The 72,089-nt window shown below is 29.9% G+C and overlaps 2 protein-coding genes and 2 long non-coding RNA genes across 4 annotated transcripts; 1 reads left to right on the forward strand and 3 right to left on the reverse strand.

Moving 5' to 3' along the window:
• Positions 1–1,927: 1,927 nt before the first annotated feature.
• LOC129320130 (uncharacterized) lies at positions 1,928–8,991 on the forward strand. Its single transcript, XR_008595677.1, has 3 exons — positions 1,928–2,564; positions 6,641–6,974; positions 8,679–8,991. It is a non-coding gene; the product is annotated as an uncharacterized LOC129320130 (long non-coding RNA).
• Positions 8,992–15,083: 6,092 nt separating this feature from the next.
• LOC129320129 (uncharacterized) lies at positions 15,084–23,571 on the reverse strand. The gene is made up of 2 exons (XR_008595676.1): positions 23,440–23,571; positions 15,084–15,262 (listed from the first exon to the last, which is right to left on the reverse strand). It is a non-coding gene; the product is annotated as an uncharacterized LOC129320129 (long non-coding RNA).
• LOC129320128 (transcription termination factor MTERF4, chloroplastic-like) lies at positions 20,477–23,501 on the reverse strand. Its single transcript, XM_054965334.1, has one exon. The coding sequence runs from the start codon at positions 23,296–23,298 to the stop codon at positions 22,114–22,116; it is 1,185 nt and encodes a 394-aa protein (XP_054821309.1). The 5' UTR covers positions 23,299–23,501; the 3' UTR covers positions 20,477–22,113.
• Positions 23,572–31,396: 7,825 nt separating the features above from the next.
• Positions 31,397–32,742, reverse strand: LOC129319595 (uncharacterized). Its single transcript, XM_054964692.1, has one exon. It carries the CDS (start codon positions 32,285–32,287, stop codon positions 31,397–31,399), a length of 891 nt encoding a protein of 296 aa, XP_054820667.1. The 5' UTR covers positions 32,288–32,742.
• Positions 32,743–72,089: the final 39,347 nt, after the last annotated feature.

Below are 72,089 nucleotides of genomic sequence, written 5' to 3' on the forward strand. Positions count from 1 at the left end.
TGAGTAGAATAAATTAGTTGGGGAAATATATATGTAAGAAGTGGCTTGAGTTGTTGATTAAAATTTAAAGATATTAAAATAAAAAAAATAATTATATATGATACTTGTGTAATATTTTTTTTTCTTAAGTTTAAAGGAAGCACAAGAATAGTTGATTAAGTTTATTATGATTTATGATTGAAAATGGGTCACAAAACAATATGAGGATAAATTAAAATTTGTCAAATGGTTTAATTAACTCCAATATACTTGGAATATAATTAGTTAGAGTATTATCCTTTATATTATTGGATTAAATTAAATGTTCATTAAGAACTTGAAAAGTTTCTTGATAAATGATTTTAGACTTATGATTTACTTGTCAAGAAATTAAGGGCATAATTAGAATTAAAGTGAAAAGTTAAGAGAGACAAACTTTAAAATTATTAATAACTTTCAAGTGGGTAGCATTTCAAAATAATTTCTTGCAAAGTGTTTAAAAAATTTCTTTATTTAAATTTTTATAGCATTTCTTTATAAGTTGTACAAATATTCTTGTAAATTTTATTTTTATGATTTATACAGTTCTTTTTACTTACCTTACTTTTATATCAATTGGTTTATTATGGAATTTGCTTTATTTTTATTAAGAATTATGCTATTATTAAAAAATATTTGGATCCAGTACATTATTGACTAATTATTTATTCTAAACATTTCTATTCTTTAAATTTTATAATTTATATGACAGTTGTTAATACGGTGGTGAGTCATGCATGGAGAATAATAAAAAAAAATTTAATAGTTGAATATTATATTTTGAAAGAAATGATTTGCAATGAATGTTTTAACCCCATGCACACTTGATTTAATTAGGGAGATTAAGTTTAGAACGCTAGACGTTAACGACAGTTTTGTTAGTCCTTGGTGCGTCATGGCACACCCAGCTAGCAGAGTGAATTGAAAGTGTTAGTCTATGTGCCGGCCAATACACATGGAATGGAGGATATATTTTCGTGGATATAATCCACGCATGTTATTCGTGAGCTATATGCTTGCGCCTATTTTCATGGCTTCTTGCCATGCTGAATATGTTACTTACCCTCATGAACTATGTATCCATGTCTGTTAATCGTTTTGATTAAGTCCTGCTAAAGAAAGAATTTTGAAACTATTTTCTTTAAATTTGATCTCAAAAAGCAAATTGCTATTTTATTATATGTGGGTTTTATATTGAGCAATAATATATATATATCCCAAGAGGTTTAAGTATGTGTAGAAATTTAATAATTTCATTTGTATTTATATATTCATGTTTATATTAATTTTAATATATTATTTTAGTAAAATTTATAATTAACTCAGTGATTTGCTTTCCATTATTTTTCTATAACTGTAAATTGGGACACTATTCACTAAAAAAATTTATTTTGGTCTCAAATATAGAAAATGACCTTGCATTTCCTACTGATCACTAAAGGAAACAATTGTTTTGGGACCGTGGAAGCATACGTTAGTTACTTTTGATGTAAATAATTTTTTTTATAATGAGACATTAACTTAGCATTTCACATATATTGTAGTTAGGTCCTAATCTTATTTTACTATTGTGAAATCTGTTGGTATGGAACTAAGCTCCTTTCTAGTTTGGCTGACAAGTTTTGTCATTATAGAAATTTTGGGTGGTCTTATAGGGGGCACTTTGTCAAAATTTCTACATAATGGTTAAAATTTCATGAATTTTAAATTTAGATATAAATTATATCATTATTTTGAATTATTTTCTAATTAATTAAAGCTTATGGAATGTGAGTCTATCTTATATTTCATGTCGGTCAAACCCTCAATACTGAGGTGTGACAGAAAGGTAGTTATAATGTAATGTAGCTTATTAAAAAATCTCGATAAAGTAAAATATTATTAATTTATTTTTCTTATTTCTTACTATTTCTATTTTGCATGACTTTAATATAGTATATTACTTATTAATATAGGGTGAGAACATATGCAAATTGTTAGCAAATAGCCTAAATCATCATGCGTTGCTATCGGTCGGGTGTTAAATTTGCCGAAAAACATGCTACATAATATGCCACTTCCTACATCCTATGTATAGGTTACTATTGATGTGCCAAATGTAACATCCAAGAAAATTTAACATTGGTTTATTAACCTAATGAGGGTAATTAGTGAGTTAATGAGGTGTGTTGCTAGAGGGGCCTAACGTGGCATAATTGCTGTAATTTCAACCCTAAAAGTAGGTTTGGATCAATGGCGGGCCACCTAGGTAAGAAAAAAGGAAGAAAAAGGAAAGAATTGTCCTCTGTGTCATATGCCGCAGTACGTGGATAGTTCACTATGGCACACAGGGACAATTTGGAATAATGGGTTCCTCTATGCCATGTGCCGTGGTGGAGAGCAGCACGTGCCGCAGTGCATGACTAAAATTCTAATATATTAGTTATGTTCTGCATACAAAAAACAGAAGGAGAGGAGGAGAGGAAAGCGAAGATCTCAACTTAGGCTTTGCTAGGGCACGGCATTGGCTTCCATTGTTGGCATTTTGAAGCTCCCAAACATCCAAGGTAAGTTTATGGTGCCTTATTCTTCCCCTCTCCCTCATTTATGATGATTTATGGTAGGGTTTGTGTTGAGAGATAGATTTTCAGTTCACAGGAGTATGGGTCCAATTCCATTGGTTAAAATAAGTATAATGAGAGTTGTTTAATATATTGAAACACCATATTGATGATTTTAGAAATAGTTGGTCCATAGAAGCATTTATTATCCAAAAATTAACATAAATATGGTAATTGGGAGAGGTTAATGTGCATTAATGATGATTTGAGGTATTATTAGTGATAATGTGCATTAATAAAATTTAATGAGCCCATTGGCTTTGAATGGGCAGTCACTATGAGTTGATAAAATGGAGCATGTGAAGTTATATGTTGATAAATCTTCAAGAGTTAGACAATGATGAAATTTTTGTGGCATGGATATAGTGAGGTTCATTTTTAACACCATTCAAGCTTATTGAAGCTTTGGGAAGTTAGTATAGTGAGGGGTAAACCTTTAACCTCTCAAAGGTTTGAGGTAACTGGGAAAAACTTAATCTTTATAGTTGAATGTTAATTGTGTTTGTGAAATGTAAATTGTGAGTTAAATTAATGATGCAAATTGGCAAATTATTTGATTTGTGAAATGGTTTTTGGAAAGAAAACCTTGATTTTGCCACCCTTAATGTTTTATGAAATTGATTATGATTTATTACTATAGGTGGAGAATTGTGATATATTATGTGTTGAATTATGGAATATTGAGTTATGTGAATTCATGTATTATGAATTGATTGTTAAAATGCATATTATGTGAGAAATGTGCATAGCATGATTATCGGCAGGAGTTCACCTAAGGAGAAAAGTAGATTGGTTGAAATCGACATGGTATTGGCAATGACGATTGAAATTGAGAACTATCCTTGGCACCGACCATTGAAATTAAGAGGTAGCCCTTATCCCATAGTTGATTCGGGACTATCTCACTTGTTCTATAAGGGAATCAAACCTAACTAGTTTTCACCAGTTTATGAGGAGGCTAGATTAGGGGTATGACATTACATGGTTGTTAATATTAAGGGAAATTGGATTATATAATTGAGTGAGTTCATCCTGGCCCAATAGTTCCTTACAAGTAGAAGGCTGGGTTAATCCGTAAAGGACATAGCCATATGATAGCCATTGATTTCATGTCAGAGGTAACAGGAGGATATAAAGTTGGCATATGATCATGCATATAAGTCCAGCTACATGGTTGTTAGTTTTGTGGTCCGACATGTGTGACGGCACATGGTTGTTACCTTTGCGACCGTGTGTTATGTTTTTGCTAAATAACATAATGAAGTGTTTTGTGGCAAGCTTGGTCACATGCTTGTTAGTTTTGTGAACTGTAGCTGAGTGTTATGTGTTATTTATGCTTATTTGCCTAATTGTATCTATTTACAATTGATATACAACTGTATGAGTTAAGTGAAACTTGGTTACTGAGTGACTGTACTCACCCCTTAATTCTCAATATTTTCAGGACCTAGCTCATTAGATTCGAGTCGAAAAAAACATATAAAGGCCTAGAATTGTGGAGTAATCCTCTATATGCCTCATTTTTATTACTTTCATGTATATTTGTTAATGTAATTACCAATTAGGATTAATTGACATGCTCTATGCACTACTTGCATGATTTTTGTATAACTAGTGTATTTTATGCCCTAAGTTAATGAGTTTTGATTGTAAACCCATGGATAGGGCCAAAATACTTGTGTAAGTAGAAACATATGTATTTTGAGAAATTTGAAAAGAAATTATTGATTTTGAACAACATTTCCTCCCCTTTTGTGTTTTATGAAAATTGGGGTTAAGTGACGATTTTATAAGATAAGTGTCTTTAATTATGTGTGGTGCATTGCATGTGTCTGCAGGAGTCCATTAAGTGTGGTCGGATGGTTGGTGTGAGCTATTGGCATGTGTCGTTGAGTTGGGACACCCCATTTGTGAAATTTTGTGAAAAAGTGATCAAAATATGTTTTAGTGTCCAACTTTTTATAGAAAATGAGTTTGAGTGTGAAACTGGTGCCATTAGTTAGAGCCAGGAGAAAGCTCCGTATAGACACTGAAACCACCTCAATCAAATGTCGGAAGGGGATTTGGGACACGTCAGAAGTCCGCTCCATGTGCTGTCAAATGAAAGCATTGATACTGTCAAATTTTGTGCAATGTGTCACAGCACACGGTGCCTCACACCACGGCGCACATGCCGTAAGCCGCAATGCATGTGACACTTTCTGCATAAAAATCTATTTTTGAGTTTTAAAACTCATTATTTTGGGTCCCGATTGATTTTTTAACTTCTACTTTACTTTCAAAACTCTGATATGAACTTATTAGATAATGTTTGAGATTTGAATTGTTGAAATTGGGATTCCTTTGAAAGAATTTTAAGAATTTCTTTTATAAAACATTATAATTTGGTAATTCTTTGAAGGTTAAACCCTAGAGTGGCATGATTTGGAGTCAATTGTGGTTTAACCTCTAAAAGGTTACACCAAAAGATTTGAACTATCTACTACCTATTCCCATCAAGGAGGTAAGGATTGTTTGAGAGGTGACAGATAGTTTTGCTGGATGGCAAGCTAGTCAAGTTAGGATGTCAATTCTAAAAAAACTAATAAAGATACACAGTCCAAGAAAAAGATGATACCCCAATCTAAGTTCTCCTAAAAAAAAGTAGTCTCCCATAAAGTTGCTCCTGAGCAAGAGCCTTAATTGCTAAGCCAATACTAGAATTTATTTTAGGCATATATAATGATTCATAAGTCTAATCCCCTGGTCTTGCAAATCCCGTTCGAGGTTGGTATATATGGCGAACACTAATATGATATGCTTTCACTTAATATTATTGATGAAATGCTTTAACATGATATGACCAGCTTTATTATTCTTAGCTTTTACATACGGTGATTTTTTCATATATGAATAGTTAGTATTTTAAATATGATCTAATCCATTTGAAATATTTATAGTATGTGCTTGTATGAAAAATTTGTTATCCCTTTCGATCTATAAATGAAGTTTGTCTTCGTTAGTCTTCATGAGGTTGGTGCACATGCCTTAATTAAAAAAAATAAGATTTTAGAACAAGCAAAGGCATCAAGTAAAAATTTCAAAGAAAGGGCTTGAAAGGAAATATCATTCATGATACCATACTGTCAAGGGTAACATACTTCTCACTTATCTTAATAATTTTTTATTTTTAATTTTACCAATTAGTTATAATTTTATAACACTTGTTAATACTATTAGGGACCATTAGATGTTAATCACTACCAAACCATCTGACAAAACTCCAAAGATATATTATCTCGATTCTCTTGGAGGGAAACTAGGAAATTGACAAATATTATTAGAGTTAATTAATACATAAGTGCATAAAGTATTTCACATATTTATTTGTTTCTTTAAGTTCCATGCTGACGTATTTTTTACTATTTTATCAGAGTGATTGTGTTATAATGCACAAACACAAAACAATCAATTCCAAAATCTTTTATAAATTTTGTTTCAGCTTATACTTGGAATATAATAAAGTAATTGTAATCGTTTATTGAATTGAAATATCATGCATTAATCCTTATTCATTGATTCTTTAATTTATAATGCCCAAGACAAATGAAAAATAACTTGGATTGTGGCTTCTGCATTATGAGGTTCATGAAGGACATCAGTATCCATAACGAGAGCATAATTCTCAAGATGGTATGTCAACAATATTCACTTTTCAATTTTAAAAAAAATTAATGTATTAAAATTAATTTATAATTAATCATTTATATATTATAGTACTATGACGATTCTCACGTTAAAGAATTTGGGAATGCAAAAATAAATGAGGTAATTGAAGAATGATATCTGTATATTTTTTAAATGTGGAGCTCTCACAAAGAAGATCAATAAAACTACCTAGAAGTAGTTAAGATGTTTATAGTTTTAATTGTAACATCCTTAATTTTAAATCTAGATTAATTAAGCTTAAATAGATTAGTAAAGTGAATCTTTGAGGTGTGTGGCTAGAGAGGCCTAATGGGTGTGTTTGATCTTGATTTCAGTACCAAATGTGGGTCTAAAGGAGAATCGGGTCACCCAGGGATAGAAGAGGAAGAATTTCTGAAGGGAGTGATTCTGTGCCACACGCCATGGTGTGGGGTTAGTCCGTCGCAGCGTATGGGTGACAACACGCCTGGAAGAAGCTCTCTGTGCCATGCGCCACGAAGCATTGTGTGTCCGTCGTGGTGCATGGCTAAAATTTTGTAGTATTAAGTCACAAATTTAAAGTGAAAAAAGAAAGGGAAACAAAAGAGAACGAGAGAGTGGCGGAAAAGCTGAGTTAGGGCTTGAAGAAACTGACTATTGAGAGTAATTTAGAGCTTATAAACACCTAAGGTAAGCTTCCTTACTTAAATCTTCCTCTCTTCTTCCATTTTCTTGATGGTAGATATTAGGGTTTGATTACTAATTGTGATTTTCGATACCTAAAAATTATGGGCCCGAACCCATTGACTTAAATAAAGTTAATGGGGGTAGATTGAGCTAGGTAAACTTGATATTTATAGTTTTATGATGATTGATGGTTAGAGGACTTTAAGTGTCTAAAATTTTTATAAATTTGGTGGTTGGAAATAATGTGGCTTCATTAATGCCCATTTAAGAGCTCAATGTCATAAATAAGAGTTATAGGAAGCTAAGAAATCTTATAGGTACTTTTACATGAGTTTAGAATAAATCTTGAGAATTAAGAAATGATGAAATGCTAGTAAAAAATAGCTCAAAATATATATTGATGTTTTGCATGGTAAATGCTTATAGTGTAATTACTATTGGTACCATTCAAGCTTCTTAGAAGCTTTGGGAGCGAATAGTTGAGGGGTAAAACCTTTAACCTCTCAAAGGTTTGAGGTAACCGGAGGAATTTGATCTTATGCTTGTGTGTGACCATTAGTTTATTGATTTATGAGTTATCATTAGAATGTATAAAATAAAAGAAATGCAAATGTGGCTTAATTCATGAAGAAATCCACTAGATCAAATTTGTGAATTTTATGCCTTATGATGCAAAATTTCTCTTGAGAATAATAGTGGTAGATTTTCATATTAATGTTCATTGGGAGTGCAATGATTTCTATAAATTGAGAAGAAAAATGAATCTTTGTTTAGAAGGAGTTCAATGATGTTTGAAAATAGGGAAATTCAATGATTTTAAAGTGAGGCACAATGAAAATAGGGAAGTTCAATGATTTTGAAAGTGTGAGGTACAATGATTGTGAATTGGGAGTTAAACGATTAGTTTGGTTTTAAAGTTTCATGAAATGTGTAATGATGAAGTTCAATGAAAGGTGATAAGGTAAAGTTCTATGAATTGTATATGTGTAAATTATTGCATGAATGTCCATTGCATGATCTAGAGAGGCGGGAGTTCACCTAGAAAGCAGAGCAGATGATAAATCCATGTAGTAAGGCCCCATCCATGTAATGGATTGCCTAAATTGATTTTATCTATATCATCCCACTTGTTTAACGAGGGACTTGAACCTAGTTAGCTATCCACCGGTTCAATGAAGAAGCTAGTCTAGGGTGTATGACACCCTATGGTGAGAGAAATGGGAAAAACTGTGATCCATAAGTGAGATGGGTACACCTTGGCTGGGAAATCCCCTCACGAGTGTTTAGGCTAGGGAAGTCAAGAAACATAGACTATCCCATTGAGTTATAACCCACGATTTTGTGTCAGAGGAATAAGGAGAATATAAGGGAGGTATGATCATGCATATAGTGAGAAAATGCACTTGTTATCTATATTGAGTTCATAATGTGGATATGTTGAGTTGAGTAATAATTTTTGCCATTAGGCTTGTCAATAAATTGTGTGAACAATTTTATTTATATGAAAGATGCTAAAAGCATTGTTTTTCCAAGTGAATGCCATTGTGTAAGTTAAGTTGTGAATTCTTATTTCAAATGTTTCTCATGGGCTAAAGTAATAATATTTACTATCATTTGCATTTAAACTAATTGTTATGCATTAATATGAGCTAGTCGGACCTTGGTTACTGAGTAGTTGTACTCACCTTATTATTTTTAATATTTCAGGGAATAGCTCAAGAAATGGAGACAGAGAAAAACAACTCGAAGCTTAGGATCACGATCCATTTGTAATAGGCCTCTTTATTTTAGGTATTTATGTGTATGAAAATTTTGTTTGCCAACTAGGATTTCCCTTTTTGTTACTTACTTGCATTAAGTGAAATGTAAATTGTAATGGTATTTTGGGCCCTAGGGAGGGAGTTGATTATTATGTGTTATGATGGTAGGGCCAAAATACTATTGCAAGTAAGGGTAGTGAATATTAAGTAATGATTTGGGAAATTTTGATGAAAATTATGGTAAACTCTCCCTTCCTATGATTTTGAGCTAAGGGGTTGAGTAGTGAAAATTTGATCTGAAAATATTTCTTATGTTATGGTGCATTGCACGAGTTAGTTTTGATGAATTGTTTGTGGTCATATTATTGCTGGTGACCTTTGGTGCTTGATTTTGGTTAGGACAGTTGAAATTTGTAAAATTTGTCGTAATAGTGTAAGTTTTAAAAAGGATGTCCAATTTTTTTTTTAAAAAAAAGAATTTGAGCTTGAGACCAATGCCATTAGTTCGAGTTCGGAAAGAGCTTTTTGTAGACTCCTAGTCCATGTCATTCGGACATCAGATGGAGATTTGGGGCGCGTCGGAAGTTGGCCTTAAAGGTGTCAAATTGACAACAAAATTCACAGTCAAAATTCTTGCATTTGTGCCGTGGCGCATGGCATCACGATCCGCAACGTGTGTCATAGAGGCGAACACGCCACAGCGCACATTCAATGAGCTATAGCGCACACCTTAAAATTTTTTAGAATTTTTCTTTTTCAGATTTTTGCACCAATGCACTCACTTATGTGATAATCCCTTGCTTTCGTGTATTTGTGAACTTTGTTTGGCCTCTTGGAAGACTTGATTTGACTTTAGATTTATAATCTTGGGGTCCCCATTTTGTTAATTAATGAGAATTCTATATTTATGATTACTATTGTCTCATTTTCTTAATTATTTGGGATTTAGGTTTTAATTGTTGGATAAAAGAAGGAGGATATTACATTACTAGCTAGTTTACTTTAGAAAGTAGTTTACTTTATAAAATTACATTTGTTTACTTGATAGATTAGTATAAACATTCCATCAATTAAGTTTGCAATTTAATACAATAAATTCTATTGATATTCAAATATGTAAATGTTGAAATGATCATCTATTGCTATTTTAGTTTCTTTTTACAGGGGACCGATATAAATAGCAACTACCTTATTTAAACAAGTATATAATAAATGATGGTTGTTTAAATAACCATCATTTATTTTGACTTTAAATGATAAGTAAATGATTTATGAGTGTAATTTACTATACTTTATATGACGATTAAGTCATTTACCCATCATTTAAAGTTAAAATAAATTATGGGTAAATATTTTACAAGTCATTTATTGTGACTGTAAATGATGGATAAAATATTTACTTGTCATTTATTCTTTTCCTTGATAGCATTGACACTTAAAAATTATATTTTAAATGAAAGTTATATAACCGTCATTTATTAAGAGACTTTAAATATTAGCCACATTAATCGTCATTTATGAGTTAAAATAATCATATATATATATATATATATATAATATATATATATATATATATATATATTAAAAACAAAAGACCACCCCCACAATTGCTGGCATCAGCACCAAAGACCCCTTATCGCCAATGACTCATTCAACCATTAAATCAAAAGTCATTGCAATGAAGAATTTGAACCCAAGAACCCTTCATTACTTGAAAAATTAATGACCACTAAGACACTGATGCTATGTCATTAAATTATATAGAAATAATATATGTAACAAGTTATATTGCTTGAGAGAAACAAATATTATGATTTGATAAACAAGTTATTATTTGAGGAAAAAATATCCCAATTCCATTTTAATAAGCAACAATTCCATAATTAACAAATCTAGAACCATTTTGCTTGAGAAAAACAAATGTAGTGATCTGGTGAATAAGTCATCATTCAAGATAAAAAGTCCCCGTTCCATTTTAACAAGTAATAATTCTTTAATTAATAATTCCAAAAAAATGACCATTTTGCTTGAGAGAAGCAAATATTATGATTTGGTGATCAAGTCATCATTAAAGAAAAAAAGTTTCCATTCCATTTTAATAGGCATTAATTCCATAATTAACTAGTCCAAAAAATAGCAATTTTTCTTGAGAGAAACAAGTGTTGCCATCTAATAAAAAAATTTAATGGCCATTTTTTTAGACTTGTTAATTAAGAAATTGTTGCTTCTTGAAATGGAACGGGGATTTCTTTTATCTAAAATGATGATAAAGTTTTTTCTTCTGAGTGATGAGTTATTCACCAGATCACAAGATTTGTTTCTCTCAAATAAAATAGCTATTTTCTAGGTTTGTTAATTATAGTATTGTTGCTTATTAAAATGAATTAGGGACATATTCTTTTCACAAATGACTATTTGTTCACCAAATCACAATACTTGTTTCTTTCAAGCAAAATGATGATTTTTCCAACTTGTTAATTACAAAATTATTGCTTATTCAAATGGAATGGAACTTTTTTTTTGAACGATGACTTGTTCAATGAACATCTCACTTATTGTTAATATATTATTGTCTTGCATATTATAATTAAATAATATTGGCGACTTGGTAGTCATTATTTTTTAGGTTGCCAAACAGTTTGAAGTTCAAACCCCTTGACCACCTATGATGATTTAATGGAGGTCCAATGGCCAGTGACCTCACTAGTGGTAGGGGTTCTCTAACAATTTGACAGCTAGTGCCAACAATTGTTGGGGTGGACCTTTTTTTTAAGAGAAAATAATAATAAAATTTCTTTGAATTATATAAATGATAATATAGTCCTTTGAAATGCCTTTTTTTAAGTCTTTAGAGACTTTTCTATTATTAATAAATTTATATAAATGACCAAATTACTCATATTGAAACTAAAATGATCACAAGTTTTATTTAAATAATCATAACTTTTTTTCTTATATTCACAATAATACAATGACAAATCAGGAATTTGACAAGTGAATTGTGATTTGCAGTTGCATTGTTACAAATATAAGAAGGAAACTTATGATTATTTAAACAAAACTTGTGATTATTTTATTTTTAACAAGGGCAATTTAGTTATTTTTATAAATTCATTAATGATAGAAAAGTCCCTAAGGACTTCAGTGACGTTATGTCATTTTAAGGGACTAACTTATCATTTATATATTTTAAGGTTATGTTTGGATGGGTGAATTTAAGTTGGGAATTTGAATTTAAAATCTTATATTTGAAATCTCATATTTAAAATTCATAAATTCTAAATTTTTTGTTTGGATAATAAAAAAATTTTAAATTACAATATTAAAATTCTTTGTTTGAATCTAAAGTAAAATTTTAAATTTTAAATTCTATATTTGAATGCAAAAGAAACTTGAAAGATTTGTCAAACTTGATGATTTGAATGGCCAATTTCTAAAGGATCAAACAAACAAAACCAACTGGGACTGTGGCACTAGTGACAATCAGGATGGGACCTCTAACCTCCACCAAGATTGGACTGATGGTGATGACGGAGACCAGATGGCCAACTTCCACTGGGACTGGACCGACAATGACCCCAGGCACTGGATGACCGACTTATATCGGGATCAGATTGATAGCAATGATAGGGACTAGACGGCTGACTTCCACGGGACTAGATTGACGATGATGAATGGCACCAAATAGCAAACTTTCACCAGGGATGAACCGACAGGCAACGGATAGCCAATTTCCACCAAGACCAAACCAACGGACACCGAATAGCCAATTTCTACTGAGACTGGACTAACAGTGACAGCAGGCACTAAACGGTTAACTTCCATCGGGGTTGGATTGACAGCGATAATAGACAACGAAAGTCGATCATCCGGTAGACGTCATTGCCTTCGGTCTGATCTCAGTGAAAATTCATCGTCCAATCCCCGTCATTACCGTCGATCTAGTCCTCGTTGTAGCCGTCGATCAGGTCCCGATGGAAGAAGGTTGTCTAGTGCTCGTGGTAGTCGTCAGTTCAATCCAAGTGGAAAAAGGTTGCTCGGTACCAGTAGTAGCCATCAGTTCGATCCTAGTAGAAGTCAGCCATCCGATGCCCTTTATCACTATTAGTCTAATACTGTGTGGAAGTCTGCTGTCCGATCCTAGTCATCATCGGTCTAATCCCATAGAAGTCAGCCATTCAGTCCCCATAGTCACCATCAATCTAGTCCTCATGGAAGTTGGCCGTTCGGTCCCCATCGTCACAATCGCTTTAGTTTTGGTGGAAGTCGACCATGCCGTCTCAATCATCATCAGTCCGATCTCGGTGGAAGTGGGCCATTCGGTCCCTGTCATCGCAATCGGTCTAGTGTCAGTGAAAGTCAGCCATGCAGTCCCAGTCTTCATCATCGGTCCGGTCCTGGTGGAAGTCAGTCATCTGGTCCCCATCATTGCCATCGGTCTAGTCCTGGTGGAAGTCGGTCGTCCGGTCCCCGTTATCACCGTTAGTCCAATTTCGATAGAAGTCGGCCATCCTATCCTGATCAATGATGGCAACTTGTTTCTGTTAACTTTGATGGTTCAGTGCAATTACCGTTGATAGGTCAATCAAGCCCTTATACATTTGGGTCAAATTATAAAAGAGTTTGAGTTAGGATTTGAAATAATAGGGGTTTAAAAAGGATTTTAAATTACAAAAAGATTAAGGGAGAATTCAGATTTAGATTTAGGTCAAATTCAAATCCATATATTTTTAATTATTCAAACAATGAATTTAGTTCAAATCCAAATCCATGTGTATCCAAGCATAGCATAAAGGACTTTTATTGTCACTTTCTCTCTCTTTTTTAATGTGTGTGTTAGGGGTTGTTTAGTCTTTTTGCAATGTAATATATCTTCATATAGGCCTTATGATCCTGCAACATAATTTTAAAATCATTTGATCTTTGTTCATAGATAATATTCTTAGCAGGTCTTTTGATGTGATTTATCAATTAATAATAAAATATGATAAACTATAAAGACCTACCATTTTATTTTTCATTAACATTCTAGTAACACCATGAATTCAAATATTAAGTAAAAGTAAATGTTATTCACTTATTTTTATAATAGGATTCATTGTTAAATTAAAATGAAACCATTTGTTGCGTTAGAGAAAATTTAAAAAAAATAAAAAATTAATCATTTGGTTCCTACAATTTTAATATAATTGTAACTCAATCCTTGAACTTTCACTCATAACTCAATCCTTATAATTTTAACTCAATTATAACTCAATCTTTAAACTTTAACTCTTGTAACTAGGTATAATTTTTAGCCACTTAAATATATTTTTTATATTTTAAAAAATAAAATGATAAATATTAAAATTATTTTAAAAATTTAATCTTGATACTTTTTATCAAGATTAAAAGAATTTAGTAATTCAAAATATTAATCCTAAAAATTTTAATCTTTATAATTTTATTTTTAAAATATAAAGAGCAATACTTTAATTGATTAAAACTATAAAGACTGAATTACAAAAGTCAAAGTTCATAAATTAAATTACAACTAAATTAAAATTATAAGGACTGAGTTACAATTAAATCAAAACTTTAAAGATTGAGTTATAACAATTTAAAGTTCAATGATTAAATTATAATTGAATTAAAATTTCAAAAACAAAATAATTAATTTTTTCAAAATTAAATTATGAACATAAAACTTAAGAAAATATGAAGAGCCCGAAGTAAACCGAAACTACGTAAAACAATTTAAGAGAAACTAAAAGTCTGAAACATAAAATTGAGGCCAAAAAGCATTTGAGCATTTTTGTTTTGCTTTGAAAATAAAATGTTATCTAGTACTCTTAGTTTTTATTATAAATCACTTTTAACGACCACAGATCAATGAAAGTAGTTGAAAGTAACTTATACGTTTAAATTTTAAAAAAGTATAACTACTTTTTAAAATTGCTTTTAATTAAATTCATTAATTTCTAGCATCATCTTTTTTCCCTAAGAGGAAAAAAATGATTTTCACCCTGAAACGACATAATGAGTCTCGAGCTTAACTTCATTTTATGGTCCCAAGTCAAAGTCATAACCAGAGCAAAAACCACCTTTTCTTTTTCGGCAAAAAGCAATTTCATAATATCAACTAATAGTCAACTACAGAGACCACTAGAAAACCAGCAAGTAAGAAAAGGACATCAGTCTGCAATAACTTTAACATGTAATACCGTTGTTGCAGACCAAAAAGAAAGTCTGCCATCCATTAGTGCTTAATGAACGAAAGAGCATTGAGAATAGCCTCCAATATCAGATGAAGCCTGCCTTTCTCCCTCACAAGATAGCTCGCTAATCCATACCTGACTTGTATGTTTGTGAGTTCTTTTTTTTTTGGAGGGGGGGTTAGGGGCGTTCAAAGTTTTGCCTCGTGTATTATATAGTTCCTTGATCTGGCCAGGACATCAAGATAGCCACAAAAGAATTGTCAGATGGTACTAATAAGTGTTAATCCTGGTAGGAGTTATGCCTTCTTAAGCATCAGGTCTCGAGTTCAAGCCCCTGTGAACGCCAGAAAAAACACAAGGTCTTCAAGAGAGCCGTCCAAAATTGTACTTGACAATACTCAAATTTGACCTAATCAAAAATCCATATAAAAATTGTAGATGGTAACAATTCTTAAGTTAATTCAGAATACTAAAGAAGTCTAGCTGCTGCACTGCAATAATACATAACATTCACAGCCCAATATCAGCTCAGTGCTTATAACATGATTGCTTTTCAAAGTCACCAAGAGAATTTTGCTTCATGTAAAATAGGGTTTTCTATCTTGTCACTAGCTGTGCAGTCATGGGAAGAAGCAAAAAGTAGAGAATTGTTTCATTATCAACCCGGGTAGCAAACAAATAAGTTGTTGTAGCAACTGTTGTTGGCTCATCATGATGTAAATATGTATTGTCTCTGTAGTCAGAAACCATTTTTCAGATCTAATTTCTCAGTCTCTTCTTTCATCTCTTCTAATCTCAAGCTTCTCATCCAACTTCTTCGCTTTCCAAACTTTAATATCTACGCAATTGAAATTTCAACTCCCTCAACAAACCATACATATTCTAAGGAACCCTAAAGCTGCGAAGAGAAGCCTACTAAACAGAACTTGATGATCATTATTAAGCAGAAGCATCTTTTAGATGCTAACTCTTGTAAGCCGCCAATAAAGCCTCTTCATTATCTCTAAACTCGAAAATATACTTCTGCAAGAATTTCCCCTCCGGCAATAGTAGCACTTGAAGAAAACTTGGATTCTTCTTAAGTAACTCTTCTGAGATTAGGAGTTGCAAAACCCTCCATCGAGGAATCACCCGTTTCTCCATGCTTAACGTCAAAATCACAGGGTTCTTAACAAGCACTGACTTAGGAAGCATAATTTTATCCAAGCACACTTGAATTTTAACTTTTAGATTCTTCTCAGATCGCTGAAGCAAAGTGGGAGCTCTTCTAAACATTTGCACGGTCTCTTGTTTAGAAAACCCACAACTCTGAATTGACTCCAACTTTCTGTTAAACGTATCAAAGCTTAAGCTACTAATTACCATGACCGCATGTACCAACATTCTTGAGTTTATGCAGAAACCCATGTTTACAGCCCGTGAAACATAGTTTCGAAGCACGGACTCTCGCATGACAAAAAGGCGAGCTTGTTGCATGCATAAATATGAAAGCTGAGACCCAACGATCCCACAACTCTGGAAGAAAGCAGCATTGCGCAAAATCTTTCGGTGGTCTTGGATTATCCAATTCCCATCTCTGCGTAGCAACTTCATCAAATCTTCCTCTTCATTAACAATTTTCCTAATAGCCTCTACAGAAGGCACCAACGTTTTATTCAAACTGCACATCAAAAGATATGGATTCTTGGAGAGAAGCTCACCCAACTCAGAACCCCGAAACCCTAGAAACTGAAGGTACTCAATTTTCGGCTTCAGAGTTTTACCGACACCTGAAAACAAAATCTGGGGTTGAACCCCAATCATAGATAGAATCTGCGATTCAGAAAGTCCAATCTGTTTAAAATAATTAAGCACAGTCCATGAATTCTGAGGGGGCCTAGCCTGAGAAAGTCGTTTCGATATGTAGACGGATTGAGCTTTGGAGAGTTTGACGTTGGTGTTGAGGTAATCAATGATGGAATCGGCCGAGGCTTGAGTTGGGGAAGAAACAACAGTAGAGACCAGAGAAAGAAAGGATCTGGACAAATTACTCATAGAGTACACAATAGTGGGGTTTAATTTGAGAAAATGCATCGCTCAACAGCAACGGCAACTCAATCTCAAAAAACCCTAACTAAGTTCACCTTTCGGCTACTTCTTGAGCATGAAGCAGGAGTAAATGGTGGAAAGAAAGAGAGCATATCTACTCTATTCTAATTCAAGCATTGGGCACACGTCGGAGAAATTTTAGTTGAAGCTTCAGTGGCAACAAGATGCTAGCTCGTACTGCAGATGCAGTGAGAAGGCCCCGTGGACTTGCAATGCTCTCAGTTCAGCTTTTAAATTGGGGATTTTCTCGTGCCTTTGATTCTTGAACTGTTTATGGGGATGTTTAAAAAATTCCTTGTCAAATTTTAAATTTGGGAAAAGTAGTAATTTCAAAGGAAAATAACAAATAAATCTATGCAAATCACAAAAAAATACTAAAAAATGAGATAATTATTCTTAAGTTTTTAAGAAAGAAAAATGATAATAAAATACTCTTAAATTCTATAAACAACATCCAATCCCTTAAAATATTATAAATTCATTAAAGTTTCTAAAAATTTTTGTATCAATAAATTTTCAAAGTCAAAAGACTATATTACCCTTATCAAAAATAACAAATTTCAATCACAATTTTTAAATTATAAATTGCAAAAATTAAATAATAAACTACAACTTCTCAATTGTAATTTTTATTGTTAAAAAAGCCCTGACTACAACTTTTACAATAATAATTTTTATTCTGTAAATCATAATGAATAAAAAATCATAACTTATTAACTGTAATTTTTATTATTATAAAATGAGTTCTCAATAAAAAAAAACCTCAATAATAATTTTTATTTAAAAAATAATAAATTTTATTCAAAGAATCATAAAAATTAAATAAAAAATTACAACTTATTAAATTTTATTCAAAATATCTCAAGTACTGAGTCTTTTTTTTTTTTTAGCCAAAAGTACCGAGTCTTGCTCTCCTTACTTTGGGATGAAAGAAAAAGACATTTTCATTGCATAGCATAAAGTTTTTCCTTTATGCAGTGTTTGGAATATAAAAAAATAATTTTTAAAAAAGAAAATGATAAATGCACATATCCTATTTCCTCTATAGATACGAGTTTCATTTTTTTTCTTGAAAATATTTTTTTGTACCAAGCATGCACTTAGTTTTCCTCCTTGATAGGAGAAATTAGGAGAAAACAAAGAAAACATTTTTTTTCCCTCTAATTTTTCTTGTTCCTTATTTTCTTCTCTGTAGATAGGGGAATGTTACTACTGTTTGGAAGGCTGCCTCTGCTTCAAGGGTTTTAGTGCCATCATCTCCTCTAGCTTATTTAATCTACAAGGACTTAGAATATAAATGCATCATAATAAAATAAAGGTTAAGATATAGTTTTGTCTTTAAACTATTCTTGAAGGAGCAATATTATCCCTAAATTACTCATCATAACAATATTGCCCATAAACTAATTAAGTCAAAGTAATGTTGCCCTTGCCATTTAAAAGTAGTATTGTAGCTTGTGGAACCAACTTTTCATAAGTTTAGATGTAATTTTACCTCTAAACTAATCTTAAAAGAGCAATAATACACTCACCGTTTAAAAATTATAAATGTCCATTAACTGTAACTAGTGAGACTCACTTTTTATTGTCTCTCTCTAGCAATAATTTAAAAATTAAATAGTCAAACCGTCGACCGAAGCTATTAATGACTTAGTTTAGACTAAAAAACTATTTTCATAATTAAGTCGAATTGAATAGAAGTTAAATCGCTATTAAGCTAAAAATCGGAGTAAAATCGAAAATCAGAACAGTTTTCAAAAAACTAGACGGTTTTAAACATAATGTTAAAAAAGAAGCTTAAAAGTTTTAAAAAAATAGAAAAAAATTCAAAAATTAGATCCTACTAAAAGTTAATTTTATTTTTGAATAATTCATATATATAAAATATGATTTGAGATAATTTTTTTATAAAGATGTTGACATTTATAGGTGCAAATACAAATACTTTTGAATTTATTCATATCTAATTTAATTAAAATTTACTTATATTTGACAAGTTATAAAATAAAAAATAAAAATATAATAATATTAAATAAAATAATATTAAATATACACATAAAAAAATAAAAAAAAATTATGGCATGTTAATAAAATGAGACAACAATGTCGTAAATTAATAATATTATAAATTATAATTTCATAATTTGTCAAATATATATAAATTTTGATTAAATTAAATATAAGTAAACTCAAAAATATTTATATTTTCACCTATAACTATCAATATCTTTAAAAAATAATGATCTCGATACGTAAATTGTTCATAATTATAGTTGCCTTTGAATAGAATCTAATTTTTAAATTTTTCTATTTTTCAAATTTTTTAAGCTTTTTTTAATATTATGTTTAAAACCATTTAATTTTTAAAAATCGCTCCAGTTTCCGGTTCAACTCCGATTTCTTGCTTCATAGTAACTTAACTCCTATCAAATCCAACTCAATCATAAAAAATAATTTTTTGATCTAAACCAAGCCATTAATGATTTCGGTCAACAGTCCAACTGTATGGTCAAATTCGGTTTGTAAATCATTGTTAGAGAGATATAATGAAAAATGAATTCCTTTTTGCTACAATTAATAGACATTTATGATTTTTTAAACGATAAAAATAACATGCTTTTCTAAGAATAATTTAAAGGTAAAATTACACCTTAACTCATGAACATTTAGACAACGGAGGTATCATTATTTCGATTTAATTAGTTACAAATAACATTGCTATGATGAGTAGTTTAGGAATAACATTGCTCTTCTAAAAATAATTTAGGAGTAAAATTACACCTTAACTCTAAAATGAAAATAAAGAGATGCATTAAAACGTTTAACTACAAATTTCTTATTCTATCCCAGCACTTCCAGTAAAATAGCTTCTAGGCTACATTCTTCTTACACACACGCCCTAAAACTCAAGCAAAGAAGAACAAAATTGTTAAATGAGAATTTATTTTAGAAGAAATATCAAAAATAAAATTAGGTCATTTTCATTCTACTTTCCTCCATTCTCTTCATCTGTGAGACTCAGAACAGAAACTTTTAGTGATTATTACGTGGAAGCATAAGCATGATAGTGACTCTTGCAAGCAAAAAATAAATCCTTAGCATTATGCTTTAAATGTTGAAATATACTTCCTCAAGAATACCACAGGCAATTCTAAAATTAGAATAAAGAGAATCATTAAAAGAAATAAAAAAAAAAGAACAAATTTGACGAGTTGCTGCAACTCTAAAATTACACTGCATAGTTCCTTTTTTTATCTGTAATTTAATTAACTTAAGTCTTTTAGTATCAGCAACAGAACAAAGTTGCAGCCAATTTGTAATATTCTTTTTGCCAAAAACATGATCAAAAAAATAATTCACATCCATTTTTTTATTTTAAAAAAAACTCTACCATTAAAAGGATTAGCAACATCTGGTTGAGAGAGAGAGAGAGAGAGAGAGAGAGAGAGATTCGTAATATGAATGCATAGAAAAAATGATTTTTTTCCCCCGGAAAACAAAGGGATCCGTCATATAGCTAGTTAAATGTAAATGTCATTTACCTTTAAAAGTTCAGAAGGCAATGCACTTTCCCATTTTTTCCCCCTAAAAAACACTTTTCCGCATACCAAATATTGTATAAATGTCAAAAAGCACGAGCATAAAAAGAGAATAAAGAAAACACAAAAACGGTTAACAACAAGCTTCTCGGAAGTTTAGGGTATTTGTATCCTATAATAAGGTTCCCAGTAAACTAGCTTCAGGGCTCCGTTGTCCCTCAAAAGATAGTTCGCTAATCCATAACTGGCTTGAATGTTTGTTACAATAGGGGAGGGGAGGCTCAAAGTTTTGCCACATCTGTATTGTTTTGCGAATGAACTACAATTTCAGCACATTACATAATTCCTTTTTTATCTATAATTTAGTCAATTAATAACAGCTACAGAATCAGGGTAAAAAGATGCTATTACTCGTCTCAAAGGATCTGGTTTGGACCAAACTATCAGCCAGACCAAAGATAGGCACAAAAAATTGTCAGATGGTATCAACAGGTGTTAATCCTAGTGGAATGGGCTATGGCTGCTTAAGCACCAGATCTCAAGTTCGAATACATGTGAATGCAAAAAAAAAAAAAAATCTTTGGAAGAACTACACCTCAACAATATTATAATTGACCCAATCAAATAGCCATATAAAAAAGAAAAAAGAAAATGTCAGATGCTAACAATTCTTAAGGTAAAAATCCAGAATAAGAATACTAAAAAAGTCTAGCTGCTGCAATGCAATAATACATAACATTCACAGCCCAATATCAGCTCAGTGCTTAACATGATTGCTTTTCAAAGCCATCAACAAAATTTTGCTTTGCATGAAATAAGGTTGTCATTCTTGTCATATTGAAGGAACTTAACATGATTGCTTTTCTTCACTGGCTGTGCAGTCATGGGAAGAAGCAAAAAGTAGATAATAGTTTCATTATCAACTAGGGTATCAAAATACCAAGTTACCGTAGCCACTGTTACTGGTTCACCTAGATGTAAATATATATCGGCTCATCTTGAAATGCGCCAGTGAAAGTGCATTAAAGTTGGCATTAACCCCAACGTTTTCATGCAATAAGCAGACATATTGAGCTTCATTATCACTTTAATCAAGAGAACCCAAACGCACTGCTCAACCTTTTCAGTTTTCACTGTGGTCAGAAACATTTTTCAGATCTAATCTCTTATTCTCTTCTCTTCTAATTTCAAGCTTCTTATCTAACTTCTTTGCTTTCAAAACTTTAACATCTACGGCTTGAATGGGGAGATGCTGCTATTCAGGGGATATGGCAAATTTACAGAGTCAGGAAAGAGACATAAGGTGAGGGGGTTATTTTGAAGGTTCTTACTTTCTTCTAATTCCTATACAAATAGATCATGATGAGTAGATCAAGGTTTACAATACTAGACATTTTTTAGTATGTATGCATTAAGCATTGTAATTGTAGAGAAATTTTGGCAACTCAGCTAGAAAGTTAAAAATGTTAACTGAGAAAAATGGAATCAGAATTGAAATTTCAAACTCTTCCTCCCCACTCCACTCAATCCAAACAAACCATACATGTTCTAAGGAACCCTAAGGCTGTGAATAGAAGCCTACTAAACAGAACTTGATGATAATTATTAAGTAGAAGCATCTTTTAGATCTGACCCTTGTAAGCCTCCAATAAAGCCTCTTCATTATCTCTAAATTTGAAAATATAGTCCTGCAAGAATTTCCCCTCCGGCAATAGTAACACTCTAAAAAACTTGGATTCTTCTTAAGTAGCTCTTTTGAGATTAGGAGTTGCAAAACCCTCCATCGAGGAGTCACTCTTTTCTCCAAGCTCAAGGTCAAAATCGCAGGGGTATTAACCAGTTGTGACTTGGGCAACATAATGTTATCCATGCACACATGAATTCCAAATTTTAGCCTCTGCTCAGATTGGAGAAGCAACGGTGGAGCTCTTCTAAAGATTTGCATGGTCTCATCTTTGGAAAACCCGCAACTCTGAATTAACTCCAACTTTCTGTCCAACTTTACAACGCTCAAACAACTAATTGACCGGAGTGCATATACGAACATTCTTGAGTTTATGGAGAAACCCATGTTGACAGCCCGTGAAACATAGTTTTGAAGCAGAGACTCATGTCGAACAAAAAGGCGACCTTGATTTACAAGCAAAAAGGAAAGCTGAGACCCAACGATCCCACAACTCTGGAAAAAAGCAGCATTGCGCAAAACCTTTCGGTGGTCTTGGATTACCCAACTCCCATATCTGATAAGCAACTTAATAAAATCTTCCTCTTTATTAACAATTTTCCTAATAGCCTCCACAGAGGGCACCAACGTTTTATTCAAACTACACATCAAAAGATATGGATTCTTGGAGAGAAGCTCACCCAACTCAGAACCCTGAAACCCTAGAAACTGAAGATACTCAATTTTCGGCTTCAGGGTTTTATCGACACCTGAAAACAAAATCTGGGGTTGAACGCCAATCATAGATAGAATCTGCGATTCAGAAAGTCCAACCTGTTTAAAATAATTAAGCACAGTCCATGAATGCTGAAGGGACCTAGCCTTAGAGAGTCGTTTCGAGATGTAGACGGATTGAGCTTTGGAGAGTTTGACGTTGGTGTTGAGGTAATCAATGATGGAAATGTCTTCGGCCGTGGTTTTAGTTGGGTAAGAAACAACAGTAGAGAACAGAGAAAGAAAGGATCTGGGCAAATTACTCACAGAATATAAAAGAGTGGGGTTTAATTTGAGAAAATGCATCGCTCAACAACAACGGAAACTCAACCTCAAAAAACCCTAACTAATTTCACCTTTTCGGCTACTTCAGAACATGAAGCAGGAGTAAATGGTGGAAAGAAAGAGAGCATATCTACTCTATTCTAGTTCAAGCATTGGGCATACCTCAACGAGATTTGAGTTGAAGCGCGACAACATGCTAGCTTGTACTGTAAATGCAATGCGGAGCCCCATGGATTTGCAACGTTTTCAATTCTGCTTTTAAACTGGGGATTTTCTCACGCCTTTGATTCTTGAACTGTTTATGACGATCAGGCGATGTCTGAGAAATTCCAAGTCAGAATTTTAAATTTAGTAAAAGCAGTAATTTCAAAGGAAAATAACGAATAAATTTATGCAAATGACAAAATAATACTAGAAAATCAGATAATTTTTTTAAAATTTTTAAGAATTTGTCTACCACAATTTTTTTTTAAAATTTTTTCCTGTACAAAACAGTAAAAAGTATTGTTGTTAAATCTTAAACTAATAGTCTGTTTGCATTAATAAAACATTAAATTAAAATTAAAATTAAATCGCTCGTTTAAATATGTAAAAATATATGAATTTTGATTTGGTTCATATTTAAATGCATTTTAAATTAAAATTTTTTTATAATTTAAATTTTTTTACATTCTAATCATTTAAAATTATAATCACTCAAATATTTTATTTTTTTCATACTTTTATTATTAATATATTTATGATTATCATATTTTTTCATCTTTTATTAATAAAAAATAAAAATAAATTCATCATTTTTAATTTTTTTATTTTCTTTTCATTTTTTGGTTCATTTATATTTTCATTTAAAATTTTTTAAATTACCTAAATAAAATATTCAAAATACATAAATTTAAATTTAAAATTAAAATCCATAAATTCAAAGGCTACATAAGATATTAATAATAAAAATAAAGTTATTAATGTAAACAAACACAGTTATTGTATTATTAAATCAAAATTATGACTAATTGCATTATTGATACTTGAATTGAAATTGTTAATAATTAAATTAAAATAGTTAATATAAAAAATATACTTGTTATTGCATAATTAAAGCAACAAATTTATTTTAGGTATTAACAATTATATTTTTTATTATTTTTCTTAGGGTCAAAAATATAATTTTACAAACATAACTTTACCCGGTAAAAGGCATAATTTTATAAAAATCATGATAGGTAAGTGCTTAGGAATTTCAAAGTAGTTACCACATTTTGTAATATTTATTTATTATTTTCTTATATTTTGATGGGATTTATTTGGTATATTTTTTAAATGTTTTTTTCAACTTTTCTCTTGGACATGATAACCCGTGTTGAAAAAAATTAACGCATATATATATATATATATATATATTTACTTATTTTATTCATTTTTAAAATTTTTTAATTATATAAACATATTTATTTAATAGCACTTTCTAAAATTTATATATATAAATTGGCCAAAATAATATTCCAAACAACCCATTACAAAAACTTAATGAAATGAACATTTAATATAATAAATCTCAACATAAGTTATATTTAAATTTTAAAATTCGATTAATTTCAACACAAAATTTTACATTATTTAGTTAACTATCAACATAATATGTAAAATTTTTAAAATTAGGAGAGAGAGTAGACAATTAGATTATAAGGTTAAAATAATAATTTTAAATCTTCAACATAATTACAAAATAAAAATTTAGTAAATTAAGTATTTTTGAATTTTTAATAAAATATTTCTAACGGTATCAACAATTAAATTAAAGTATATGTTTTGAAAATGAAGAGTAGATTTTTATAATTTAAACAAAACTGAAAAAGATAACTCGGTGTTTTACTCTATTTAAACTAATTGTACTTTACCTTGAGAACTTCAATCCAAAGACAATTCTATTAGTAAGCAGCCCCTAACACGATTTCATTATAGCACTTAACTGCAAATGTTAGTTCAATAAAGATAATAATATTCTTGTAAAACCATTAAATTAAAATATTAAAAAAAATCATTGTGATCCATTCTAAAATTAAAATGAAACGAGTTGTTTAAGTAAGAAAAAATGAACGAAGGGTTAACCCTTAAATAATTAAACAAAAAATTTAAGAATGTCTTAACTTAAACTCATTTTTAATATAATATTTTTTAATTTTAAAAAATAATGTAATATTGTCCCTATTGAGTATAGGGAAACTAAAAAAATTGAGGTCAAAATGCATTTAAGCATTTTTTTCTACATTGTATTATAAATTAAACAAGATTAAAAGAAAAAAATGTTCATAAACTTTTATTTTAGGGTAGCTAGTATCTTTAAGTGAATAATGATATAAAGTATCTATAAAGTTATTTTAATGGATCCATCAGCCCCTAAATTGTTAAATAAGTTTAACTTTGATAGTTTAAGTAATAAGTAAGTAAATGATAGATTAATTTTGCTGACATAGTTGAATCACATTTTTTCCTTCTTGGGAATTAGTTTTCTTGCTCATCCCATGTGCTCATTTTTTAGATGAGATTTGGACCAGATGGCCCAAATTTAAAGTATTATTATTATATTATTATATATTATACTTATTATAAAAATATTTTTAATAATTTTTTATTTTTAACTTGGTCTAAATTTAATTTAAAGGTCTAGTTTGCTAGATTTAAAATTATTTTATGATTTTTGTAAATTTTTATAATAAATATAATATTTAATAATATTTTAAATCTGAACTATCTGATTAAAATGCAGAAATGAACATGAAAACTGGACCCTCCTTCCTACCGCTTGCAATTCTACTTCCTCTCTCTCTAAACCCAACTCTGACACCTCTCTCTCCATTGCCTTCCTTTTGACGTCAGCCACATCTCTCTTCTTGGCTCTCGCCCTCTCCCCTCTTCAAAGTTAAGCTTCTCTTCCACTCCAACTAGATTGTCTTCTCTAACCCAAGTAACTTCCCCCCCCCCCCCATCTTTCATGCTGAATTGTTAAAGTCAATGGCTAGACATATTTGAATCAATCACAATTCGAGCAAAATTTATTTAAATAAAATTTAAAATATTTTATTATATAAAAAAAATTTATATAATTAAGTCTGACTTTAATCTCTCAAGCTTTCAAGTTGATTTGAATATTTGAATTGTTAAATATTATTTTATTTTATTTTTTATTTATATCTAATTTTAATTCTATTTTAAAAAATTAATTTTTTTTAAATTTTTATATTATTTTATTAATAATAAATTTTTGAGTATTCAAACTAAATTCATTTAGGCTCTTGCTTGGCTAAAATTTATTCAAGTTTATTTGAACAGTTTAAATAAATTTGAAGTAAAAAAAAAATCTTTTAATTCTAAGCCACGACCTTAAATTTTTTAAGTTTATTCAAAATATCATATCAAACTTAGCTCAAATTATGTCTTGCTGCAATTCAAAACTAGAAAAATGGGATCAGGGCAGGGTGAGGATTGGGTAATGAATGGAAAAGAAGAAGGGGAATAATGGAGAGGTCCTGGTGCAGAAAAATGACTTCTCTCTCCCGTTTCAGATTGTCTCTTCTTTGACCCAAGTAACTTCCCCTCTCTCCCCCCCACTCATCTCGGAGGCTTCCAACATTTGAAAATGGTCATCGACCAATTTCTTAGGACCTGAGACGATGATGGATGTGACTCTCCTAGGAGTGATTTTATTCTTTGTTTCTTCTAAGAGATATAATTACTATGAAATCTGCGTGTGTTGTGAAGTGGATGGGGGGAGTGTGGAAATTCGGGGCTTCGGGTTGTACGAACCAAGAAATGAGAGACGGCCTGATGCAAGTTGCTTTTTACCCGTACTAGGCAGGGGGGAGAATTTTTTAATTCTATTTATAAAACGCTTCAAGATTATTATGTGCATATTTATTATTTTGTCTTTATTAAATGTAAAAAAATTTATTAAATATTAAAATATTTTATTTTAAAATGAGTATATTTAATAAGAATAATGTTAAAAAAAATTTAAATTTTTAGATAGAATTAATGAGATTTAAAGTTTTCTTTAATTTCAATGAAAATACTAAAAATAATTTATAAATAGGATTAAAAGGAGTATGCCTATTTTTTTTTAATTTTAACACATATTTTTTTAAATATTTTCACATTTAATTATTCAAAGTCCTTTAAATTGGGGGATGAGAGAGTAGACAATTAGATTATAAAGAAAATTAATAATATAAAGTTTTCAACTAATTACAAATAAAAAATTACATATTTTAGAACATTTAATGAAATATTTCTCAATGTTAAAATTGAACTAAGATGCAGATTTTGATAATAATAAAAAATGTAATTTTAGCAAAATGAAGGGGATGTTATTTTATTTTACCTAATAAAAAAAAGTGCACATAAAAGCATTAAAAAAAAAAATGGTAGCCTTTCCATCCTTCTCTCGACAAGTGAAAGGATATCCTCAATCGGGTGGCGTTTATACTATGGGGATGGTTCAAATGGGTTTGATGGTTCGATACTAATTTATATAGATAGAGCCTAGAGGCATAGCCACCTCATATAAGTATGGTTTTCTACACAGTAAATGGTGATCCATCCTTGTTCATCTAATCCACATCTCACTACCGCAATTCCCAGATATTTTTAATACATGTGGATGATATTTAGATCATGGAAATTCAACCCCTTATATTCACATGTACAGAAAATTTTGCAGGGAAGCATTTGGGCAAGCTGCAATATTTCAAAGCATAGAACAAACAGCTTGAAATATGGAAAAATGCTTCTACCTTAGACAAAGTATATTTCGGATCTCCAGGCCAAGGTAAAAATGGAGAACTCAAGGGACTGATCACAACAATGACTAGTGATTCAAAGTTATCGAAGTAGCAACATAATGTAATGATTGATTCTCAACTTTATAAGTCTATAGTGGGAGCTTTACAGTGTGTGGCCGTCTAGCCCAGAGATCTCTTCTAGCACTAGCAAAGTTAGATCATGCAACAATGGAAGACTGTGAAGAGGATAATAATAAGGTACCTCTAAAAGGAACCGTATCCCGTGAAATTGATCATGACCAAGTCCAATGATTGATGATCTTACTTACATGGGATTTTGTATGCAGACTGGTGAAACAATCCTAATGATTCAAAAATCAACTTCTGCTTCTTGCGTATATTATAATGTAATATCATAGGTAACCAAGAAGCAAAATATGGTTGCTAGACCGAGTACAATACAAAAGTTCTGCAAATGCTATGCTATCATCTGGTTATAAACACTGATGCATGAATTGGAATGTCCAACGTTGAATAAAACACCTGTAATTTACAATGGCAGTCTAAGCACCGTAATGTCACCACATAATCCTATCTTCCAAAACAGAATGAAACATCTAATATAAAATACAGTATTATTGGAGTTTCAGCCAGCTCAAAACAATTTTGCTCTCGGAGAACCAATAATTCATGGATGCCAGATGACTCAAAAATAAAAGGAGTTGATGATTTCCAATGTCACACTCAATTTGGTTGGGAAAGTGTCTTGTGTCATTTTTTTTTAATTTTATTATTATCTACAAGTATCTTCCTATTAAAACAATCTTGTTTGAGGCACTGTTAAGTAAAATATGAATACCTCTCCCAACAGGGATTGAAACCTTAATTTGCCACGTTGTGAGGCACTAACCCCTTCTACTAGATCTAACCCCCATTGATTCTTGTGTCATTTTATCATATCAAAGATTATGCTATTATATTAAAGGAAACTAAGAGTGAACATAAGCCTAAATCAGAGAGTTGCCAATGGGCTTATCATTCACGAACACTGTATAGAACACACTAGAATTTCCAATTCTTTGAATTGGGAAATTTTGGAAGCACTAGAGTATTTACTTGCACTGTATCTATAATAGAATATTATGAAGTATGAATACTTTAAAAAAGTAAATGTATCCATATTTGTATCTAATGTGCATCCGATACAATATTTGTAAGATATTTCTACATACGTATTCCATAACATTTGTAATGTGATTTTTTTTCAATAATTTTTTACTATATCACTTAAAAAATTAAAAAAAAAAACTTATGATCTGTTTGGTTCACAGAATGAGTGAAAATAAAATGTAATGTAATGTTGATTACATGATGTTTGTTTGGTATGACTTTAAGAAAATATATTTTTTTTATATTTAATAAAGTACAATCTGATGTTAAAAGATCATAATATCCTTAAGCAAATAAGGAAATTCCAATACTCCTATCGTTCTTTTTCCCTCTCCCAGGTGCAAATTACACAATCATACCCCCGATACAAATTTCACAAACACACCCCATCATTATCTTCCTCTTCCTTCTAGATTCATACTTTGCAAAACATAAATAAGAAGCATCGAAGAGGAACGTGATATGGCTGTCATCTTAGGCAAAGGCTTCCATTGATGAGATCAAAGGCCAGGGATCATAGACCATGGAGGGAGGTCGACGACCTTGACGCCGATGATAGTGACGGTGCGATGGGATGCCGACAAGTATAGTGAAGGTGTGCAGTCAGAAGGAGAGGGAGGTAGGTATGAGTGAATGAGGAGGGTATTGTGATAAAAAGGTGGTGGGAATGGGGATTACATAGGTCTAATAATATAATCCTCATTACAACATTTAAGGTAATTTCCTTTATATAATGTAATCCTCATTACATTACCTTGCACCGACCAAACATTGTGAATGGGGGAAATGCATTAGGATTACCTGTAATCTTGATGCAAGGAATTCAACCAAACGGGCCATTAATATATTGATTGATTGTCATAAATATCCATATATTATATTAGAAATTTTTGTTTAAAAATCAAAATACCTATGCCTATATCATAAAATGTTGAAATATATATTATAAATATTCTCATACCCGAATTCTAAAATTTTAAAAATTTGCCGTATCACTGTATCATACAGTATCATATTGGATACTCGTACCCGTATCAATACAGCCTAAACTCAACCTTAATTTGCTATTATTGATTTTCTAAAAATATTTTGATTTTCTCATACTAAACCAAACCACCACCCATACCAATGAAAGCAACAAAGAAATTGTCAATTAATGACGGTTTATTTTTGCTTCCATGTCATATAATGACAGGTGTTTGATAAAAAATCCAGACACTGAAGAAGTCTAGTTGCGGCGCTACAATAACAGATATTCACAGTACCAATATCAGTAACTCAGCATATAAGTGTGTCAATTTATGCATGATCTAGAGTCCCCTTATCCATATCAGAAAGAAAAAAACAAAAAACAAAGAATTATCATTGTATAAATCCATAATACTAAAGAAGTCTACCCGTAGACTGCAATAACACATGACATTCACAGCCCAACATCAGTTCCACAGTGGATCACGTGTCAATTTTTGCATGTCCTAGAAAATTCATCTCAAAGCCACCAAGAGAATTTTGCTTTATATAAAATAAGCTTTTCTTTCTTGTAACACGAAAGAAACTAACATGATTGCTTTTCTTCACTGGCCGTGCAGACATGGGAAGAAACAAAAAGATGAGAATTGTTTCATTATCAACTAGAGTACCAAAATACAAAGTTGCTGTAGCCATTATTACTGGCTCATCTCGGTGTAAACATAAACTGGCTCATCTTGAAATGTGGCAGTCAGAGTACACTAAAGTTGGCCTTGACTCCAACGTGCCATGCAAGAAGCAGACATATTGAGCTCCATTATCAGTTTAATCAAGAGAACACAAGCACACTCCTCAATCTTTTCTCTACGGTCAGAAACCAATTTTCAGATCTAATCTCTTATTCCCTTCTTTCTACTCTTCTAATTCCATGCTTCTTATCCAACTTCTTTGCTTTCCAAGCTTTAACATCTACGGCTTGAATGGGGAGATGCTGCTATTCAGAGGATATGGCAGATTTACAGAGTCAGGAAAGGGACACAAGGTGAGGGGGTTATTTTGAAGGTTCTTATTTTCTTTTGATTCATACACAAATAGATCATGACGAGTAAATAAGATCTACAAAACTCGAATTACAATGCATATCATTCAAATTAGAGTTGTAATTGTAGAGAAATTTTGCCAACTCAACTATAAAGTTACAAATGTTAACTGAGAAAAATGGCATCAGAATTGAAACTCCCATTCCTTCCTCTATGCTGACTCTTGTAAGCTGCTAATAATGCCTCTACATCATAGCTAAACTTGAAAATATACTCCTGCAAGAATTTCCCCTCCGGCAATAGTAGCACTTTAAGAAAACTTGGATTCTTCTTATGTAACTCTTTTGAGATTAGGAGTTGCAAAACCCTCCATCGAGGAATCACCCTTTTCTCCAAGCTTAACGTCAAAATCACAGGGTTCTTAACAAGCAGTGACTTAGGCAGCATAATTTTACCCAAGCACGCTTGAATTCCAAATTTTAGATTCTTCTCAGATCGATGAAGCAACGAGGGAGCCTTTCTAAGCATTTGCATGGTCTCTTGTTTAGAAAACCCGCAACTCTGAATTGACTCCAACTTTTTGTTAAACGTATCAAAGCTTAAGCCACTAATTGCCAGGACCGCATGTACCAACATTCTTGAGTGTATGCAGAAACCCATGTTTACAGCCCGTGAAACATAGCTTCGAAGCACGGACTCTCGCATGACAAAAAGGCGAGCATGTTGTACGCATAAATGTGAAAGCTGAGACCCAACGATCCCACAACTCTGGAAGAAAGAAGCATTGCGCAAAATCTTTCTGTGGTCTTTGATTATCCAACTCCCATCTCTGCGAAGCAACTTAATCAAATCTTCCTCTACATTAACTATTTTCCTAATAGCCCCCACAGAGGGCACCAACGTTTTATTCAAACTCAACATCAAAAAAATTGGATTCTTGGACAGAAGCTTAGCCAATTCAGAGCCCTGAAACCCTAGCAGCTTAAGGTACTCAATTTTCGGCTTCAGGGTTTCATCGACACGCAAGAACAATATTTGGGGTTGAACACCAATCATGGACAGAATCTGCGATTCAGAAAGTCCAATCTGTTTCAAATAATTTACCGCTGTCCTTGGATGCGGAGGGCACCTAACCTGAGATAGTCGTTTTGAGAGTAGTCGAACTGAGATTTAGAGAATTTGAAATTGGTGTTTAGGTAATCAATGATGGAAATGTGTTCTGCTGAGGCTTGGGTCAGGGAAGAAACAAGAGTAGAGAACCGAGAGAGAAAGGATCTCGACAAATTGTTGATAGAATATAATTGCATTGCTCTACAACAATGCAAACTCATTCTCAAGAAATACCCTGATAACTCCGAAAATGGCAGAAGGAAAGAGAATATATCTACCTTAATTCAAGCATTGGGCATACCTCAAAGAGAGATTGGACTTGAAGCTTGAGTGGCAACGAGATGTTAGTTTGCATTGCAATGCGAAGGGCCTCGGATTTGCGACGCATTCAAATTTCTCAATTTCTGATTTGGAATCGAGGATTTTGCGCGCCTTCATTTGAGTATTTTTGGTTTTTGATACACTCATTTGAGCTCTTCGAGCTGAGGTTTAATGTTTCCGAAAGCAAAAATGAGATTGACCTAAAAAAAACAAAAATGAGAGCATCAAGAATGTTTTTTGTATTAAAATTGCAAAACAAAAATTAGAATAAATTTAAGTTTATAAATTAGTGTTAGGATAACAGTTAGTAACTTTAACATGATTTATATATAGATAGTTTTTTTTTAAATCAATTTGATAAACATAAACTTATTTGAACAATAAAATAAAATAAAAAGTTTAGATATGTAATCACAGAAAAATATATGAATTTTAGAAAAAATCGCACTAGAATCCTGTGTAGCAATTTTGTTGCAAAATTATTAAAGGATTCTGATTTTTACATTATTTATGGGAGAATTAAATGTACTCCTCTAGTTCTATTCATTGAATAGAGAAAAAAGATTAATTTTAATCTTATCATCGTTATCATTATATATATTAATAGTTTTATGTTCATGTCTTATGTGATTTTGTGCTTAGGAATCTAGGTTTTGTTGTTAGTTTGTAAATAGATTCGGATTAAAGTTTTAAATATTTATAAATAAATTTGAAGGCTAGTCACAATATATATGTGTATATATATATAACATATATATTTATATATGTAAGTTTACTTTAAAATATGATTTTAAATATTTATATTGATGGATTAACATCTTATTTTATGTAATCAAATTTTATCTTATTTAATTTGAAGATGTATTGACTTAAATTTTAAAGATGGATTCAATTTAAATTTTGAAATTCAAAGTTACTCATAATAATTATTTATACTAAATATAATTTAAATTTTGAAATCTATTTCAATTATTTAAATTGATATCATGTATAAAATATTTTAATGAGAGGTTGTGAGAAAATTATTAAATTGACTAACCAATACTTATTTTAATATGCAGTTATTTAATGCCACATGTTATTTTGTGTATATTTTAAATTGTGACATGTGCCCCTTTTTGAATACTCTAAATCAATATATTCTTTTTTCTATCTGTCTAAGTTTAAAAAAAAATATGGTTGATAATATTTAACATAATTTCATAGATCTTAAAAAATTCTACTTGAATTTTAAAACTTTAACCAATACAGTCATGAAGATTTATAATTTAAATAAAATTATCAAATTCAAATCAAATTTTTCTTTCATTTAGATATTATACCAATTACAAATAAGTGACGCTGTCTACTATTTCTTTTCACACTTACGGATTTGATTAAGGGTTAAAGAGTAATGTCATTCTAAATGCTAAAAAAATTAATTTTAAATGTTAGTTGAACAAAGAAATTATTGTAAAAGATCTAAAATATAGACAAGGACCAAAAAAATACAAAAAGGACCAAGAAAATTTTCTCTGTCTCTTTTCTATAATTTTTTAAGTTTTTTTTTAATTTTTTAGTTAACTAACAATCAAAGTTATCATTAATTAACTATCGGGGTAATATTATACTATTTTCAAAGCTTGAGGGGGGACATGACACCAAAAATAAATTTAGAGTATCAGATGCTTTTGGACCTATAGTTCAAGAACAAATTTATAATTTAACCCTTTAATTAATTTAGTAAAATCCTTGAGTTTTTTTTACATGACTGATTTATATAAATATAAGATTTTATTTTAGTATTCTTCCAGTGATTTTATATTTTGAAAATCAAGTTTGATGGGTAAGTTTTGAATATGTTTAAACTCAATTTTTAAGTATATGTATATAAAACAAAAAAACTATGGTTATAATATATCTTCTAAAAATATATTTTTTTATCCATCTTCATCTATAGTTAAATCTTTACAACTCAAATTATTGTCAAATATTAGAATTTGATAAACTTTCATAAAATTCAATAATTTCATAAGGTTAAGATATTGATTGTTTTTTGTGTAAAGTTTGAAATTTAAAAATAATCAAAATTTTCCATTAAATAATGTTATTTATATTTGCTTATTAAAAATAGTATTAATTAATTTAATGTTATTTTACTTAACTAATCATTTTATTTAATTAGTAAATATTGAGATTTAAAATTTAAATATGTTATCAAAATAAGTTAAAAATGTAAAACATATCGACCAATTTAATGTACAAAAAATTATCTTTAAAATATATCTTTGATAAGTTAATTCTTTCAAATTAATCATAACTTTGAGGAGTATTTAAAATTTTGGCAATGCTATAATTTGAGTAGAATAAGTTAATACTATTGTTCAATATATTCAACTACTTTAGATTGCCAATATAATATAGTTAATAATAAAAAAACTTTAAATTCTTAATAAACAAAGTATTTAAGTTTAAAATTTGAATTTTAAGCTAGATAAATTAAAATTTCAATATATGATGATTAGAAAATATTTTCAATTTTAATTTGAATTTTTATCCATGTATATATTATAATAATTAAAAAAAAAGAATACATTGACTTCTCATCTAATTTAATTTATTTAAATATACATCCTTTTTATTTTTAAACATACACAAACCTTTCCTAGAATTAATAATTAATAGTTTTAAAAAAAAATCTCCTTTATATTTTAAAATTTTTATTTCCATTCACCCAATTGTTAATTGACTATTAAGTCATATATTGGATCAAAACAACCTATTTAAATGTAGATGTTATCTAGCAACCATCCAATATATCTAAAAAAGTTTAATGCACATATTTTTTAAATATTTTATTCATATTTTAAACTTTTTAGTTTTGAAAACTTATTTTTAAATTATTTTTTTAAAATATAAATACACAAGTTGTCTAAAATAGTATTTTAAACATGTATATATAAAAAGCTTGATGAAATAAGGAAGTAATGTGTAATGAAAATAAATTAGTTAGTATAATTTATGTTTATTTTTCTTTAAATTTTATTAGTTTGATCACAAAATTTCTAAACTACTTATTTAAGATTTTCACATTTAATTATTTAAAGTTCCTTAACTTGAGGAGGGGACAAAATATGCAAATACATTACAAGGGAAAATTAATACTTTTAGATTTTTTTAATATAATTAAAATTAAAAAATTAAAGTAATTTAAAATCTTTAGTTGAATATTCCTAATAGGGCTAAAAATTGGATTAAGGTGTAGGTTTTAAAATCAAAAGGGAGGTTTGTGTAATTTTAGCAAAATGGAGGGAGAAGATTGTATTTTACTCTAATTAAAATATATGGCATTGGCTACCATTTCATTCTATCTATATATTATACTAACTAAATAAAGAAGATTTCTTTAACAAAGTGTTGGAACAAAATGATAAAGATTGGAAGAGGAAGGATTGAATAAACAATAAAAAATTATAAGCGGGTTAGCTTGCAGGTTGACAGGCTTGAGTTAAATGGTGTGAGTCAAAACTAGCCAACATCTAATCGAGCTTTTGATTATGCAACCTAACTTGCCACTATTTGGCAAAGATTGACCCATAAGCTTAACTCATATTACTAGCTTTAATTGAAATTAAGAAAATACTACAATCTAATGGGAAAAGTCCCTGAGATTATGAGCTTATACTTTTACTTAACATGTCAGGTTTGGATGCAAGTGGAAACAAATTAATGAGAAATGAACTAAATTATGATAGGGTTGCATTATATGATGAATTGATAAGATTGCTTTAGAGTTTAACTTTCGAGAAAAAGAAGATTTATGATGATGCCACTGAATATGATTAAGGAGATGTTTTTTTCATGTATGGATATGGTGGTGTTTGGAAGACATATGTTTGGAGAACACTTTTTGCTTCATTAAGATTTAGAGGTAAAATAGTTCTCAATATAATATGAAGTGGGATAGCCTACCAGGAGGACATACAACTCACTCAAATTTTGCATTCCTCTTTCTATGACTGAAGACACTATGCATAGCATGAAACATAAGAGCAACCATGCTAAATTATTATTTCACATATCATTGATCATATGAGATGAGACTATAATGGCACACAAGTTTTGTCTTGAAGCTCTTGATAGATGCCTTAAGGATATTCTAAAGTTAAGTAGCCTATTATCTAGTGATCTTTCTTTTGAAGGAAAAGTTGCTATGTTTAGTGGAGATTTTAGGAAAATTTAGCCTTCCTGTTATTTTAGGTGGGTCAAGAGAAGATATTGTTTTTGTAACTATTAACTTTTTATTTTGGGACAATTGTCAACTTTTAACACTAACAATACACATGAGACTTCTAGAAACAAATAACAGAGTATCTATTAGTGTTCTTTAGACTTTTGCTGATTAGATTATCTCAATTGATGATGAAACTGTTGCTATAACTAATGAAGGATTTATGGATATTAAGATACTAGCTGATTTGTTACAAGATGATTAAGATAATCATAAAATCTATTATTAATTCAATTTTCCCAAATTTCCTTGCCAATATATAGAATTCTTCATATTTTAAAGATAGGGCTATGTTAGTTCTTATGTAGGTTGTAACTGAAGAAGTAAACAAGTACATGTTATCTTTACTTCATGAGAGAAAGTTGTATACACGAGCTTTGATAGTGTTATTAAACATGGTGGAGATATGAATTTACTTAATGACTTGCACTCTACACATTTTCTAAATTAAATTATAATGTCAAGCCTCTTGAATTATCAAATAAGGCTTAAAGTAGGTACACCAATTTTAATGTGAACCAAAACATTGATAAGTTTATAGATTATGCAATGATACACATCTTATAATTACACAAGTTAGAAAACATGTTATTGAAGCTCAATAAATGTTTGGATCAATCGCATGGATGAAAGTATGTATACCAAGTATTGCTATGTGTCTATCTGATTTAAGGTTGTCATTTATTATGATAAGGAAGTAGTTTCTCATTATGTTAGGCTTCGCAGTGCCCATTAATAAGAGCTAGGATTTGATCCCGTGTCATATTGGTTTGTACATAACTCATCCTATTTTTCACAAACGACCAATTATATGTTGTTGTTTCTCGTGTTCAAAGCATGAAAAGTCTAAAAATATTAGTTCTTAATTAGGATAGTCACTATAGAAATATAACTTTTAATGTCGTTTTTAGGGATGTCTTCAATAATTTGACTTAAATAATTATAAAATTTTGTTAATTTACCTCCCATCGTATATCCATTTACACAATATGTATTTAATTTTTACGATTTTCTTTACTTTAATATGTATATATAATATTAATGATTATAATTGTATAGCTCCACTGCGTATATAATGATATATATGAATAAAATATCTTCTACAAATTATTTTTCCGAACCTATTTATAAAAACTATAGTATAAAACCCGTTCATCACACGATTACTTTATTAGTTTATTATATGGTAAAATTATGAGCTTCTTTTGAAGATTCAACAACTACTTAGCTGTGATTGGGAGATCCAGTTGCAACATGTTCGATGTGAATGGAATAAAGCAATGGATTGGCTTGCCAAATAAGAGCTTACTGTGGTGCCTGGATTGCAATTGATTTCTTCTCCTTCAAGTGAGCTTGTTAGTCTTATTAATTTTGATTTTCTTGATAAGGGTTGGTTTTAGGTAGTTTTTTACTACTCATCTGTTATTAAAAAAAGAATTATTTAAGGTATAAAATATTTTTTATATGATTGAAATATTTTAAAGCATGGGGTGTCTAGTAAAAATTATTTTTCTTTACCTTAAAAAATGTGTTGTGTCAAATTGTTAGCCTTATTTTATAAATGCCAAAAAGTTTTTGTGTTGTGATGTATGGAGGTAAATTAATTAAAAGGAGGCTACTATTTATATGAGGGCAAAGTTTAAAACTTTGTGGGGCTTGAAACAAGCATTATGATGGAGTCACAAAATTTAATTATAAATAAATGTATTTTGAAATAGGTGCATGAGTTATTTAATTATATGGTCATAAACATTCATTGGTGTGATTATGAATAATAAATTATTTATATGTATTATGGTCCATATGAGATCAATAGAATATTTTCTAAATTATGAAATTGTTAATAGTGGATCCCCACCATGTAAAATACATGAATGTTAATGTAAGAAGATCCACGAGTGAGTATTCACCCTTTTAGTGGTGATGGAAATAAATATAATAATTACTTTAAAATTGAAGGCTAAATTGTGAAAAATCTCCTTAGTAATTATTTTGGTATAAATCTGACACTTAGTGTTGATGAGCATTCCTATGATAAAAACATATTATTAAAAAAATAAAAATGAGATGATTTTATTGCTCAATCTATGTATGTATGCATATGCAAAATTTTGAAAGCTTATTGCATGAATCAATGTTAATCCCATGACATATATTGTGTGAAAATTGAGCATATCAAGTGTAGTCTTATAAAAGGATAAGATAAATAAGTATTTGAGGAATAAAATAAATGTTGGTATCATTTATAATGAATTTCTATTGTATTAAAATAATATAATGATGTTAATTTAATTTTATATTCAGATGAGGAAGAATTCCTTGGGAGTCAAATAAAATATTATGTGAGCCAGAGTTTATTATTCTAAAGTTGGAAAATAATAAAGCTAAGTAGTTGAGAAACTTTTTAGTGAATATTATATTGAGAGTAAAACCACACAAATTGTGTTGTTAGTGTTAACACTTAAAATGAAAACAAATAAAGTAGGATAATTAATAACATTCTATAAGTAAATAAATAAGAGAAGTAGAGCTGATGCATACAATATATAATGAAATTTGTAAGTGTATCGTTCATAAAATAGTGAGTGATAAATCAAGATCACAGAGAATCAAGTTAATTGATAATTAGGTAAAAAATATCTTATTTTCATTTAAGTTACAAAAAATAAAATTTGGACTTGATATTGAAAAATTAAAATTAAAATTATATAAATGCGCTAAAATTAAAGTTTCAACAACCACGAATAATCAAGGCAATTTAGGGTGGCTAATCCTTTCTTCAATTCATGGAGCATGTAATTACCTAAATAAATTCACTTAATATTAATCAATTAATCTAGACTATTAATAGAAATAATTATCTTCTGATTAATTACACCATTCTTTTGAATTAGTATGTTATTTCTAACACAAATACCTAAAATGCAAAAAGCACAAACTCACTTTAATGTATCATATTGGTCTAATAGGCATATTCCTATCCTATTAGCATATTAGAGTAAATTCTAATCCAACATTACTTAATTTAATAGTCTAATTTAGATTTTCATTTTTCAAGGCAAAATCTAAACCCCCAAATTCACACTCAATGATAGCCAAACATTAAATAGATATATAAGTATAAGATTAAGTAAACAAAAGTAATATAAAACTTAAATAAATGGTTCAAACATACTCTAATTGAAGAATCAGTTTATAACTATCTTAGATTAAGAGAAATTCAGCCACACATGACTATAATAATAGTAAATATTAGCAAAATATATAGCAAAGTGAAGAGAAGAAGGAGAAGAAATGCTTAATTGTAGTAGTCTTGAGCTAAACCCTTGATTTCATACTAAACCCAAGCTTTTCAAACTTTCCTTTAGCTTTTTTTCCTCTCCTTAAACATTCTACAACTGTTGGAATGAGGAATGGTTGAAAACAAAGTCTCCAAACCCTAAAAATTCACTGAAGAATAAAATTGTAAATTTTATTAAAATTCCACTACACTGCACTAAAATACATTTTCGTCATAGTGAACATGAGTTGTGAAGACTTTTTTTTTAGATTTACTTCTTTAGACTTGGGCTTTGAAATTTTCACTCTTATCCTTACATGTATAAACTCGTAATTAATGCTAGAATTGGTCTACTATCCATTCTCGTACATAATCATTCACTTAGTCATATTTTTACTAATAAATTTAAAGAAATAACTTCCAATTGCACTAAAAACACCAATAAATTCAGTAAAATATTGGAAGTTATCAAGAGCAGTTCCGATATTAACTTAAGTGAGGGCAATTTTGTTATTTTTCTCATAAATTTAATATCAAATTAGTACCTCTAAACTATAGTGAAATTTAAAAAATTTAATGGCTTTGAATTTAAGTAAATAAGGTCCAAGAGTCTTTATTGAAATTCTTCCTAATAATAAAGCTGAGTAATTGAGAAACTTTTTTGTGAATGTTGCATTGAGAGTAAAACTAAGACAAATTGTGCCGTTAATGGCTTTAGTTCGATTATTAATGAATATTGTAGTAATTAAATTTTTTGTGTGAGACTTGTATGTAATTTTTCTTAAAATACATCACAAATCAACATTTGCTCCGAAGAATAATTCAACCCCTTTAATGGCATTAATTATTTATAAAAACCAATAATGCTGGAAGAAACCAAATATGATATTATTGACAATGCCTCATGAGCTCCTCTTAAAATACACATCCAGCATCCTCTATAACTTAATTGTCGTCTCTTAATGTGCATAATTGGATAATTTGGAATGCCAAGAACAAGGCAGGTAGTTCAACTATAAGGAAAATTCTTGGCAGAGACTCTTTGCCTAAACATGTTAGAACATATGGAAAGCTAGATGCAAGAAGATCTATCTAAAGACAATATTCTAGAAAGCAACATTTCCTTCTTTTGTACTAAGGAAATTATCAATGATCTTAAGCTTTAATCTAAGGTCAACTACTTGAATAAGAAAGGCAATAGACACGAAGCTAAATAGAGCCCTCCTGAATTTAATTGGGTTAGGCTTGACATTAATGGCTCAATTAATACTAATGGTGCTGCTACCTATGGGGGCATTATTAGAGATGATAAAGGAAATTAGATTAAGCGATTTGTCAAAAACAATGGATACTATTTAAGCACTACAGCTGAACTCTAGGAAATTTTGAAGGCCTCAAACTCTATTGGAATGAGAATCTTTCTAAGATTAATATCCATTCTGATTCCTTAGAGGCTTTATCGCTCATCAATAATATCTACTATGATAATCGCCCTCTCTCTATAATTATAAAAAATATTAGGGACCTCATTATGAGAAACTAAGTGGTCACTTTCGATCATGTCTATAGAGAAGTCAATAAATGTGTTGATCTTCTTGCTCATATGATGCCTTATCAGAACTTTGATATTTGTATTTTTGATAACCTGTCCCATAAATGTAATAGCCTCATGGATATAGATATGATAGAATATTAGTCTCTTGCACAGGTTTTTCGTGGCCTTGTATTAAAAAAAAAGGATGAATGCATGTATCGAACACATGGATATACATACATACATGACAGAATATTAGTCTCTTGCACAGGTTTTCCATGGCCTTGTATTAAAAAAAGCATTAGTGATGTATCGAACACATGGATATACATACATACATACACGTATGTGTCCGCGCGCGTGCCTGTGTGCGTGAAAAGCATATCATAACCTTTATACCAACCAATCATATATATTCACCTTCTTAAAATAAAACATATCTACATCAAACTAATTCAGACTCTTGCTCCCACAATTGGGAACTATTTAAAAATATGTGCATGATTTGGTCAATCAAAATAAGACATTATAGGGAAATACTTAGATTGACAAAGTGCACTATATCATTTGTGATCTATAAAATAAAAACATGACATTTAGATTCATTAAATATAAATTGATTCTAATATTAATGAAAGCAGATAGAGAAATCAAATGTGTATTCTATTTTAAAAATAAAATCAATTAAAAAATAACACATAAGATTTTATTTAAATTACTTGAAGTATTTTAATTGAACAAATTATAAATGATGCAATGTACCTGGTCTACCTAAGTATTTTTTTGTATTATACCTGACCCATTTAGCTGCTGCCCCAAATGGAGTTTTAACATTCAGGATATTGTTCTGCATCAAATCCCTTATTTGTTATTCTTACTTTGTCTCTTCTATTGTAGCCGTTGATACATTACTTGTTCGAAACTCTTTCATAAATCTCTAGTGAATCTCATCAACAGAGAAAAAGGTATTTTAGCCAACATTTTGGCTATGAGTGTAGTGGGTCATTTTCTCTTTGGAGCATTTGACGTTATTACAGCAACACTAATTACGGTGATAGAGAAGGGAGCATGCTGGAGTCTAGTTTGATAAGCACTAAAGCAACATGGTCTGTACGATCTGGATTTTAAGATTTTATTTTTATATTTTTATTTTATATTTATTATAAAAATCATAAAATCTATCTTATCATTAATTTGAACAATATAGATTTAATATGGATGGTCTAATTTAATATTTATTTTTTATAATTTTTATAAATTGACTATTCAGATATACTTCGAACAATTTAGATTTAAAATTTTTAAGTTATGAGTTTTTCTTAATATTTTTAAAGTGTCAGTTTGAAGGTTATCTTTATTTTTATTTTTTAATATTATATTTACTAAAATAAAAATTTTAAAAAATTATTACTAATTCAAACAGTCCATGATACATTTGGACAGTCAATTTATAAAAAAATTAATATTAAATTGGATCATTTAAATTAAATTTGTATTGTCCATATTAATAATAAGTTAGATTTATTAAAATTTTTATAATTTTTTATAATAAATATAAAATAAAATATTAAAATCTAGATAGTTCAGATGCTCCTTAAGTGATAAGCACTTGATGAGCACCTAAACCAAACACGAGTTCTCTCATAGTTCTGTCGGTGCTATCATAAAGTTATTGCTATGATAGATTGTATGAGCTACCCTTAGGTTGGAGACCTATCTGGGATACACCTTAAGAGACCTGATTATTTCTCTTTATGAGACAAAAATATAGAAGAATTTTGGATGGCACTCCAAACAAAGCACTTCACCAAATCTTCATTCATGAACTTTCTAAACACAGGAAGTTGTGATCTCAGGTTGTCATTCAAACATTTTCAAATTAAACTCATTTTCTCTTTCTAGATCTTCCTTGCTAATATTGAAAATAGAAAACAAAAATCAGAGGTAAAATAGAAAATAGGGGCATGTTTGGTTTCTATTTTTATTTTTTGTTTTTAAAAACTATTTTGAAATAAAGTTTTCAAAATTGTTTTTAGAACAAAACAAAATGAAAATCCTTTTAGTTATGATAGTGATTGTTATGGGTAGTTAATGGTGATAATTTATAATAAAAATTGCTCAAGGTAACTATAATTTTTAATAATCAAATGTAATATATTTTGAGAATAAAAAAAATAAAATGAAAACAATTTAAAGTTGTTTATATTTTTTTTTTGGTTTTCAAAAACAAAAAATGAAAACAATTTTTTGAAATAATTAAATGAAAAACACTTATCCAAACAAATTTTTAAATTTTTTTTCAAAAATAAGAAATAATTTTTAAAAATAGAAAACAAACAAGCCCTATGACTTAGCTCATTTCATTTGCAAACAGCTAAACAAATTGAAAAAACCTAATCACAAGATCAACAAGCTGGAAAATTAGCTTTTAAGATTGTTGGCAAAAGCAAGTAAAATATAGTATGAGTTGTGCCTAAGAACACTATCCTTAATAGTTATTTCATCACATTAAGTGGATCACATGGCAATTTTCTACAAAAAGTAGGGACATAGGTAATCGCACAGATGAAATAGTGTGATAGGAAAGGAGAGAAAGTCCAAAAGCTCAAAGGCTTTTGTTGAACATGTCACAAGTACTACCTTTTATATCAAAAAATTAGGCAATAAAACTACCTTAATCACAATTAAAAGTTTGTTATGAAAATAATAAGGTTAGATAAAGAGATTTGAGTAAAGGGTTATGGTAATTAATATTATTTATTTACAAATAACTCCTTTTGGAATATCCAAGATATTTTATAATATCCAACACTTATAGGGCATTTTACTATTTTTTCTGTTTATCTTTATCTTTCTATTCTTATTAAATGCCAGAAAAAAATTATTAAAAAAAAATGCTTTTTTGTCCTTATTAAGGGTATATGTGAAAACTTATTAAATTTTATGATAAAATTAATGAGGTTTAAGATTTTTCTTAATCACAATAAAACATGTTAGAAATGACTTATAAATAAAGTTAGATTCTTATGCTTGGGAAAGCACATATTGTCTATTGCTAAAATTTTAAAAACAACAATTAACATTAACAAATTATGATGTATTATAGTACAATTTAATCGTTGAAAAAACAACTAACAATTATTAGAAAACATCTAATGAATATTTTGAAATATCTCTTTGTATATCACATTGTTTGTGGTAGTCTTTAGTCTCCTATTACTATCATGAATTAATATCTTCAATCCTTCCACCTTTTTCACTCTAAAAAGTGCAACATGTAGTTGTCCATGAGTGAATACTGGCCGAGGTAAATACAGTCCAACATATTGCAAAGATTGGCCTTGACTTTTGTTGATTGTCATTACAAAGGACATTATAGGAAATTGTCTTCTCTGCATATGAAATGGAAAACAACTCTCTGAAGGATTCATATCCATTTTGTATATCATCACCTTTTGATTAGGATTAGAACCATTCAATTTTATAGCTTCAATAACATTTTAGCCTATATTAGTGATACGTAAACTGGTGCCATTACACAATCCTGCTGCTTGATCAATATTCCTTATCAACACGATTGGGGTTCCAAATTTAATTGTCAACTTGTGAGATGGAATTCATGAACTTTTAATAGTATTTAAGAACTTTATAGTATATAAGTCATCAAATGAGTCATTGTCTTGAGTTGACTTGCAAACAGAGTCTGAACTATAGAAATCAATAAATTCACCTAGAAGTAGTATGCACATGAATTCATGAACTTGTTTAACACATTCAATTGGAAGTGCCAAGATTGCTCTATTATTGAAATAAAATTTATTGGAAAGGTTTGCCAATAACCCTCGATATGTCTAGGAAATAATGGCTTCAAGTGAATTTGAGTAATCTACAATCAATAATTTCAATGGTATTTCAATCTTTACAATTCCATCATTTAGAAGTGATAAATTACCATCCCCAACATTCAAAAGCCACTTTGAAAATTTCTTTAACCTAGCTTTATTAATCTTAGGTGAAGAAGAAGAAAGGCACATATTTTTTATAAGGTGAAAAATTTTAAAATGATTCCATACATACGAAGCATTGATAGTAGAATTCACAATCTTACCTCTCGGTGCTTTTGAAATGATAGGTAAGATTTGATGAAAATCACCACCTATAACCAAACATTTGTCACCAAAAGGTTTATCAAAACACATGATATCCTTTAATGAACGGTCAAAAGCTTCAATACAGTATCTTTTTATCATGGGTGCTTCATCCTAAATGATCAATTTTGTCTTAATAAGTTGTTTTTGCTATTGGCGATTTGTGCCTTATGTTGCACATTGAATCCTCATTGACATCAATAGGTATTGCAAATCTAGAATGTGCAGTTCATCTAGATGGTAGCAATGTTACTGCAATTCCACTTGAGGCAACTATTAAACAATTTCTCCTTTAGCACAAAACCATGATGTTAATGCATTCCACAGATATATTTTTACCTGTACCACCATATCCATAAACAAAGAAGAAGCCTCCAAATAGTTGATTTGTTGATTCAATAATACTTTTAAAAATTATTTTTTGCTCAATATTTAATGAATGAATTATTTTTTGAGCCTTTGCAAACAATGCAATGTGATCAAAATTAAACTCTTGTAAGATAAGATACTTGTTAAGGCTTGTGACAGATGTTCTGTTGAGGATTGGAAGGGATGGATAGTCAGAAAGATTCTTTCCATTCATTTGTAAAAGATTTTGAATCTTAAGTAGTGTAGCTTGTTGTTTGTCATGTTTTGATATGTAAACACCTATAATGACATCATTAGTTGGTTAAACATATAAATAATGAAAATTGAGAAACATGAAAAGTTATGAAATAATAATTAAATCATTAAATTAAATTTGAAAATTACTTGAAATAGTATGATCTTGTTGAGGTAAATATAACATATCTTCAGAGAGAATTTTTTATATTTCATTCCAAATAATTTTAGGTTGAGATAAACAACATCATAGCAGCATGCTAATAAACATCTTTTGTAGTTTGGTTCTAGAAGCCCAAATAGATGCTTCCTTATGGCATCTATATATTCCTTGTCATCATCAACAAGTCCTATTACATAACATGTAGCTTTAAACATGGGTATGTTACACCCTTTATTGTTTTGATATTATCATAAGAAGTTAGACCTTTTACTTTTGTTAGTAAAACACGAAGTAGTATCTTCCTCCTGATGCCAGTGATGCATGACTAATGTGATCAACTGAGAAACCTTTTTTTTCTTTCTCTTTATATCCTGAGCTTATAATCAAATATGAAATGCTAAGAAAATTCACCGTAAGTGAGTTTTTTGCATCACCATTTGCTCAATTACATTCAAACCAATAAAGAAACATAGATTTGTTTCACCCTTTGTTTGTTTAGCAATGATAAAAACATCATCTCTTCTTGAGTAGATAGCACATTGTTCATTAGGAAGATAGAAGCTTAACCTTTCAATAGAGGGATATCTATAATGTATATCAAAACTGAAGAGACACTATGCTCCTTCATAGTAGATATAGTTGTTAATATGATTGAGTTACAGTTTGCATAGATGTGCATAATAATGAAAAATTAAGTTTGATCAAAAAAATTTGCAATTTTAATTATTGTTTGATCTCGTTAATGATTTGATAAGAAGTATCACCTTTATTGTTATAAAATGCAGCAACAACTCTATGATTTTTTTTGCTCATGTATTTAAAAAAAATACTTGATAGATGTTGATTGATTGGTTTTTTCAATGTTAGTATGAGCTTGAAACATATATAACAGGTCTGAATTATAAGGAACAACAAATCAATTATCTAGATGTACACCATTTTTTTAATAGTTCATCCATCATCCCTTTTTCTATAAGTAGGATACTGTCATCATCAATGATTGTTGCTTTGTTGTATTTCTTCAGGAAATATTTATTGCATTTGTTCTCTTTCATGCAAGGAGAATTAGGATTACTTCTACCACATGGACCATGCATCATGTACATTTTTACTAATTCATATAATAGTTTGATGCTTCCTTGTCAGGGATCTCCGTTGAAATAATGTTATCAATATCCTTTGTATTTTTAACTTACTCGTAGGATAAAGAAATAATAAAATATGAGCATGTGGTAGTCCTCTTTTTTGAAATTCTATTGTGTAGACCTTTGTAATATTTAAGTTTAATGAGCAAAGTAACAATATTTAGATAGTCTATACAGCACATGGTCAATGATAATATGATTACATCTATGCATATATTTGGTAATTAAAAGAAATCAAGACTTATTTACTTGCTCAATTGTGCCAAACATTTTTATTTCCTTGATTACTTTTAATAATTGTTGTAGCTTAATCTTGAATATTTTGCATAAAATGTCTAGTCTGTCTGATGGAAGCAAAGATTCTTTTTATAGAATTGTTTTATCTTAGGCCATATAGGGTTACAGGTAAAAGTAATGAATGGACAGGATATCTTACCTACTACATATTGCCATTGCATCTTGGTAGTTTTGTATCATATATCTTGCTCCACCTGTAAAATAAGATGGCAAAATGATACGTTTATCAGTCCTAAAAGCATTTGTTTCACCACTTATGAGAGCATCAGACAATTCTTGGTATAAATCAACTCTAAGATCTTCTTGATGGGTTCTTATGTAAGCAGTCTTTGTGATTCCATTATTGTATAACCGTCCACGATGAATTGTTAGAGAAATTTAGAAGCATGTAGGAAAGTAGACACCTCATAATTTCTCTTCATCAATTTGTAGCAAAAGCACTATCTTATTGTTACCTTCTTTCATTTTGTTGTTGTGTCTAATGTGTTCTCCCTATGTTCAACATAATCTCTATAGCCATGTTCACTAAATGGATATAATGAAGGGTATTAAGGAGACAAGTATGAAGTATATAGCTCATTAATTCATTTGAGTGTTCCAGATAATTCCTCAATAATGATATCTTAGTTGAAAGGAACTATCTATGTCACCTATAACTAAGCTGTAACTTTAGATGATAAAGGTAGCTTATAAGTTCGTCCATTTTTTTTTCCTAATCAACTGAAGTCTAATATGCTTTTCTTAGCTTCTATTAATGATGAGGCCTTTTGATATTGTTACACATAACATTCTGCTCATTCAATATATCACGTATGTCTGATACAATTTTAGGATCAATAGTACTTTGCTTTGTATATTTGCTACAATACAAAAGACAAAAGTTGAAAGTCAAGCAACAATTGACAATCAATTTAATAGAACAAACATGTTAAAAATATTGATACCTCACTACAGAGATTGTTTATGTCATAGATGTAAAGTTGAGAATATATTGGTTTCTCCCCTTCTGTAGGAAGAAGGCTACCCAAGTAATGATAATTTTGTCCATGAAAAATTAAAGAATAAGGTGCACCACCAGAATTTATAGAGTGTACAACCTTACCACCATTGAAGTAAATAAGAACATATTATTGTATGACCTGATATTGTGCATAAATTTCTTTGATTCAGGTGTCTTTTTACAGATAAATAAACTTCTAATATGATTTGGTGGAGTCTTAACAGATGGAAATTCAACCTTCCCTTGCATTACAACACAAAAAAGTTCCACTGACTCTTGATTATGAACTCATTCATTATACCACATTAATGAATGACAACAACTATATTCATTGATAGGATCTCCTTTATCTAGGTAGTCTAATAATTAAAACAATAGATAAGTAGTTATTATATAACAATTTCACCTTATACTTAGGTCGTTAACTCAAAAAATATAGCGATAAATATTTTAGTTGTATCATTTAATCCTCCAAGTAAATTTGTTTTTGTTCGTACTTGTTCCATAATCAAATTCCAAGCCTATAATTTAATGTATCATAAGTTAATATTTAACATAGTGTATTGATACAGATACACATACTACAATTTAAAAATGTTTACCACCTTCATGTTCTTCATAATCTATGTTGCTGAATCTATCTTTCAATGTATTTTTGCTTATGTAGGTTCACATCTCTATAATTCACATCTACTCATTGGTGACAAAATTTAGCCTTATTAACACATGATAGGATACATTTTAAAAAAAACAACGTTCTTTCTTTTGTAAATATATTAGCTTAAAAGAAAAAAAATATTGAACCATAGTTTGACATAAAATTACCTGCTGTACATGATCCATCAAATTTTTTTAACAAATCGATTGCTACATTAGTTATGTCTCCCAAAGCACATCTTTATTTTTTATTTTTTTTGGAACAAATTAGAACGTTGTTGACCAAGAATTGAAGTAGGCTGAGTATACTATTTAGTTGATTTTCTACACTTGATCATAATTATAGGGGTTTGCATGTAGCATATCAACCAAGTTAGTACCAATTGAACTATGAAATTAATATGGTGATGTATGAAACTGACCTAGTGATGTTGGCGATGTGAAAATTGTATTTTTGATTGCATCAATTCTTATGCTTTTATTATTGCAGTTGATAAATTGTTTCTGATATGAGTTTTCTCATATTTGTAATTACTGAATTAAGATTATATGGCTTCAATAATTCACATAAGTTAGTTACATATATTAAATTTGTAATATATAAGCAAGGTAAAATTTATTATTAACATATATGATAAATGTAAGCATTTACTAATTTTAGTTTAAAATATAGCATAAGTTAAAAAATAATAGAAATATACTTTAAATATATATTTATTTTATAAATTGAAGGAGTCACTTTGGTCCTACTTACATTTGATTATTTATTAATGTATGCTGTATTAATTTAGTATTAGTATGATATTATCATTTAGAAATTTAAATTTAAAATATAGTATAACTTGAACATGATAATATCTTATGACACATGTTCGATACTAATTTTAAAAGTACAAATTAATGGATTTATTCACATAATTTCTTTTCATAAGTCAATGTATAATTAATTAATTTTGACAGTTGCAACCATCTCAAAATATTGTAAATGTAATCAAATCTTGCATAACAATTATATTGATCTCCAATTTAAATGTTGCTTTTATTAGCTTTAATCTATGTATATACCTTTAGTATAATGTAAAGCATTATAATATTCACATCATCACTTGTATTACATATGTAAATAAGTCATTTTTCATAAATAATGTTTTGATCAAGAAATATAAATTTATAATATCATGTATGTGTAATTGTTTTAAAATGTGTATATCATTTTAATTATATTTAATTTAATAGTTAAATAATGTAATTTACCAAATTCAATTGACAATATTTTGTTATGTTGATCTCCTTTAAAAAAGATACACATGGTGTTGTAATTAAGATTGATTTAATACTGCACATTTTTTTTGAATCAACTTAGAATGTTGTATTTGTTATATTAGTTGTTTAAAAAGCAATTGTACAACCAGTGGGTAATTAAATTTATCTTAGTTGTTAAATATTATTATTTACAAATTTAGCACCACACAACTATGGTGTGAATGTTTTTTTTTAAGATATATGCATTTATGATTATTTAATTAAGTTCTTGTGAAATATTATGATTTAGATGTTATAATGAAAATTATCAGCAGAAGTAATGTACAACTAATATATATGTCATGTATAATTTATATCTATATCTATATCTATAAAAAAGAATATTATAAAGTAAATGAAATATTAATTATCACATATGGACACAGCAAATGAGTCCCTGAGCAATTTTTTTGCTAATATTGAGTCATGCATCACATATGGAAATACCTGTCATGCATAATGATAGATGAACTGCTTGTGTCGTAGATGTCACTTAATTGTATAAGTGATAGATAATGCAGTCTACTTTCATCAATGAGGGAAAGAAATTAAATGTAGTTCCACCTTCATGAACAATTGAGTATGTAGAAAAGAATAGAAAATTGGAAAGTTTTTATGGGAGGGAGTATCTTTTTGTTTTAATTTTGTAACTCGTGGTGATGGCTAATGAGGAATTAATATTAATAATATTTTGGGTATTAGATGCGGTTCAACTTGACTTTGTCAAAATAGCTCTATAAATCTAACATCTTTTAACTTTTTATTATTGAAATGACAGAGAAAAATAACACCCAAGTAGAAACAAAAAATGCACTTCTCCCCAACGCATGCTTGGCTACTTTGTCTGTCTATTGCAATGCATACCTCTGCCTAAGTTTATGGGAAAAGAGGGTATAGGTGTTTGCGTAAAGCAAAAAGCTATAAAATAAAAAAGTTGGGTAATTTAGCCTTTTTTGTTAGAATAGGCATATATGTATGACTAAATTGATAGGAAAAGTAGGTATAGGTATTTTGATAAAAGAATAAAATAGAAAATTTAAAAGCTGGTTAGTTTAGCTTTTTTATAAAATAGGTACATATGTCTTGGATGTAAAAGTAAGGGGTTTGTGTTTCTTTTTTTTTTTTTACAACAATTGTAAATCCTAGACATGGATGAATTCATTTTACAATTACAGTCAAAAACCAAAAGAAAAATATAATAGTAAACAACACTCTCAAATGAAATGTTACCAAAATGATTATGCAACTTTAAAGTTGTTAAACTTTTGACAATGTTGTTTATATTAGAAATAAAATAATCACATCCTTTATTGAGATATAAAGTTTACATCTTTTAAAATAATTTCACCATTAAAAGTTGTTAACTTTTGTCAATATAAAAGTTTACAACTTTTAATTGTGAGAATAAATTCATTATTCTCAATTTGGTTTAATACTTTCAATTTTTTTTATTGTGAAAAAAATGAACCCAAATTTTATCAAGTTTACCACTTCTAATTATGTGGTTTAATCTATTAACTGATACACTTATTTTTTCTTGTCATCAAATGTCATTTTAACATTTAGAACTATTGAAGCCATTCTCATAAATGAATACAGGAAGAAATGATTTTGCCACAACACATCCAAAGGGATGCTTGATGTAGCTTCAAAACATTACAGTAATAAATATGGAAGCAAATTAGCCTACCACAAATTACAGGATTATAGAAATAGTAGAGTAGAAGCAAATGAGTATCACAAATATGTAAACACTAAGCATGTTTTCTAAAGTACCTAGAGACATACATTATGACAACAACAAAGTAGATTAAACATAACACAAATGTGTTACAGTACAATAATAGTCTTAGTTCTAGATTACACATATCTCAACAATCCTTTTCTTTCTTGATGACCCTCTTAGTTCTAGATTTGGTGAAATTTGGAGCAAAGAAATAAAAAAGGCTAGGGGATTCATCTTTAAATGTTGCCCACTTGAATTGCTTTTTCTTGATAGATCTAATAGTTATGGATTCAAGTATCTTAGAAATTCTCATTTGATGCTCCTCAAGGTCTACACAGCCATCCTTGAAATGTGGTGTTGAAAGAGTAGTGTCACTCATTTTGATTAATGTATTGGGTGCTTCCATAGCATCTATAATAAGGGAAGGTTGCAACTATGTTAATAGAAAAGTTAGATGCTTACTATTAAGATATGTAGTTAATCAAATTGGAAGTTGCAAATAATTTTATTGCAATACCTTATTAAGTTCTAACTAATCTGACAACCCTTCTTGAAAATATTTAGGTACTTGTTAAATTTTACTATAGACTCCTAAACATCATTATATGGCAACTAAATAAAAAGAAAAAGTAGATGTTATTTGCCTTTGTTGAAGAAACCCTTCTACTTCAAAAGCTTGGGAGCTTGTCTCCATGAACTTTGATAATAGATCTTGCTGCTCAGTATATTAACATACACTAACATTGGATTTTAGAAATTCTTTATTGTAGCTATTCAACTTTAATTTCAAAAGCATCTTCTTCCCTACAGGTTCTTCAAGATCTTTGAGAAATAAAAGAGGGGTTCCTTCCTAATAAGGTGGAACCAAATAGAATAATGTAAGTCATAATTCAATGACATTTATTTTTATTAATATTAATTAATTAATTAATTAATGACAAAACTTACTAAATTAAGTTTTCTCTTCAACTGTGCAGCTGTATTTCCAATCAGTTGAATTGCCAAACCATCAAAGAATACAACTGAAGCCTTCCCTGAACTATCAAATATTGAGTAGTAGACTTTAATTCTATGAGAAAACATATGCGTATAAGAAATCACAAAGTTAACAAAAACAATAATGATCAATTAACCTAAGCAACATTATTCAATGTTACATATACAACCATTACACATACTTTGGTTCCTTCAGAAGAACCTCACAGTTGCAGTGGTCACACAATTCAACTCTATCATCATTAAGTTTTGGTTTTACTGGACATGTAGGACACCCATCATAAGTCGAATAATATTTAGTTTCCAACTTCTCAATCTTACAGGATACAACAAAAACTTCATCCTAATAAGATATTAGTTTTGAACTTCTCAAGTTAGAGCCTAGACGTGTTATAAATAAATAAAATTCAGCCAACCAATAATCACTGTAGTAATACAGACTAGCTTTTATTTTGGCATTTCAGAGATTGATATCTTCTTTTTATTATGCAACATGGATGCTGAAGATGACTATAATTGATGGGCTTGAATTATTTAGCTAAAATTGTGAGCCAGGTTGGATAGTGTCCTTTATTGGCTGCATGTAAGTTTATAAAGAAAATTAGTTTCATGTGATAAAATTAAAAGACAAACAAAATTGCACTAAGCTACAACCTTTCCAGCATGTCTTTGACTTTTAATATGTTTGGATTGAAAGCAATTAAGCTTGTGGTAAAAGAATTACAAACCTCCCCTAGTTCTACATAAGATTAAAAAAAATAACATTCAATAGTTTTCTTCACCTATATCATCACACCAAATAACATTTATGTAGATCAACAAATTAGTTTTGATTATACCTTTCTTGCTTACACACAAATTGCATGACAATGACAATTGGTGCCTCTGTGTGTTCCAAATAACTATTATAGGTGTTTGTGGCACACTCACCAAATAACACACAGTTAATACTTGTGTCGCTAGTCATGTAGAAAATGAAAATGTCAAAGCATAAAGTTTCATAATAATCGAACAAAAAAAAGCTAATGATATAAGTAAGATAAAACTAATTACTTAATGTAACATATTTTAAAAGGCCATATGCTTTGTGTTTTATTATTGCTTTGAAACCCCTTTACTAGGCCAATAGCTTTTAAGAATTCAATGATATTTGTACAAATAGCTCCAAATTTAAAATTCTTGTATTAATTTTAATTATGAAAAATGTGTTTTTAGAAAAATACATTCCATATCAATGAAAGCGTTTTAGGGCCTTCCCATCAAGTATTTCTTGAATAGGCAAAAATTTGAAGACATTCAAGGGTATTAGTGCATTTGATTCCCTCAAAAAAGTTTTTTTTTAATAAAGGGCGATTTTGTATGGATGGTTAGCAGCCTTGTAAGGTAATTTATTTTGAGGCATTGAAAAGTACATTAAACAATAAACAAATCCTTTAATTGATCTATCCATAAACATAGGAATAACATTCTTGTTCATAACACTTGCTTGGATCCTAAAGCCTTAAAAAAAAAAATAATGATAGTGAAGTGTTGTCTTGCAAGTCATTTTACAAAATGCACAATAATGTTCAATATGAAATTAAAAAGTTGACAAACCTCCTCATCCATTAAGACCATTGTGATCTTGTAAACATCAAAAGGTGGGTTTTTGTTATGCACCTATCGCTTCTTAAGACTCGAGCAATAATACTCCATGTGTCCCTCCCATTATGAAGTTTTTTTGTCAAAGAACACCTTGCAACCATTGGTTTGTGAATATACAAACTAAGTTAGATGAGTTTAAATTTGTGAATGGTGATGCAAAAATGTACACACGATGGGAGGCTTACATGGAGATTAAAGCACTGATTAAAAGGATTACAGGAAATAGCATAAATAGTGCAAGTTTAACAAATGTAGGACACCAATACCTAATAGTACAATTTGAATGAATAATCAATATTAAATGGTGCTATATTAAGAAAATTACTGTGACTTTTGGAAAGAATGTAGTAAATGGTAATGCAAAGAAATGCATAAAGAATAATGAGAAATGAAAAATCTAGATATGCAGCTTTAATTGTAGATGAATTTTGGGAAAAGTTAGTTGTGTTTTAACAATATTTTCAACTCACCCACTAACTAAAGCTATGAAAGATGAAATTTTGTACTATGTTGCAGCAATTTTTTTTTTAATATTTGGCCTAATTTAGACTTTTATCAATGATTAATGATAAAAGTTATCATAAAAAATAGCCACTACTTTAGGAAGGTACAAATCTAACTTAAGCAACTACTACACATTGCTTTTTCTTTTTCAATTATTGTCACAAGTGCTACCATTTAGGGGGCTTCAATCTAGGAAAGCCTACATACTCTTGAACATTTGTAGGGCTCAGCGGTAACTTTTAACTATTGAAGCAATTTCACATGCAGGGGGAAACAATAATAAATGTAAACCTGCAAACACATTTTTTATGTGAGAGATATATAATACAATGTTAAAAAAAATGAGAAGCACAAAAACAAAAGTATGGCTTTTTTTTCATAAGAAAACTATAAAATACCTGAGTAGTAGTGATCTGTAATTCCAGTGAGAGAACACAAAAACTAATCCTTACTGCTAATAAATTCTTTTAAAGGAAGACTACAGGTCAACCATGTATTGGGCATTAATAGAGGTTATTTACAAGTAGAATAAGTTCATCTTTCTTGCCCTCATATACTTTTTCATCTACATCTTGTGTTTTTGATAGTAGACCACCATTAATATTTTGAAAAAAAAAATCAAACAAACATAATAGAATATGAAAATTAGCACTCTTCTAAAAATGAATTGTCCGTTAACAATTCAATTCAATCAATTAATATGATAATGAAATATGGGAAAAAGATGGAAATTTGAATATAAAAATAATGAATGAATTTAAGGTGTAAGAATGTAGAAAATAATGGAAGTAACTATTGTGTCTAAATTTTTAGTTGTTCTATCAAAAAATAGATATGATAAAATAATTCAAAGCCCAATATGTCACTTAAACCTACATACACAGTCTGTAATGAAGGAGAAAAGTAAGACTGTAAAAGTAATTAGTTTTATTAGGGTCATTACTTTTAGCCTAAATATGTCTTCCACACAAGCAACATATTAAGCTTAATCTAATAAATAGTACCAATGCTATATGTACTTAATCTAGGACTTTTAATTTTATTATATTATAACTATAATATAATATTATAAAAGTAATATATTATATAATAAAAATAAGTCCTAGACTAACATGTACATAAAAAAAGTGCCAAATGCAAAAAGTCATATATGTATTTCAAACGAAATATGGGTAATATAAAATAGTTTAAAGCTTAATATGTAACATGATCCTACATACACCGTCTATAATGAAGTCAAAAATAGGACTACAAACGAAATTGATCCCTTTAGGGTCAATACTTTTAGCCTAAACATTCTTTCACAGAACTAACTTATGTACCTAAATCTAAAAGGTAACACTAATGTAGCTTTATATGTAGTTGATATAAAGTTGTAAGTATAAAAATATATAATTATATTTTATTATATCATAATATAAAAATAAAGTACACAAAAAAGTGAGAGTATCACCTATTGAGGAAAAAATGGTAGAAAATCATTTAAGATGGTTTGGGTATATACAAAGAAAACCGCGAGAGGCACCAGTGAAAAGAGTGGAACATATAACTTTGAGCCCTATTAAGAGAGACAAAGGAAGGCCTAAGAAAACACTCTTAGAAGCTGTTGAACGCAATATCTTAATTAATAATATTTCTAAAAGCTTGATAAATGATAGAGCATAATGGCATCTTACAATCCATGCAGTCAACCCCACCTAATGGGATAAAGGCTTGTTGTTTGTTTATAATATAAAAATAAAGACCATTGAAAAATTGAGCCTACATAAAAAGAAGATAAAAAATAATTAAAACTAAACAACAGTGGTAAGTGAACTAAAGACCCTAAATGCACAGCTCTTCAATGACCGATAACAAAAGAAGTGAAAATGAAAATACTTTCCTAAGGAAAAAAAGGAATGCAAATAAAAAATTCATTCCCTAAATCTGCAAAAGGTAGCAGAAAAAGCAAATAATATTATAATTAATATAAAGCTTGGTATGTAGGAAGTTTGGTAAATGTAATAGAGGTTGAGCTTCAGTTTTAATAGGTATATCATTAAATAAATTATATAACTGTTAGTTAATTTAAGAAATCAAACTTCCCTAACCCTATGGAAGGGAAACATATTGTTGGTAGATTTGTAACCCTATATCCACAGTTGCAACTGACTTCACATATAACAATTTTTGTCTTTTGCTTCCTTATTTGTAAAGCAAAGCACATTTCAATTAAATATGGAAGCTTTTCTCAAAGTGCATGCTTAATTTTCTCCCTATAAAAAATCAGATATATCATCTGAGAGAAAACATGCACCCATAGAACAAAGAAAATGTTAAATGCCAAAGCTACATAAGTAATAATAAAGGTATTAAACTACCATAAAATCATGATGTGACCATACCTCATTAGCAAAATACTCAACCATGCACAAAGTCAAATTATTCTTCAACTTTGGTAGGTTTATAAAGTTGCACACATCACAGTCACATGCCAACTCACCTTCATTAAAAATATATCATTTCTTATTATAGTATAAAAAATTATCTACCCTTTATTTAACACAAAAGTTTACAATTATACTTTATATTATTTTTAGAAATAAATAACAACAAAAGTATCCTCTTGAAAACAAAGTCAGTAAGAAATTATTAACTCCAATTTATTTAAAGTTAATGACAAATGCAATAAATAACACTGCATTACATAACCTTGCAAAATATACCATTTAATATTAAAGATATCACTCTCTACAATTTATTTCACAAAAATTTTAGAACTACTATCTAGATTATTTTCAGGAATAAATAATAGCAAAAGTATCCTTTCCAAAATCAAGTTAGTGACAAAGTGGCAAGTTGTGTTCATTTGAAGTCAATGGGAAATGCAATATCATAAACATGACATTATAACACTTTTCCATTGATAAAACTATATTACATCATCACTTATGGTAAACACAAACCTACTGACATCATCAATTTCATACCAAAGCATTTTTGTCATAAACCCAATAGACAAAGTACAACTAATTTTTTACTACCCATAAGTTGTAATCTCAAGAGGGAAAGTACCTAATAGATACACTTCTTACTTAGCTTTCGTAGGCAAAGCATGTTACCAAAAATATAAACAAAGCACATTACATCCTATGGCCAAAAAACTTAAGATTCAACATAAAAATCATAACACATATGTTGCCTGAAGGCATCTTCATTAGTCCTTCAATGACATCTAAGTAAAACCTCCAATTTATATTCTTCACTTCTATCTTCATATTAGTAGTCTCATAACCCCCATATAATACAACCTTTTTAAAACCATGTATCTCATGAAAATTAGCATCAAAGTATACCCATGTTACATTTGCATAGTTCTCAACAAAAACATTCCCTGCTAAGCAAAAAAAATAATGGCTTGAAGGTAAAATCAACCATTTACAAAATAGAATCAACAAAAATTGAAATGAAACATGCCATAACGGAATCCTATCTTGGCAAACTCAAGCATTGCAACTAATATATCTTTGTCCTTGTACAATTTATACTCTATCCTTATAAACATGCCACAATCTCCTAGCAGAACAATTTCATCATGTTTACCCTACAACATTCCAAGGTGAAAACGTTAAGGTCTTTTAAATAGCAAATTCTAGTAAGTTTTTCAAGATGAAATAAATAGAAAATAAATTATGTAATAAATAGCAGATTACTTAATGTCTATTATTGCAAAAGACCACTCCATTATATACATTCCACGTAGCTTTAAGGGCCTCAAGTCCTTGACATCCGTCATGACACCATAGATATCTACCAACAACACTAATAGCAATTTAATTCATAAAGATGAACAACATAAAAACATTAAAAACAATATAATTTATCATAAACTATACACATATTGTCTAAACCCAAAGCTTGCTTCACATCCATGACTAATCTACAAAAAAACTCGTAGAAATGTAATAAGACATTTTCCTCTTGCATTTGAGTGAACTGGTAAAGTTCAATCCTCTTGTTTTCATGGATTTTGTTCCGAATATTTTGAACATCAAAAAGTTTCACTAAATAACACTTTCTTTTATCGAGTTGACCAAGAAATTGACTAATCCGTCAATCCACATATGCACATGCAAGTATATTCATCCCTTGCCATTATATCGACACCAAAATAGTTACTACAGTTATAGAATGGCCATGCAATAGTTAACAACATAAATAATTATGCTTTTTAAATTTACAGACCTATGCATCAATAAAGATGAACTCCATAAATACCAACCTCTTTGGATGACTAAAGTCACCTTCAAATGCATCACCATATGCCTTCCTAAAGACTTATAGCACCTGGATAGTCATTGACCAATTCATGATTTTTGAATGAAGATTAGCTAGAAAGACATGCTGAACACCCTCCATCCTCTCTTAAGAAAAAACAATAAGCCAATATGAGGAAGTAAATTGCCATTTACTGAATGTATTGATGCATTTACATCTATGAACACCATGGTATTTATAGGAAAAATCGATGAATAGCATTACCCTAAACATTAACTACAATCAAATGGAAAGTATATTAAACCCACATATGATGACATCACAAATTAAAGACAATTTGAGTCGAACAAAATAAAAAGTTGAAGTCTATCACACTCGATACAAGGGCTTGGTAAATTGTTCAATGCAAATATAGATTAAGCAATAAATAAAAGTCATTGATAAATTGTGAAAAAAACCCTAATGAAAAACCATCTCCAAATCTCACTGTGTTGTGATGTCCTTCATCCCTTATCACACAGCTATATTTAATCCTTAAAAAGAGTCAATCAGGAAGGAATATTGAGAGATAAATACTGTTGGCTCTTATCAGTGCAATAAATCATGAAGGAAAAGCCAAACCCATACCCTATTGCTCTCATCATTTTTGAGCAGCGAGAGGAAGAGTATTTGCTCAAAGAAGAATTAGATGAGATAAGGTAGATGGTTATCAAAATTAGTAGAAGATGAAGAGAAGCAAGTGTGATGAGAAATTAGTAGAAGATGAAGTAGATGAACTCTCAAACAGAATTGAGGCACCTTAATAAATGTAAGCTGAATGTAACATCCAAAAAAATTATTCCCCTAATTAATGAAGATAATGAAGGGTAAATATATAAATTTAAGTATAAATGAGTTTAAGGATGGTTACAGATGGCTAATAGCCCTATTGAGTTTGGTTTTAATCATTAGATTAAGTTTGAAAATGAATTGGGCCATCTAGGCTTAAATTGAGGATAGAAAATTAGAATTTAGCCAAATATGCATTATGCTACAGCGTAATGCATTTACTCTATAGCATAATGTCATGAATTTGACTTAAAAAGGGCAATTGTGTGTAAAAAAATAGAGGAAAAAGAGGAGAACAAAAGTGCTCATGATCCCCTCTGTTAGGGCATATTTTGCTAGTGTTTTAGGATGATTTAGAGCTTCTAATCATTAAGGTAAGCGGCCCCTACCATTCCTCTTCCTCTCTAAACCATTTTTAAGTTAGGGTTTATAGTTAGAGAATGATTTTTAAATCTTGAGTGCTTTGGGTCTGAACCCATTGACTTAAATGGAGTTAATGGGAATTGTTTGAGTTATCTTAGCCTAGAGATAGTGGTTTTATGCATCCATGAGAGTGGGCTCTCAATTATAGATGAATTTGTGCATTTAAATGCCATAAATGATGGTACTTGAGGTAGGTAGTTGCCATTGATGTTAATTAAGGATTATGTTAGTATTAGTTAGAGTTAATGGGAGTTAATAAACCTAATGTGATAATTAAAATCAAGAGTTGAGAGTTTTGAATGATTAAAGTGTTTAAATTTGAGAGTTGGAAATGAGGAATTTATGACATTAATGATGATTTTAGGTTAATGAATGATATATTAGTGATTATTTAAGTTGTTGAGAGCTAAGTGAAGTTAATGGGAGTTAAGGAACTAAATGGATATGAAGTTGATCTTGTAGTTGAAAAATTTAGTTATTAAAGTATGAAATTAGATGTTAAAAGTGGTGATTTTAATGATTATTAGTGATGGTGTTAATGTAATTGTAAACTATCCTCACAAATCACCAATGAGCTTAAATTTAGCTCAGAAAGCAAGTTATAATTGAGGGATAACCTTTAACCTCTTAAAGGTTTGAGGTAACCGGGGGAAACCTGAATTATATAGTTGAATATTAATTGATTATTTATTGAAATGGTTGATTTAAAACATGTTTAATATTTTTAAACTCATGATATAAATTTGGCATGGTTGGTGATGTATTGTTATTGCAAATTATATGTATGTTCACATACATGCTAATGGTGATGATGAATGAGAAAATGCGATTATGTACTAGTTGGTATATGGAGTGAGTTGGGTGTGAGTATGGATATGTGGATTCATGATATGAATGGTTGATTAAAATGCATACACATATGTGATATACGTGCATAGCATTATTATTCGTGAGAGTTCGCCTAGGGAGAGAAGTAGTTGATTCATGTGGTATTAGCTGTGACTATTAGAATTGGGAGCTTGCCTTGGCATCGACCGTTAAAATTAGAAGGTAGCCCTTGTCTCATAGTTAATTAAGGATTATCTCACTTGTTCTATAAGGAATTTAAACTTAAATAGTCTTTACCAGTTCATAAGGAGACTAGATTAAGGGTATGACACCTTATGGTTGTTAGTATTGGGAGAAACCAAATTACACAAGTAAGTGCATTTACCCTAGCCCGGTAGCTCCTCACAAGTGAAAGGCGAGGTTAGTCTATGAAGGATGTAGCCACCAAATAGCCACCAGTTTCATGTCGGAGGTAACAAGAGGGTATAAGGTTGACATGTAACATCCCAATTTAAATTTTTTATAGTTAATTTTTGGTAAATAAAAATTTAAAAAAAAATATTTAGAGGTAAGCAAATTAGTAGGAGATGATTATTAAATCTAACTTAGGATATAATTCTAAATTAAAATTTAAAAAAAAGTAAAATTAATTAAAAAAAATAATAAAAAAATATTATTAAATTATTATTATAATAAAAAAAGAGAGGGTATTTAAAAAAAAAGAAAGGAAGAAGAAGAAGAAAACGAGTTTTGCTTTCGGCGTTTACGCGTTCCATCATTACATATAATAATAATAATAAAAAAAGAAAGAAAGAAAGAAAGAAGAGAGAGAAAAGAATAAAAAAGAATGTGTGGGACCCACTGAATTTTTATAAAAACTCACCCGTTTCCTTCGTTTCTTCATTCTTCGTGTGCGTGAGCTGAGACTGAAAGAGCGTCTAGTTTTATCGGTGCGGGAGATCTGAGTTTTTAAGGTAAGAGTTTTTAATAGGATATTTAGGGTGTAATTTTAAGCTTTTTAAGACTAAGTAAGTGTTCTAAAATTTTTTCTTAGTCATCCTTCTTCTTTGGTTTCCGATTTTATAGTGGTAGAAAATTTAAGATCTGGAAGAGGGATGAATTTATGTTGAATAAATATGATTTTTGAGGTTGTCAGTAGTATAATAAATATTCTAGAGTATAAATTTATTGATGATCTTTGAATCTATGGCTTATGGATCAAATTCTAAATTAGATCTGAAAATATATGTTGATTATGGAGGGATATAAGGATGGTTGTTTGTGTGTATTGTAATATTTCTTATATTTGTTGGAATTATATTATTTTTAATTCTCACTTAGTAAGCACACACTTAACTGTTGGTATACACTATCATAAATTGGTTTTGGTTACTGGGACTTTTAAGTCTCATTATGTGGTTAACAATTTTTAGGAGAAGAGCCACGAGTGACACGTGGAGGAGTCCCAGAGGCTTAGTGGTATAGATCCACTGTCTCTTTTGGGTATTTAATTTATGATTTATAATGTGCCATATTGCCAATATTAGGGCTTTTTATTTATTGTCAATTATATGAATATATAAATGTAATCATGCCTTTCAAACTATTTCTATTTTTGGTACAATTTGGATGACTGTAATTTTAATATTTGGTTTACTTTGGATTGGTTAAAATGGCATGATTATAAGACTAAATAACTGGCTTGTGTTAAAAATTTATTAAATTGCTTATTTTACTTGTTGGGAGTATAAGGATGGACAAATGTGATTTAGTTTACTTGTTGGGAGTATAAGGATGGATAAATGTGATTTAGCCTAATGGCATGTGGGAGGTAAAAATTTATCTGAAATGTTATAGTGTGTGAGTTGAAGCCAATTATAAAATATTTTATATTGAAATTATTGATATAAAAATGTGTTGGGTGGCTGTAACCCAATTATGATTGAGTTAAATTATTTAAAAAAAAAATTTTGGTGTGTTACATGACATATGATTATGCATTTGGTCCTGGCCACCCGGTTGTTAGTATTGTAGTTTGGTACAGTTTATAGGCACATAGTTGGTATTATTGTGACCTCAAGTTGTGCATTATTGATATATATATATATATATATAATTATGTGTTTAAAGCTTAGTCACAAGGTTCTTATTATTGTGGTCGAGGCTATACGTTGTCATACATGCTTTATATGTGTGTTTATTGTAACATCCTAAAACTTCAAGTCTGAAAAAGTTGATTAATTAAGGGATAAATTAGTTAAAAATATGATTAATTTATTTAATTATGTTTTTAACTGGCTAATTGGATTTTTGGGTCATTTTTGGCTTTAAATTGAGATGGGATAAAAGTCGGATCAAGTCGGGAGGCATCGAGGGGAGCAAAATCAAATTGTTGCTCGCTGCGTCGTGAGCTGCGGCTTGCGTGGCTACGGCGCACGGCACAGCAGGCAACTTAAAATTTTAAAAATAATCAGAAATTAATAGATTTTGGGGTGAAAAACCTAGAGCACGAAGGGAGAAATTTTGGGCATTACCAAGGCATTATTTTGGAAGGATTTTAAAGATAATTTGAGTCTCCAAACTCTTGGGTAAGTTTCCTACCCTTCTCCTCTACCTTTTTATCTCATTTTTCATGGGATTTGGAAGAGTGAGAATTTGGTCTGATTGGATTAAGTCATGAGTCAATGTTTTGAAGGTTTCTATTGACTCTAAAGGTTTAATTTAAGTTTATTGATCTTGGATATGTGGTAATAGGAAGCTACTTTCTTATTTGGTGAATTTTAGATCAAGCCTTAACTTGATCATAGGGTATTGAAGTGTGATAAGTTAAGATATTGAGTTTTATGTTGTGATAAAGTTAGAAAGCGACTTAAAGGGATCGTGTGAACAAATTCTAATCTTAACAAATCTCTTTGTTGAGAATATGAGTGAGAAGTGGGAGAATTGGGAGGTTATTGGTAGTTAATAGTGCTTGTGTTAATTGAAAATTAACATATAATACTTGTTATTATAGATTGTAGTGTAGGAAGACTTACCTTAACACGAGAAAAAATTTAGTACCACGGGTAACCTTTTTAGTAACAAAAGGGTTGAGGTAACTAAATAATTTGCATTTTTTATTACCTTATAAAAGTTATTCTCAAGTTGCTTTTCTATGATTTGTTGAGTATATATGTATAAATTCCTTAAATGTTAACTATTTTAGAAAATGAGTGAAGTATTGCTTTGTGAAATTATATATTTTTGAAGTAAATGGTAAGCTTTTGTTATATTTATTTAGAAAGTTGTTTATGTATGTTCAAGTGGAGATATGTAGTGAAATGTGGCATATTAGAGGGTGGGAGGTCACCTTAGTGGAGATAGTAAAGATTAAGTCCATATAGCATTGCTGGCACCTCGAGACGCCAGGTACAACATTTACTCTCCTTAGTGCTTGAAAATGGGTGCGGTATTGGAAACTTACTCTTCTTAGTACCCAAAAGGGTACGGAGTTGGAGACTATACTCTTTAGCATCCGTAGGATACGGTGTTGGAGTAACGACACCCCAATTACTTGTAATAGGGGAAACAGTAGTCCAGAAGTAGTTTAGGACACCTTGGCCGGGTAGTCCTACCATGGATGGTGAGCTTGGGGACTATACATGTGGTTTGGTTCTGTGAAATAGCCTACTGGTTCGATTGGGAGTATTGGAGGACCGGATAGTGGATCATGCATGCAAATTTTGTTATGTTACTTATTTTAATGCTTGTTTATAACTTGGCTTGTTAATCAATAATGTAGATTATCTTAGTTACTGATATTTTTATTTCACCTTGTGGTTATTATTTTACAGGTTCTACAGCTGAGACTGAGCGAGGGAAGGAATCGGGCAAGGATTTGTAGATTTGCTACATCGAATAGTAATGCCTGATTTTGATTTGAGTGGTGTACATAAACTTGTTATATGATATATATGTTGCCAATTAAGAATGCATATCATTTTGAATGGTTGCACTTGTTTCATACTATGTTATTGTGTATTTTAGCCCAATATTATATATAAGGTGAATATGTGGCAATTTTTGTGGTGATGGGCTAAAATGCTAATACAAGTGCAAGGAATGTTTTATCCATGTGGTGACAATGTATTTGTAAGGTATTATGTGGTAATAGAGGCTAAATAGTGCTTGTGGTGTTAATTGTGTATTGGCCAAAATGGCCATTAAGTGGCCAAATTTTGTGTTTGGTATGTTTTTGTGTGTTTGATTGGTCACTCAAGTGTATTTTGGTCCATTAGACTTAGTTCAAGCCTCACAATGGGTTAATGGTATTAGTTATGAGTTTTGGATATTTGAATAGTTGAAAATTTCTTTAAAAACTGAATTTTGCATTTGAATGTCTAAAATTCTCATACGGTGTTAGATCGTAACAAAACTTGTACCATTAGTTAGCTTGCGCATGGACGAAAACACTAAAAAATGACATTTTTGGCCCTGTTTTGAAGTGGTTTGCTTCCTAAAACTTTTTCATGCTTCCAATACCTTTATAAATTTTTAAGTTTGAGCTGAAACTATCAATTTAAAGGGTTTTTTTATGGGATCTCAAATATTTCACAATTATTTTTAAAATATTATTAGTTTTAATCCTTATATGGATAATGTGAGCTTAGGAGCAATCTTTACTCCTAATTATGATTGTTTGTTGTGATTATGTGGTGAATTTTGGTAATGTCAAGGTGGACATTACATTTATTTCCAATTTCATTTGTTTTCAATTGATATGCAACTATATAGATTATGTAAACTTGGTTACTGAGTAGTTGTACTTACCCATCTATTTAACATTTTATAGGCACTAGTTCTAATCAAGACAAAGGGATAGCACCAGAGGCTTGAAAACTCAATTTCTTATTGTAGGCCTCTCGTAATTTTAGTTGCATTTGTGTAATCAATGGATATTGCTAACTGGAATGTTCATATTTTGTTATATTTGTATATTGAATGTTAAGTATTGAAATGTGTATTTTGGGCCTTAATGTGTGTGGTATCTTTTTAATTAAGATATTTGTGTAAGGTCAAAATACTTGTGCAAGTAAGGAGTGAGTATATTTGTGAATGATGATAATTTAGATGTGAAATTACATGTTTTAGCTCCCCTTTTTATTTTTGTGATCAAGGGATTGAGTAGTGAAAATATAATATAAGTGTTGTTTAAATATTGTGGTGTATTGCATGAGTCTATTATAGTCCATTGAATATGGTCTAAAGTTGGTGTGGACTTTGATACTTGGATTGAGTTTTGGATACCTTAATTATGTTTTGAAAGCATAGAAGTGTAAGTTTCCTTTTTGGTATCCAACTTTTGATTAAGAAATAATTTGAATGTGAAACTAATGCCATTAACTAGAGCTCAGAGAAAACTTTCTATAGACACCTAGATCACCCCAATCAGACGTAGGATAAAAATTTGGTGCACATTGAAAGTTTGGCCAAAAAATATGCTACAACTACTTGTTGCTATCATTAGTTCTGTTGTTTATGTGACAACATAAAATTTTATGATGCATGGTAATTGTGCCAGAATTAGTCTTTTTTTTTTTTGTATTTTGACTCTAATTTGATGTTATCTTACCTTATATGATGCCAATGCTTCTGTATACATTTTTGCTCTAATTTTATAGCATTTTAAGTTTTGAAAACTTGGAATCCCATTTATAAAAAAAATTTATAAACTTGGTAATTCATATGAGTTATTCCCATGATTACCTTGGTTTTTGGAGTTAACTGTAGATAAGTAAGGGTGACCTTACATTGAACCTCTAATTTAGCCTGCTTCAAGCCTAAAGTAGGGTTGGACAAGGAGTACTTAACCTATAAGTACTTGGGTCATCAGCAAAAGCCCATGTATTAACCAAAAGACACAAGTAAGGTTTTGTTTAAAAAGTACTTTCTGCAAGTTATCTTTTATTTCAAGAGGGAAAATAGTTTCTTCCAATTTTTGTTCCAAGTGAGAGAATAAGCCAAGATGGAGCCATACTTTAACTTTGAGCTAGAACTATTCACCATTATAGTAAAATGAGTCTGGAGCTATCATTGTTATAGGCTTGGTTGGTTTAGTATTAGGGGAGATATTGACTAGAAAGAGTAAATAAGTCCACCCTATATTAAAACTAGCCAAATGGGGCTTGAACTCAAGACTCCTTGGCCACCCAAACAAAAATTACTCTATTTGTTAAAAAATGTAAGATATTTTTACTTGAATTTCATCCTATTGAACCAAGTGTTTTGATAATAATAAAACCAAAAGAAATATGTTTATTACTTTTGCATATTGAATATCATAAGTCAAATGACAAAACCTCAAGAAGAAAAAGTGTGCATAAAGAACCTTTAAAGAAAGGAAAAATTAAGTATAGGTTTTATCTTGCAAAATTTATAAATTACAGCCAACTCCCTTAAAACTTGAGTGTAATTTAAATTTAGGATATAAAGACAATACTATTCCTATTAAAAACACTAAAGTTATAGTTGTAAAATATTGAAATGTGAGTTGTAAATCACTGATGTGGTAGTGGTAAACAATTATATATGTAAAGTTATTGCAATACAATTAGTGATAGTTGTAAATTACTGATGAGATACTTGTATACAATTAGTATCAAATTTGTAACGCATGATCAATTTAACTATTGGATATGTAAAATTGTAGATGTAAAAAGTTGAAATGATAGTTATAAATTATTGATAAAGTAGTTGTAAATTATTTGATTGATGTAATGTATTTTTAATAGAGGCATTATTGTCTTTGCACTCCAATTTCAAATTACACTTAGGTATTAAGAGACTTGATTGTGGTTTTTGAATTTTAAGAGACTTATTTGTAGATAAGTCTGCTTCTTGAACCTATACATAATTTTCCCTTAAAGAAATTACCTCAAGCACGTTGCACATGAAGAAATAGAAGTGGCCATAAAGAAAAAGAATACCAAAGTCATATCATGCATGCTATGCTCAAGAGAAAGAAGAATCAAGGGAAGAAATAAAACTTACATAGGTTATATTTATTTTATTATTCTTTTAAATAAATTTGTGAAAACTAATTAAGAGAAAAAACATGATTTGAAATATGAATACATCATATAGAAAGTCATAGGGTCATAAGTCCTTTAGACCAAAAATCTCATCCACGCAAGGACAAGATATATCCATGCTTGTTTGACATATGTTTGCTTGTACTCTTGATTCATGTTGTTCCATCCACATTTGGGCTGTAAGTATCCCTCATATCTTTGTTCATTCTTTATGCATATAGAACTTAGTGGATCTCATTCAAGCTTAAACCATAATTAGATCTTGCTTGAATTAGAAAATTAGAAGTGAAACATATCAATATATGCTAGTTCACACTTGGACAATTTTGTGTCTAGGCCTGGTTGGTGAGTCAATAAAGAGAAATGTCTTGGATAAGTTTATGTAATTTGATTTACAATTAGATGTTATTTTTATCCATACTTAATTGATCCTAAGTGTTAGATTGAAGCATGCCTAAGTAACAATCCATGCTTAGATTCTATTAAGTTCATGCTTAAATGGATAAAACACTTGTTAGTCTTCAAGTCTGACTTAGAATAAGTCTTAGCACTGAATAAGCTATTCAAGCTTGGTTCAGAAGATTGCCCTAGCATGTTTCACATCACAGGGAGACAAGGCACCTTTGTACATTCATCTATGCTTGGATTAGAAGCCCATATGTGTTTTAGGCTTACAGTGAAACTTGGTGCTTCAACCTTCATCAAACACACTTGAACCTAAATTGGTCCACACTTGGATCAAGTGAAGTAATAAGTAAATTAAAGTGAAGTTAGCTCATCCATGCTTGGATCACACTTGTCCACTTGTAACTAAGAGGTCTGAAAAGTATTTAATGCCATTTCATGAAAAAAGTGCTTTATTTGTGCTAGATCACTTCAGCATGTCTCCAATGGCTATAAGTTGTCTCCCAAGGGTCCTAACGATATGAAAAACATTGTTATATATATATATATAGAATTCCATTTAAATTAATAGTTAATAACATTAAACAAGCATGTAATGTTTTGCATTGGATTCTTACTTGTTATTCTATGAAAAAGTTCTTGAGCAATTTATAAGATTTTATTGTTTTATATCTAATCTTTTCAGAAAGTCTCTATTGTGAAAAGCTATTTCATTCTATTTTTTAAAATCTTAGAAAGGTTTTTTTTCAAGTATGATTGGAATAGCTTATTTATGTAAGTGCGTTGTTGAAAATCAAGATTGATTTTGTGTGATTGTATTGTGGTGGTAAGTGCCTATTGAAGCTCGTGTTCATAGTAAAAAATCTCAAGTGTGATTTTAGAAACTGGAGGTAGGCTGAGTGCTAAGTTGAACCATGATAAATCATTTGTGTCTAGTTTTCTTTTCACACAAAAACTCATGCCCTACTTACTATTTTGTGCATAAATTGTTATATTCTTTGCATCATCTTTTTGGTTGGGAAAATTTTCTAAAAAGATTTTTAAGAACACCCAATTCACCCCCTTGTATGCCAACTTGATTCTATGCACTTCCAATAAAATAGTTAATTATCTTCAAACTAATACTATCTTTTCATATTTATCCTTATTTAATATGGTGTTTCACTTTAAAGTTAATATAAAGTGATTGATTTATTATGAGCACTTTTGAAAAAAAAATATTAACTAATCTTGAAACACTAAAAATGCCTTATATTTTTAATAGAGGGAATGATCATCATAAATATAACAATAATCTTTAGGTATAACATGCAAACAATATTATATTTAACTGTCATTTGTAACTATTTGAAAGTATTATAGCTATTGCATGAAATTATTTTAAACTAAGCATGTTTTGATATAATGCATGTTTGTTGCATGAAACGGATTTTGTTACTTGAACATGTGGAAATATATATTATATATTTTGTGTGTGTGTGTGGAGTTTTGAATGTAAACTAATTTTTGGTACTGAAAGTATGATCGTAAGGGGTGAGAGTTCACCCATTAAGAGAAGAAGTGAAAGTCCATATGCTATATTCTCCTTAAGCCTGACAGGGTGCAATATTGAAGAATTTCATCTCCTTAGTACCCATTGTGGTGCGGTGTTGGAGATTATCTCCTTAGTATCTATGAGGGGTGCAGTATTGGAGATCTAAGCTCCTTAGTATTTGTACGATGCGATATTAGAGTAATGACACCTTAATCTGTAATGTCCGCATTGACATTACCAGGACAATACACTTACATGCTGTTATGATAACCAAAATTAAATAAACCCAAGTTAAAGTTATTACAATCCAAAGGTTTAAAAAAGTAATTAGTTTAAAATAATGAGATCTCAAGAAAATCCTTTTTAAATATATTATTTAAGCCCAAACCAAAGTTTAAAATCAATCAAATATGATAACAAAAGCATGAAAACCATAATCATCTGAAAATAAGAAAATATAATCTAGAATTTTTTTCAAAAACTAGCCTGTCAACCATAACACAAGCTATGCCCACCACGGCAAATGGTACAGAGGAATAAATCCCTCAGCGAGTATTGCATCGCGGTATGCACCTACTATTATGATAGCATATTGTTGTCATGATAGCACTCTAAAATTCCAAAATCCAATGTCCGATTTGAGTGATTCAAGTATCCACACGAAACTCTTTGAGTCCTCTAGCTAATATCACCAATTGCACACTCAAATAATAATCCGTTAAAAAGATGGACACCTAAATTCAAAATGGTTTGTTTTCACCTCAAAATACATTCAAAGGTATCCAACTCACAATACCAATTGTCATTAGCTCC

Source organism: Prosopis cineraria, unplaced genomic scaffold (genome assembly GCF_029017545.1).
Source record: "Prosopis cineraria cultivar Desert tree isolate PC_DT_omini unplaced genomic scaffold, ASM2901754v1 PC9, whole genome shotgun sequence".
In the NCBI taxonomy this organism is placed as follows: domain Eukaryota; kingdom Viridiplantae; phylum Streptophyta; class Magnoliopsida; order Fabales; family Fabaceae; genus Prosopis; species Prosopis cineraria.

Excerpts from the sequence above, each read along its gene's own strand:
- LOC129320128 (XM_054965334.1), bottom strand. The coding sequence starts at position 23,298 with ATGCATTTTCTCAAATTAAACCCCACTCTTTTATATTCTGTGAGTAAT.
- LOC129319595 (XM_054964692.1), bottom strand. The coding sequence starts at position 32,287 with ATGATTGGTGTTCAACCCCAAATATTGTTCTTGCGTGTCGATGAAACC.